General features: G+C 44.9%; 2 protein-coding genes, 1 long non-coding RNA gene and 2 other non-coding genes across 7 annotated transcripts in view; 4 read left to right on the plus strand and 1 right to left on the minus strand.

Moving 5' to 3' along the window:
* The window catches only part of Inpp5d (inositol polyphosphate-5-phosphatase D), a 50,928-nt gene extending 49,856 nt beyond the window's left edge, over window positions 1–1,072 (plus strand). Inside the window, exon 24 of the mRNA XM_028784657.1 lies at window positions 1–1,072. This exon is cut by the window's left edge and continues 70 nt beyond it. The gene's annotated coding sequence lies outside the window, so the exon portion shown is untranslated.
* Window positions 1,073–14,391: 13,319 nt separating this feature from the next.
* Window positions 14,392–16,311, minus strand: LOC114636580. The gene is made up of 3 exons (XR_003713645.1): window positions 15,879–16,311; window positions 15,513–15,582; window positions 14,392–15,347 (listed from the first exon to the last, which is right to left on the minus strand). It is a non-coding gene; the product is annotated as an uncharacterized LOC114636580 (long non-coding RNA).
* Window positions 16,312–22,348: 6,037 nt separating this feature from the next.
* On the plus strand, window positions 22,349–54,900 carry Atg16l1 (autophagy related 16 like 1). Of its 3 annotated transcripts, XM_028784650.1 has the most exons (19): window positions 22,561–22,676; window positions 26,412–26,505; window positions 31,066–31,171; window positions 31,855–31,928; window positions 32,649–32,900; window positions 36,882–36,947; window positions 39,258–39,344; window positions 39,910–39,966; window positions 40,179–40,226; window positions 40,851–40,953; window positions 43,952–44,057; window positions 45,172–45,242; window positions 46,630–46,701; window positions 49,375–49,495; window positions 49,745–49,850; window positions 51,638–51,787; window positions 51,878–51,925; window positions 52,937–53,038; window positions 53,681–54,900. In XM_028784650.1, exons 1-19 carry the CDS (start codon window positions 22,562–22,564, stop codon window positions 53,772–53,774), a joined length of 1,872 nt encoding a protein of 623 aa, XP_028640483.1. In that variant the 5' UTR covers window position 22,561; the 3' UTR covers window positions 53,775–54,900. The 3 variants fall into 3 exon arrangements, with proteins under 3 accessions (XP_028640482.1, XP_028640480.1, XP_028640483.1); XM_028784647.1 differs by lacking the exon at window positions 40,179–40,226 and having other exon boundaries at window positions 22,372–22,676; XM_028784649.1 differs by lacking the exons at window positions 39,910–39,966; window positions 40,179–40,226 and having other exon boundaries at window positions 22,349–22,676.
* On the plus strand, window positions 42,027–42,296 carry LOC114636583. Its single transcript, XR_003713647.1, has one exon.
* Window positions 47,969–48,233, plus strand: LOC114636582. The gene has a single exon (XR_003713646.1).
* Window positions 54,901–61,792: the final 6,892 nt, after the last annotated feature.

The raw sequence follows: 61,792 nt of genomic DNA on the forward strand, positions 1-61,792 counted from the left end.
TGAATGCCTCTTGGAGGACCTCCTGCTAGCTCTTCTTGCCTAGCTTCAAGTCCAAGGCTGTGTATTTTTTTCAGGAAAGGGCCTCACTTCTCTGTGGTCCGAGGAGTGTGCTGGATGGCACACTGTGCCAGATGGACAACAGACAGCCGCATCCAGGTCTCAGAACGTGGATTCCAGGGCCTTCTTCTAGTCACCCTTTTAAAGAAAGAAACTGAGCTGCTCATCCAAGGGTGACGATATAAATAATAATATTATTAATAATAATAACGGTCAGGTGCCATGTGCTGTGTTAAGTGCTCTATGAACATTTTTCAGGCTGGCCTCCAGAGCTGAGGTTCCAGTCATCCTGAACCCTATGCCCAGACCCACTAATTCCAAATGGTGGGTCCTGAGATGTTTAAACAAAGCATTAAGAAAACCAGCAGTCTCCTAGAGCTAGCTGGCTGGGCTCTACTGCAGGGACCTGAACAGTCTGCATGGCTAAACAGCACAAGGAGCCTGGCCCTGTCCAGCTTCAGAGATACAAGCTGCTTTAGCTGGGGTTCTGTCACAGGCCTGATCCTCTTGGTTTTTATTGGGTTTTGAGTCTGCCAGAGTCAGAGATCAGCTCCAACTCATCAGTGAAGAGATCTAGCCTCAATCTAAGCCAGCCACGTCAGACTCCTGCTGAGCCTATGGACCAATAAAGACTCACTGTACCACTAAAGGTGATCAGCTATCACCATACCCTGGGTTGGGCCAAGCCCACCTACCCCCACCCTGCAGCATTTCTGATGTACTAAGGAAGAATCGCCGTCATTGTCACCAGTGGCCGAGCTCTCCAGCCTGCTATCAGGGAAGGGGAGCCTTGGTCCCAGGCTCTCAAAATAGTGCATCCTCTTCTTCCCAAGTGCTGTGGTACACCCTGTGTCCTTAGTTACCAGGAGACTAGGGTGGTGATGTCTTTTCTTGTCTTGCTTTTTGATATACCAGGATTAATGTAGGAAACCAGAGCTAGATTATTCAGGAAAGCAGGTATAACCCCTGTGTTTCCCAGTCTGTGTGACCAATAAATTGTGCCTTTCTAACTGGGCCTCCTGACTGTGTGGCCTCTTCCTGATACCCAGGGCCACAATTCTTCCCTGTGCTATAATTACTACTGAGACACTTTGGGGCAAGGAGAGGCAGCTGAGAGTTCCTGATGGCCAGAAAAATAGTATCTTCACCATGGTAACAGTCTGAAGATGGGCATGGACATAGACAAGGGTGGACATCACTCCTTTCATGCATATGTCTGTGTGGGACTCCAAATGTCCTGTAGTCACCCAACTTCCGCAAGTATCCTCTGATACTGGATGACCAAACACCCCACAAGATCTGATTATTCTAAGGACAATAGACTCATACAAACCATCCCTGGGACGTGGGTTTGCAGGTTAGGGAATAGCCTCCACCCATAGAACCAGCATAGATACAGCTTGGGCACCACTTTCAAAGTGCCTCGACCCAGGTCACCATTCCTTCCACTTTAAGATATTCAGTGTCTCCTGCTCACAGACCCCAGGTCTAGGGTCTAAACAGAGCTCCAGGGAGCAGCATCTTTGAGAGGCACTGAGTAAACCACTCACTACCTGCTGTGACAGTCCTTATGGACTGGTAGACTCAAGGCTGAAAATATTCCAGAACATCTCCTCACCTCTACGTAGGAGAAGGTCTCTCCTACATATTCACTACTTGGTCCCCATAAAGAATTTCACCCTCATCTCCAGGCTCCAACCTTCTGACACAGTAAACCAAGGTAGAGACAACTGGAGATTCCTTGATATTCTAGAGGGAAGGAACAGGAAGTGTAAACATTCTCCACCCTGCTGTTCCTCAGCCCACCTGTAACCTGTCCTGGTAACCCACCCTGGGTCACACTCCCTGCGATCCCAGAGCTGAAGACCAGAACGCTATTGCCTATGTCATATGGGATTTCTGCTACTACAGTCCAATCTGCTGTCTTAGAGCTTTGCATGTGGATGGTCACCTGGGGCCCCCTGATGGCCAAACTAGAAACACCACAATTGAAGTTTCATTCGTGTCCTAGGCATTCAGTCTTATGCACTCATAAGCTCCCTGGCCACTTTTCTGGACTCTGGACACCATCTCCCAAGACCCACTCTAGTTATCTGTCTCTTTTCCTAACCATTCTGTTCTACCCTTCCCCCCACTTCCACCCTCCAATACTCACTCAGTTCTCCCTTCTATGGCAGAGGAACGGGAAGCAGATACTGCCCCCTGGTACTTCAGTTATCTTCACTGAGCTCCATAACCCAGAAGGCAGGGCAGTTAACAAGCTTTGCTCACAAACTGCCCCATCCTTAAGATAACCCATCACTCCTAAAATTATAATTGAGAGTCACTTTGTCTTTCCAGATGTAAATTTGCCCTTCTCTTCATGGCTATACAAAGCTGGTTAAAGCCCAGACTTCCTGTTACCATAATATGGTATCTGGACTGAATGTATCCAAATCTAATCTCTATACCAAGGTCCAGAGGGTAGCTGCTGCCCTGCCAGGCCACCTGTGGTACTGGACAGGCAGGCACTGTACTCTTCCTCTGTCCAGCATTTCTGTTGCTTCACTGTGGCTTTCTAACCACCAATAGGAGGGAGCCATGTGAGTCACTGAGCAAAGCTCTCTCCTACAGAAACCTTCCCTAACCCCAGCCTACCAGGTCTGTCTTTGCTTGTCCTTAAAATAGCTTCTCTCGCTGCAAATGAATTTCCATGGAGACCCAGCTATGGAAAGACCTAGAAGCTTTCTATGAGGCAGTTAGCTCACTCTTAGCCTTCATTCCAACAGAGAGACCTTTTATGATGCAAATATCTGGTCTCACCCCCACATTTACCCCCTCCCAGGTCTCATTCTGGGAAAACTGCTCTGCTTCACACAAGAACTCACACAGGCACACGAAGTCCATGTACTGGCAATACATATCTGCTTATTCTCTGGTTGGTGGCAGCTCTGAGCTGATCATTTCTCTGTCAGCTCACAGATGACCCACCCATTGGTACAGTATTCTGGTGATCTCAGATTTGATATTCATAGTTCATGAGTTCATGTTCTCTGTCATCCATTCAAACACAGTTGTGCTGGGCCTGAGGAGACCACATGGCAGGACATGGCCATGGATGAGGGTCAGACAGAAAGGGGTTTAAATACCTTATTTTGTGTTTCCTAAAAATAGAGTCTTGAGCAAGCCCAGCAACCTGAGTTGGATTCCCAGAACACATGTCAAAAGCTGGGTGCAACTCATGCATCTGTAATCTCAGCACTCCTACTAAGAGGTAGAAAGAAGAGACAGGAGAATTGCCTAGAAACTGATGGGTCAGAAAGCCTGGAGTATGTATGCATCATAGCTGCAGAAACAAGAGAGACCATGCTTCAAATAAACTGAAGATGAGAACCAACTCCCAAAAGTTGTCCTCTAACCGCCACATACACTGTGTGGCATATGTATGCCTGTATTCACATATACATACAACACACACAGAGAGTCAAGTATACACACACACACACACACACACAGACATCTCAAGTATGCACATACACAAGCAATACACAAGAAAAAGGAGATACACAGGAAGAGGAGGAAGAAGAGAAAATAATTGAAGTTGCCAGGGCAGCCAATTTGAAGCCAGGGAAATCTGTACCTGTCTCATTAGTTTGGGTTCAGATGGTAAGGCAGATTCAAGTGCAAGGATGCTTTCAGTAGAAGGCAGAGATCTAAGGCAAGAAAGGAAAAGATGCCCTCATGAATAGATGACCACTGGGAATAGCTGGGTTTGACTGGTCACAGCAGCATGGGCAAATACCTATTGTGGTGGTTTGAATATGTTTGGCCCATGAAAAGTGGCAGTATTAGGAGGTGTGGCCTTGTTGCAGGAACTATGTCACTGTGGAGTTAGGGATATGCTCAAGTCTGGCCAGTGTGATCCAGAGCCTCTTCCTGGCTGCCTTTTGGATCAAGATATAGAACTCTTGGCTACTCCAGCACCATGTCTGCCTGGGTGGAGCCATGTTTCCTACCATGATGATAATGGACTGAACCTCTGAATCTGTAAGCCAGCCACAACTAAATGTTTACCTTTATAAGAGTTACCTTAATCATGGTGTCTCTTCACAGCAATGAAATCTTAAATAAGACACCTCTTATCCCATCCAAAGAGTGTTACATTAAGGGCTGTCTCTGGGAACTCAGTTCTCATGGTTTTAAGTAAGTAGAAAGCTAGCAGCTGGGCGGTGGTGGTGCACGCCTTTAATCCCAGCACTTGGGAGGCAGAGGCAGGTGGATTTCTGAGTTTGAGGCCAGCCTGGTCTACAGAGTGAGTTCCAGGACAGCCAGGACTACACAGAGAAACCCTGTCTCGAAAAAACAAAAACAAAACAAACAAACAAAAGTAGAAAGCTAGCTCTAAAGGCCAAGCAAGAGCCCTCCAGCTTCAATCGGGGTAGCACATGGAAAAGCCATGTGTGATACGAGTGAAGTACTAGTGTGTGTGCTCCACTTACCAAAAGTACCAAAGGTCAGAGTTCAAGTGCTAAGCCCAGCAACTGGTCCCTCCTGCTGCTACTGTGTCTATGGGCTGAGATTTCTGGATTCTCAGACAGATAGCTCTGAAGAGGAGCACTTCTTTTGGGTTATGTTCTGTCTCTTGAGAAAAGCCATCATGGGAGACCCAGGAAAGAACATCTGAACAGAAGGAGGTGCCAAGACCCTAAGGTGAGAAAGAACTCTGGATGCTGAAAAAGCTCAAAAGCACTAAGTGTGTCATGGAGAGCAGGGAAGTGAGGAGCTGGAGCTGGAGCTGGAGCTGGAGGGGATGCCAGGGATGTCAGAAGGTGGTAGGATATTGGGAGAACCAGTACCCATAGGATAGATCTGTGTGGTCCCAAGAAAGGCCATTATTCAGAGAAGATCTAAACCATGATGCGGGCTGGTAGGCAAAAGGATAAGGAAGATACTTGTCAGAAAAGACTATAAGAGGTAGTGACAGAAGAGGGACCACAGGAACCTACATTAGTGTCTTCTCCACCCTGTACCAGCACCCAACCCAGGACAAGCATCCTGGACCTTTGCTAAACCTTCTGGAACCCAAACAGGGACCCAAACAGCTCTACATTATAGGGCTCCATGGTCAAAAGGTCAACAAGCTTAGTAAACGAAGGTATAAGATGCCAGTTCAATTTGGTCTAAACTACAAACAATTTTTAAAGTATATCCCTGAACAGTAGGTTTGTGGTTTTCTGTCTGGATTTGGGTTAGAAATCCTTTTTTTTTTAAAGTAACCTTGCCTTGCTCCCTTTTACCTGCGATCTCGTCTGCTGGAGTTGGGGGTGGGAAATGGTGCCATTGCTTCCAAAGCTGGAATGAGGTATTTCTGCCTTGACACCATCAGACATGAACCTGAAGCAAGCAAGAAGAGATATGGTAAATGGAACCCATCAGAGACTGAGCTCAAATTCTGACTTCACATTAAGAGTCACCATGTGGAGGCTGACACAGCACTCAGGAGGCAGAGACTGTTGGGTCTCTGCAGAGTTCAAGGCAGCCCTAGCTACATAGCTAGTTGCCAGGGCTACATAGAGAGAACCAGTCACACAAAACAACAACAGCAAATTGAGAGGAACTTTGGCTTTAGTGGTAGTAGGTGGAAACTCAGACAAAAGTGAGGGACACTGGAAAAGATAGGAGATGGATTAAATAGAGATAACTTTTTCTCAGAACGTCTCTCAAACGTAACGGGATGAAGCAATCATTGTATAGGGGTTTATATGTAGACTCATTACTGTAGCAACAGTAGGGTGAAGAATGAGGAGGGTCATGGATATAGCTACAAAACTATGAGGGTGATGCTTCACTGTCAACAGGACTCCACTGGGAATTTCCTAGCATGTATCTGTGAGGTGTTTCCAGAGAGGCTTAGCTGAAGAGGGAATTTCTGAATACGGACAGCAGGCAGTAGCATCCCATGGGCTAGGCTCCTGGGCTGAATGAAAAACCAGGGAAGGAAGAGAAGTGTGTGCTAGAACTCCTTCCTCCCTGATTCCTGGCTGCAGATGCAATGTCACCAGGACCCTCATGCTCCAGCCACTACAAGCTCCCCAGCATGGTAGACAGTAACCCTCAAGCAGTCATGGCGACAGGAGAAGAAACTAAGTTTACATGTCTCACCCAGAGTAGGACTGTAAATAGTCTGTGCTGTATGTTTTTGTCTCTATGGCAACCACTTAGAAGTGGGGGTTTGTGAGCTAATGACATAGCTCAATGGAACAGTATTCATTCAATGTGGGTTCAATGGTAAGATGTCAGGGCTCTAGGGATGCTATGCTTCTCGTAATGGTTTCCAGTTCTATGTTCACATTTCTTTCCTGGCTCTGGTCTTCTGATCCTTTCCTGTCCCATACCAGACCCTGTCCATTTCCTTCAGCCCCAAATGCCACCAAGAGAAGACCACATCATGAAGCAGACTTCACTGAGAGTCTTGGGCAATGAGTGGTTGCTACATCCCAAACTACAGAGCCAACAGCATACAAGTATTATTTTCCATTTTTGCTATGAAAGTTCAGTTGTTCCATCAGCTAGCCACCAGAGATTTCTCTCTGCCCTTTCTCCAGTCTCCCACCCTGCCCTGTGTATCCAACACCCATCTTGGGGTTGTCACCTCACAACAATTATGGTCCTGTTGTGTTACAAGAAGACAGCATTCTCTCTGAAAGTTTCCACTTCCAGATCTTAAACCTATCTTGTCTCCACCCCACTCCCACATATAGATATACTATACTATTAAGCTATCTCCTGACTGTGTTTGCTATTAAACAGAGTAAAATAGCTCAGATCCAAACTTGCAACACCCACTTATCTAGGCTTTGAACCCGATGGAGCCTTTGTGGCATCGATCCACCCCATGTCTGTGATTTATTCTTGCTAACATCTACTCCTTGGGTACCATTCGTCATCGCAAGTGGCTTCTTTGTTTCACTCAAAATATATATTTATTAAGTACCTACTATGTACTAGGTACAAAATGCTGGGTCAAAATATTACATTCTTAACTCTCCCCAGGGGGAATCTATGGTCTCCAAATTCTCTCCCTGGTGCCCATATACCTGAGGTCACCTGCAGGCTAGTCTGGCTGTACAGCCTTTGTTGCTGGTAACAAACTGCCCACAGCTTGGCAGGTTTTAATAACAATGCATTTTGCTCACCCCACTCAGCTTCACTCTCCTCTTGAGTGGGGCTGCAGACACCCAGATGATCAGTCATTTACAAGCTTCCAAAGTCTCATGGGGTGATGGTGATGATCGTGGTGGTGGTGGTGGTGGTGATGGTGGTAGTGGTGGTGGTGGTGGTAATGTCTGCCAGCTGAGACCTTAGGTGAGCTGGGCTGTAGCTACAACACCCAGGAGTCATTTTCCCATAGAAATTGCTTCCTTTCTCACTATGTAATTGCAGGGAAAGGATAGAGAGAGGCAAAGAGAGAGAGGGAGGAAGAGTAAGATGGAGAGAGAGGAAGAGGGAGAGGAAAGAGGGGGAGAGGGTGAGGAAGTGGGAGGGGGAAAAGGAAGGGGTAGGGGGAAGGAAGGGGGAGGAAAGAAGGAAAGGGAGACAGAGTGGAAGAAAGAGACAGGCAGAGTTGAAGACCTAGCCATAGATGTTAAGGCACCTGGAGACAACAGAGCCCAAAGCCTTCACTTTTCTCAGACCTGATTGATGGGTGTGTGTTACCCAATTAGCTGGAGCCCAGGATAATCTACAGCAGTGGAGAAAACCAATTCATGAGGGGGGGAAGGTATTGGTTAAAGATATGTTGGTTTCTCCTCTTCCATCCTCTTACCCCTCTCTGACTTTTCCCATTGTTCATCCTCAAGCATAACTCAGAGGCTTGGGGGAGTCTGCATAGCCCTTGAGAGCTAGCCTGAAACCCAGAGCTCATTGAGAAGGCAGAGAATTCACGGAGGGAAGGAAGGCTGTAGGTGGAGACCGAGCACATCCTGTTACAAACATGAATAAGAACATTTTGATGGCAACTCTCAAACTATACATATATCAGGAGTATGGGAAGGGAGTATGGGGGACAAGTGTCCAAACAGTTAAGAAAAATAGACAGTGCCAACGATTGGCATGGCAGTCATTTGTAATTACACGAGCTAACGAAGTAGGATTTCTGGCATGCCTTACCCTGGAGTCATTTAGATTTGGCTTAGAAAGCAGGATGGTTTTTATAACAGATTTTTTTCTAATTATGTTTTGCTTATGTTAATATGAAGATTTTTATTCCTCAAGTAAATACCACCTGATCACAAAACAGCAGGGCCCAGGAGTACACTGAGTGCCAGGTGGAAGGGAGGCTGGGGGTTCGCAGTTTGCTACCGTGCAAAAGTTTGTGTTCATTCTGTGGGGGAAGCTCTCTCCAGCTTATCTGTAAAGCATGAGGGCATGCTACACAATCTTCTGGACTTCCTCTGAATTCCTCAAAATAACAACATTCAGCTGGGTGTGGTCGTACATGGCGAGAATCCCAGCAGCTGGGAGGTTGAGGCAGGAGGATGCAAACTCAAAGTCTGCCCAGGCTACAGAGGAACCGTACAAAGAGAACTGGATAATTCAGCGAGACCCTGCCTCAAAAATAAAAAGTGTTTAATGGGGGTTGGGGGTGTGGCTAAGTGGTATAACTCTCGCCTATGCATGAAGCTCTGAGTTCAACCCCAGTGCCAAGAAAAGACTCGTCTGACTTAGCTTTACATAAAATTACCTGAAGAACCTAGTAAATGCAGGTTCCTAGGCCCTGCCAGGATGATTGACAGGTAGTTGAGTCTCTTGGTCTAGGTGGTGCCTGAGAAGCTGAGTTTCAGCAACTATTCTAGATCTTCTAGGATACCTGGTCATGCCATTTCATTTGTTGTTTTTTTTCTTAAGCCCCTCAAGGGATTAGATGAATGATCCATATTTGAGGTAAAGCAGGTTAGCCAGCCAAGTGAGAAAATGAAAGCCAGCCCTGGGCTCAGACCCCACCACGGCATTTATGACACATGCTTCCTTCTCTGACTGCCATTTCTGAGGAGGGTGATAAATCAATACACCTCAGAATCCTTCGTGAGAAGATGGGAGGGAATAATCCCCAAGTTAAAAAGTCAGAGTACTAGAGAGTAGCTCTCAATCTGTCCAGAAGGTTCTAGAGCTTCTTTGATTCCTGCCTTCTTAGGGTCAGCCCCTTGGAGCACTAGCCTTATTTCCATGTGTCCTGTGATTGTGTTTCAGAGTTCAGAGTGTGTATCAGACTCTGTGTGTGTGTGTGTGTGTGTGTGTGTGTGTGTGTGTGTCTGTGTGTGTGTGTGTGTGTGTGTGTGTGACTGTGTGTGTAAGTACAAAATCACACATGTGTCCACCTCAGGAGGTGTGAGACCAACTTTAAATATCTTCTTTCTCTAACCTCAATCCACCAAATATGTTGAGACAAGGTCTCTGGCTGCATCTGAACCTCGCTGATCCTGTTAGATCCGGCGGTTGTCGAGTGCATGCATGGGATCTATGCCCTCACTCCCAGCACTGGCATGCTCAGCATATGCTGTCACCTCAGCTCTTACACGAGTATCCTAACTCAGGTTCCCATGCTTGTGTTACAAGGACCTTTTGCACTGAGCCATCTCCATTGCCCACAGCTTAGACCTGACAGGCTCCCCAGTCTCCTGTTTCCACTCACGCCATCAGTATTCACCCCACAGTGTATGGACAACAGGTTTTGTGCCTGCTCTCCCTTGCTGTTGGCGCTGCACCATTCAACAATCTGGTGTTAACAAAAAATATTAAAACTAGCTGTCTTACATTCTTGGTTCTTGTTCATAATGTTGCATAATGAAAAGGAAAATCTTTCCCACAGTCCCAGTGGTGCAGAAACATTTAGAAATGACTCTAAATATAGCCTCCCAGATGACAAGAGAGGTTGTTTTATGTCATTCTGTGATTCCTTTTTCACAGCATGTTCTATGTGCCGGAATAAAAAAAAAAATAACAAAATCAGAATGCTAAATTTAAAGGCACCTTTGCCCTTTGCTGGTTGACAAACACATTTTGTTGCCATTTCATTTGCTGTGCATCTTGGCATCAGATGCTAAGCAACAACAAAACAAAAAACAGGAAGCAGTGCCCCCTGAGTATGCCAGACTCTATCCTCCGTCGTAGCTCTGCTAACCTGTTAGCTATTGACTTCCAGCAATAGAAAATGCAGTAAAAAGAGTCACAACCATTCCTTCAATTGGACTTAGGTACTTGGCAAGAGAAGACTGAAGGGATCCAGTATTTTATATAACGTAATTACTAATCCCAGGTGACACGCAATAAGCTCCCAAATAGCGTCAGAATACTGATTTAGTTAAGGAGAGTAAATTGTAACTGCAAGCTGTTCATCCCTACGCTGGAAAACACACACACACACTCTAAAAATATATGGAGTTTTTTTACAACTAAATGACCTAGGATTATTCTGATCTGTAGTTGGACAGTCACCTGCTACACTGTGGGGTCTGTGTGCATTCTCCCAAAAGCACACAAGGAACTCAGTTGTTAACCTACACAGTGGCTATCTCCTCTTTCTTCATATCACAAAGAACCTCAATTTTGTTTGGATCTCACCCCAACACACAAACCCACAATTTATCCATCTCACACTTCCATAGCTGACTCGGCAAAGCTGGATACTCTTATCTGGAGAAGTCTCATGAAGTTATAATTGGATAGCAGCCAGAGCTGGGTCATCCAAAGCTTCCTTAAAGTTCCTCATTCCCAAGTCTGGGCCCTCAGCTATCATGGCAGCTGCAATTGAGAACCACTGACCAAGCATCCCTCTCTCTTCCTCTCCCATCAGTTCTACCATGAGTCCATCTTGGGCTTCCTTACAGTCAGTTGTGTATGGCAGATGCTTCTTACAGGATGCACAGGCAGAACTATAAAGCTATCACCAATTCCCAAGTGCCACAGAACACTACATCTTCTGAGTGATCTAGCAGCAATTGAGACCTTCCAGGAAGAGACCACCAGGTTGCTGTCAATGGGAGGAGGCATTTCCTTTAGACCATCTGATTTTCTCCTGGACTGGAGGGGCACATTGGGCTCTCCTTATAGTGAATATGGAAGAGTGAGTACCATGGTAGGTTCCCCTTCATCTTTAGAGAACCAGCCTACCTACCAGGTGGGTTCTGGGGATGGAACTCGGGTGGTCAAGCCTGGAAAGCACCTTTATCTACAAAGCCTGCTCCACAGTCCAGAAATATATTGTTATAGCTAAGGCCTGGAAATCACTAGCCAAAGAGATGATTGACTTTCTGATAACTCCCTACTGCCCTCTTCTCGTTCAGACCATAAAGGCCATTTCTCATTTCTAAAACACAATCCCTTAACTGAGGAAGTATCTAGAATGGAGAATAGTGGGCAGTCTTAATCTTCATAGACTGGGATCATGTCAGATTAAGACGATGAGACCCTGGGAATGTATGGAATAGGAAGCTGGAGAGAAAAGGAGAGGGAGACAGAGTAAGAGAGGGGCTGAGTAGTTGAGAAGGTGTGGTTATTCCTCCCAGCAGAGTGGGAGCCAATGCATAACCTCCAAGGACTAGGGCAGAGTCAAGCCCTTGATAAATCTCAAAGTAGATTACAAGGACAGAGAAGCCACTCCTTAATTTCTACCTCAAAATGTACTTTGTAAAGGTGGGGCTGGATTGCTAGAGCCTGATGGAACGGATGGGTAAACATTTTTTGTGATCCTATTGTGCTCTACAAGTTCTATAGGCTGGATGTGTTCCCAGAGTTAGACTGTTGGGAACTTTATCCCCAGTGTGACAGTGGGAAGAGGAACCTGCCTTCATAAATGGGTTGATGCTGTTACTGAGGGAGTGGGAACATAATAAAAGATGACTCTGCCTTCCCCTCCCTCCCACTGCTCTTCCTCCACATGGTTTTGACCCTGTCCCTCCATTTTGGATAGCTCAGCCTATCATAAGCCCAATAAATTTCTTCATTATCTGTTTCCCCACCTAAAATCTTGTGTTACGGAGGCAATATGCTGATACAACATGCTAGGCCCTTCTGCCCCGGACAGACCTGCCCACATTTTCAAGAGAATGAGGTCTGTACTTCCTTTTAGTTACTGAAGAAGCTACTTGTTCTTGAATATACTTTGATAAAATTAAGAAAGACATGAAGAAGTTCCCAAGAACTCTTTAGTGATAGGGAAGTTTGATAAGAGGCTAAGGTGTGCATGGAATAGAAAATTTAGAAGTTAGGAACAAGAGGCTGATGAGATATTGCCATGGAGCAGAGCATTACTCAGTCTTCGTCAGAGAAGCTTCTTCTCCTTACAGTGGATGAGACAAAGAGTTCTACAACTGGACAATGTGCAGAGAGCTGCAGACAACCCTAAAAGGGATGTCTCTATCAAACCTGTCCCCTCAAGCTCAGCACTCTACTTGGAAGAAGAAGGGGAAAGATCACAAAAGCCAGATGTGGTAAGTGACTAGCAGGAAGCAGCAGCTTCCAGACACAGCAGGGCTGATACACACATGACCTGACAGAGACTGTGACAGTACGAATGCACATCTGTCCAGGTCAATCTGGACAAATGTCTCAGCATGGAGAAGAGGAAGCAGATACAAAGTCTCACTCCTAACCAAGAAGCTATTTGTGATGGATACCTGCTGGGAAACCAGTTTTCTTCCATGGAGTACCACAGAGAATGTCTACCACACTTCAGGGCAGGCCCATACTCTGGTGTGGCTGGGCAACACAAAATAGACCCTATGCTTCTTTGTGTGCTTTTTATTTTGTTTTATTTTAATATTGTTTGTCCTATTTGATTTTCCTTCTTTGTAGTTTGTTTTGATTTTTTTTTTAAAGAGAAAGAACATGAAGTTGGGTGGGTAAAGATGTGGGGAGGGTCTGGGAAGAGTTCGGGGAGGGGAAGAATATGATCAAAATACATTGTATGAAAAAGATCGCTTTAATTAAATTAATTTTTTCAACACAGTATTTTTGTTGATTCTTTGGGGAATTTTCACATTGTGGTGGTTTGAATGAACATGCTTGGCCCAGGGAGTGGCACTATGAGGAGGTGTGGCCTTGTTGGAGGCAGTGTGTCACTATGGGGGTGGGCTTTGAGAGACCTTCCTCCTAGCCACCTGGAATTCAGTCTTCTCCTTCAGATGAAGATGTAGAACTCTCAGCTTCTCCCACACCATGCCTGCCTGGATGCTGCCATGCTCCTGCCTTGATGATAATGGACTGAATCTCTGAACCTGTAAGCCAGGCTCAACTAAATGTTGTCCTTATAAGAGTTGTCTTGGTTATGGTGTCTCTTCACAGCAATGGAAACCCTAACTAAGCACATGCCATACACCCTATTACACTCATTTCTGAGTCTTTGCATGTCTGTCCCCACCATTGTGATCCCCCCCAAATTAAAGATCAAAACTAGAGATAGAAAAAAATTGTGTTATCTATATACTCATTGGAACATGGTCAAATTCTCAGTGGCCTGACCTTTAAATAGAACTGTTTCCCTTCCTCACCAGAAGAAGCCATCAATTATGGAGAGTTAACTTAAACACCCTTATACTTTTTAAGAGTTCTCTTAGGTGGCTTCCTGTTTAGGCTGCTATTGTTTTGGGGGTGGGGGTAGGACTTGCCACAGAAGACTTCTATATCCTTTAATAATTGATATCATGCATAATAATAATTGATATCATTGGAAAAGTAGCTTCCTTGCTCTTTACAGCTAGTGAGAGTGTGGACTGTAGGTTTCCACGTGGTTTCTGGTAACAGCACAGACTGTGAACATGCCTACTGGCTGCAGTAGGATCATGAACCATAAACATTACCATGCCCTCAGATGGCAGCACAGGCCACCCACATCAGCCTGGTCCTCACTAACACTGTCTCCAGTTCTGCCTCTCTCCACAGTGCATGTACTGCTGTTTTCCTGTCTTTTCCATCTCCTCATCACATATTTTTTTCATTGTAGTGGTGCCCAGGCTCTTCCCTTGGTGCAAGACGGGGCGGCCTTTATTTTTTTTTTTTTAAGGTTTTTGACACTAGGTTTCTCTGTGGAACCCTGGCTGTCCTGGAACTTGTATGAGGGCCAGGCTGGTCTCAAATTCAGAGATGCACCTGTCTCTGCCTCCCAAGTGCTGGGATTCAATAAATGTGTTTGCCACCATGCCCCAGCTAAATTAAAAAATTTTTAAGACAGTTGGGATATAAAGTCTGCCTGGTGGAAGAGTGGTCATCATTGGCCTCATCCCTATGGGAACCCGTGTGCCTGGACTTCTTCTTGTAGTTGAGTAGCATCAGATTTCATCCATGTGACAGACACCTGGAACCATTTAAAGAAGGCAAGCTTTATTGTTGGGTTGAGATTTCAGCCTGTGATGTCACAGTGGTTGTGACAAACCTGTGACACTCACATCATAGAACAGGAATCTGAGTGTGTACTTGTGTTGTCTTGCTACTTCCTCCTGCAAAATCCTACCTACTCCATCTAGGCTCCCAACCCATTGGACAGTACCACCCACATTCAAGGCAGGTCTCAATCCGTTAGTTAATTCTCTCTGAAAGCCCTCGTGAACACATTCAGAATTGTTCTTTGGTAATCTAGGCATCTCTCAATCCAGTCAAGCTGACAGTCAAGTCTGGGGGGTGGAGGGATGCCACTAGTATATGTGCACGTGTGGTACAAGGTACACATACATGTGTATGTGGGCATACAAAGACTAGAGGTCAACCTTGGGTGTCTTTTATCATCCTGTACCTAATTATTTTGAGACAGGCGCTCTTAATGAGCCTGGAGCTCACCTTAAGGCAATACCAGTTGGCCAATGAGCTTCAGGATCCATCTGTGTCCTTCTGTCCACCTCCTGCCCTTAACTCTAGTTTCTTGGGTTTTAGACATGCACAGTATATCCAGCTTTTTTGCATAGTCTAGGGTTCCAAACTCTGATACCTCCTCAGGCTTAAGGGTCAGCACTTTACTGAGTTATCTCCACTGCCCAACAATCAAGAGTAACCGCCACATTTGTGCATTCTGATTTCCAAAGCATCTCAACAAATTGCTCTCTCAACTCTGAGTCTTGTTAAAGACAAATGTCAACTTGACCGCTAAGCAAAAAACCATCTTTCATGGCATATTTCAATATTCGTTTGTTGAATCTTCTCCTGCTGCTGCATTTTCTGGTTCTGCCACACGAGAGTGCAGTGTTGGTGAGACACCCTGTGGAGTTATAAATATCTCATGACTCATTTGAACAGCCCGTTTTGAAATGGTGTCCCTTCATTTTCTGTTTAGGAAGAAAAGAAAAAATAGCTTCAACATATGGCAACAACAGTATTTTCTAATATTCTAGGTTATTCTAATCTTTCTAATTATAACTTTCAGTTTACAATTTAAAAAAAATCAGTATCTTACCAGCAAATACTATCATTTAAAACAGAATTTGACTTACTCAAAATTCATATGATCTCAGCTCCAGAAACTCCTGAGCTTTAGACAGGGATGACTGCTTACACTGAGTCCTAGAGAACAGAGCAGCAGGTCAACCTTGGTCATTACTTGCAAGTAGAAAGAACTGGCTTAGTGACTACCATGTTGTCTACCTAGGCCTGGGCTTTCCTGATGTAATAGTGATAGTGACAGGCAATAAGAAAAACCCAACATAATCCAGACCATGCATGTAGCCAGGAAGGAAGAGGATGCTACCCAAGGAGTAGAAGAAGGAGAGCTGGGCAGCCCAAGCAGAAGAGATGCTCTACAAGTCCCTCTGGGAAGTCCCCCACCCCTCCAAATGAGCCCTCAAGGAAGATTGGCCCACCTTCTTGCTACACAGGTTGTTAGGCAGGGGCACCTGGTGCTCCATCAAAGTCCTTTCCTGTGAATTAAGGCTGGAGCCCAAAGATCAGGCTCTATTAGGGGAGTCATTGATTCACCATGTGGGAGAGAAGAGTGAGTAACAAAAATGGAAGACACAGGAAAAATGGAAGGGAATCAGCAAGCTGTAGAAGGGAAAAGGTGCCAAAGGCTAAACATTCTGACGGATCTGCCTCCAGGTGTGGAGATTCCTGGGAGTCCATCTCATGCCCACTTCACAGCACCCCACTGTCTCTTGTTAAAATTGTACATCTACCACTGGCAATGAAAGGTATTCCAGCACTTTATACTACCTCAACTCAGAACAAACAACAGCAAAGAACTTGTTGCACTGTCAAACTGGTGCGATTTGATATCAGTCTTCCTGGCTATCTCTGAGCTCCACCGATTGCCAAGTACCTCTCATGTCTGTCTCCACATCTATAAAAATGACATATTAATAGTTACTTGGACCACAATGTTGTGGCTAAAGAAACTGAGAGCCCTCTTTCCCTGCCAGGGATCACTGTTCCAATTTGTTACAAGAGCCATGTGGGGGGGGCTGCAAAGATGGTTTACTAGTTAAAAACACTTGCTGTTCTTGCAAAGGACCTGGGTTCGGTTTCCAGCACCTGCATGGTGGCTTGTGACTATCTATAACTCCTGCTCCAGGGGAACCAACGCTGTCCTGACCTCCAAGGGCACCAGGCGCGAACATGGTGCACATATATACATACAGGCAAACCACTCATACACATCAAATAAGTAAATGTAAAAATTAAAGAAGCAGCCAACATACAGAGGAGATAACAAGACCCCTCCAAGAGGGCGGCATGTCACCAATTGCTGATAACACCATCTTGGCTTGTTTTTAGATATAAAATCTGCAAGCCAAAGCACCGGTATACACTTGTCATCCCAGCACTTGAAGGTGGATCCATGAGGAATACAAGTCCTGGGCCAGCCTGAGCTACAGATTGAGACTCTGTCTCAACAGCAACAATAAACAAGTACACAGTCTGTTAATAGAAATTTGGACATGAGTTTCAGGACATGAGTTCCATGTGCAAGGATTCTTCATGATGAAAATGTCTTGCTTTTTTCAGGCATCTGTGAAATCAGTAGTCTTAGAGACAATAAAAGAAAACAGAGGGAGTGGAAAAGCCAAGTGATGAATGCCTGTAAGAGAGCCCCATTATTGATGTGGAGGCATGTCTTGATGTGTCTAAAACTCTGGGTAAGTTGGTTTCTTGGCAAACAGGAGGTTTCTCTAACAGCCCCTAGGGCTGAGCAGTACATAATTACTACAGTAACACAGTTTCCTTCATTTGTTTCCATTTGGGGTGATATATTTTGAAGAAGAGTTGAAAAGAAATGAAAATAAAGATGAAGAATTAAAAATATAGAGAGTGCCAGGCATGGTGGTGCAGACATTTAATCCTGGCACTCCAGAGGCAGAGGCAAGATTTCCAGGTTCGAGGTTAGATTAGGCTAGATCGTGAGTTCCAGCCCAGCCAAGGTTATGTAGTGAGACCTTGCACCAACACAAACAAGCACAAAATCTCCTCCCTCCCTCTCCCTCTCTCTCTCTCCTCTCTCTCTCTCTCTTTCTCTCTCTCTCTCTCTCTCTCTCTCTCTCTCTCTCTCTCTCTCTCTCTCTCTCTCTGTGTGTGTGTGTGTGTGTGTGTGTTTAGGATGAAAGAGGAATAAAAGGGAACAGAAGAGAGTGGACGCTCTAGGAACTTATTGCCATCATATGCTACATTCCATAAAAATTTACAATCAGGTCTCAATCAGGTCTCCTCTAAACAGAACTTCCAGGAACCAGGACCCATACCCGGAAGATCTTTATCTCCCCAGAGTGGCTCATCCCTAAGCTTGACCTACACTGGGAGTGAACTATTTTCATTTGCTGATGAAAAGACAAAGGGAATTAAGACAACAGAAAGATCAAGGAAAACAGCAACTAAGGCTGAAGGCTGACCTGGAACTCTTCCAGGTTGGAGAGTAGGTGACAGACTCCACAGTTAGGATGAGGCATCACACTCCTAGCATGACAGTCATTACCATCTTTATCAGAAGCAACTATGGCTACTTATGAGCATCCTTCAAGATGACATTTGGCATTCCCTTATAGATTGAGGGGGAGGGCAAAGTCTGCAGACCCTCCCCAGAGCTCTCAGGCACTCCCTGGTGCAATTTTCTGCCAGCTATATTCAGTTGTGCCTCAGATGCACATGGACTTGGGAGGTGATACACAGAGTACAGAATGGTAACTGGAGGGGATCTTCATCTATGCAGTTCTGGGGAAGTCAACCTTATGGGGACTTCCCAGAAGTCATTGTTTCCAGTAATATAGCTGTTTTAGGGTCATCTATACTCCTGTATATAACTCCTCACCCATGCTCTGTAAGCAAACCCAATAAACTCACTAGTTCACCAAGCTGGGTTTAGGTAGAATCATTACCAAATGATTCTGTCATGGGTACCCTATCTGGGGGAGTAGCCACTTGTTGGTGTCTGCCTAGGGAAAGTCACACAGCACTTCGGATGAGAAAATGAGCATCTCCTGCAAGTTCTCAGCAGTAGAAATGATCCCACTGAAAACCCATTATGCAAAAGCAGGTAGTGCTTTGTCTCAGTGAAAGCAGACTTTCCACAAAGTGCTTTAGTAAGTGACGTTCCTTCCGCTCCTATGAGCAAATTGGTGCTGATTATCTTGTTGCTACAAGAGCTGGGAGATATTTGCTATTCTGCTTATACCAATTATGGGCAGTCAGAATCCATTTTACACATGCTGTTTTTCAGCAAAGCGTGCTGAATCCTGCAGACACTCAGTATTTACCAGAACAGAGAGAAATCTCTTCCGATCTGTTATGAGCCACCGGAAGATTCTGACAGCCTCATTTCCTGTTGCTTTCTGTTATTCATTTCTGGTCTGTTTGTTTCCCATAGAGCCTGCAAATGCACCAAGGCCTCCCATCACTGCCTGCTGCCTATCTGTCAGGATGCCCTCTCTACTGGCTAATTTGTAGATGAATCACAAATTACTTAAGTTTGTTTTCTAGCCCTGCATAGTGGCACATTCTTTCAATTTCACCACTCAGGAGGCAGAGGCAGGCTGAGCTCTGTAAATTCAGAACCAGCTTGGTTAACATTGAGTTCTAGGACAGCCAAAGCTACATAGTGAGACCCTGTCTCTAAAAACAAAATAACATTTGTTTGCTTTATGGGTGGGTCCCAGCTAAGTTGAGCTGCAATGCCAGTTGGACAAGAGGTCACGTGGGAGAGTGGTTATGGACACAGTACTGGCATCCAGCTGCCTATATTTGAACCCAGATCTAAGCAGTCTTCTCCAAGCAAGCACTTAACACATAAGATCTATGGCATATGCTACTTTTACTATGAGCAACTGACAATGAATCTACAATAATTTAGCCAATCTCTTCAAGTTGAAAAAAATCTCTTTACACTATTATTAGCAATGCTATGACAAACATTTTTGCATATGGTTATGCATCAAAATATTATTTGACATAACTTCAAGTGGACGGTGGTTGGGCAAACATACCAATTACATTTTGATTATATTCTTGTCAGAAGATTATCATGATTAGTTGTCAAGATTTGATGCCATGGTCTTTTACAGTTGATGTCACTGTAACTTCTGGACCTGCTTCTTCATTTACTTCTATGTAGGAGGAAACAACTTACATCTGATTCCCCAGGCTCCTTTTAATGCCTCCAGAGCAACTATTGGTGTTTCCGTATTACAGGTCTAGAATCTTCTCCCCTCCACCTCCCATCTCCAAGAGAATGCCCACACCTCCTGTACACCCCACCAAACCTCCCCACTCCCTGGGGCCTCAAGTCTCTCCAGGGTTAGGTGCATGTGATCTTCTTACTCCAAAATTCTCTGACATTCCATTCCCCTTCTGTGACCTTCTACTTTGTGTGGCTCCATAACTTTTTAATCAAATTTTATTTACTGTATGTGCACATTCATCTGTATTGTGTATATATGTGTAGATGAGTGCCCCGGTGTGTATATATTCGTGGGGGTCAGAGGGAACTGGCAGGAGTCAATTATTTCCTTGTACTGTATGTGTCCCAGGACTTGAACTCCGGGCATCAGGCTTGGCAACAATTGCCCTTACCTGCTGAGCCAATCTTACTAACCTGTCAAAAGCAACTTACTCATTAGGCTATTAAAGGCAATGACAATTCTGAACCAAGTTTTCTGCACCAAGTTTTCTGTTTGAGTGAGGTCATCAACCAAAGCCATCTATCTTAGTCAGGATTTCTATTCCTGCACAAAACTTCATGACCAAAAAGCAAGTTGGGGAGGAAAGGGTTTATTCAGCTTACACTTTTGTATTGCTATTCATCACCAAAGGAAGACAGGTACTCACACAGGGTAGGAACTTGGAGGCAGGAGCTGATGCAGAGGCCATGGAGGGGTGCTGCTTACTGGTTTGCTTCCCATGGCTTGCTCATCTTGCTTTCTTATAGAACCCAAGACTACCAGCCCAGGGATGGCACCACCTACAGTGGACTCCCACCTTGATTACTAATTGAGAAAATGTCTTACAGCTGGATCTCATGGAGGCATTTCCTCACGGGAGGCTCCTTTCTCTGTGATAACTCCAGCTTGTGTCAAGTTGACACACAAAACCAGCCAGTACACCATCTTTCTAAGTGTCCGTGTGTCATCAGTTTCTCCCTTCTAAGTTCTACTAGTATTGGATTGCCTGCTGAGGCTTCCAGGAGCCGAATGAAGAACAGAATCTGATTCCTTGTTCACAGTTTTTACTTGCTCTTATTTTTGTCCATCTCTTTCTCTGGTGGTAGTTCTAGGGACAGAGACACATGATTATATATAGTCTCAGCTATTCCAGAGGGCAGATACAAGAATATTTGGTAGAATGTAACCTGTAGAGAGAATGCTAAAGAAGGGGGGTTTCTAGAAGACAGCTTAAACTCCTGCTCCTAACTTTCTACAGCTCGAGGAGCTACTGTGAAACTGTGGCCCAACGTTCATAGCAAAACTTAAACTTTCTTAAGAGAAATCCTTGAGATCATGTCTGGGAGCTTGGACAGTTGCCAAAAAGGAGCCAGACATGAAACAACTGTCTTAGGTTTTTGTTGTTGGTTGGTTTTTTGGTGACAGGTTCTGGCTATCACAGAACTCGCCATGCAGACCAAGCTTGCCTCAGATCACAAGAGACCCACTTGCCTCTGCCTCCTGAGTGAGCCATCAAGCCCAGCTTTTAGTTTGTTAATCAAGAAAAAGATGCACAGGCTCGCCTACAGGCCAGTCTTGTGGAGATATTTTCTTAGAGGAGGTTCCCTCTTCCTAGGCTGTGTCAGGTTAAAAGAAAACAAACAACAAACAGAACACAAAACTAGTACATGAAAGCTACCAGGCATCTCTCCTAGCAAATAAAAAACCAAGGCTCCAGGGCATTTTGTGTTCGTTCGTGTGTGTGTGTGTGTGTGTGTGTGTGTGTGTGTGTTTTCACAGTCTGCATTCCTCTACCCCCAACCTGTAGGCTTTTTTCTGGAAAACCAAAGTATCCTAAAAGATTGAACCAGTTTTCCTTGATTTGAGAGGGGAAAGGGACGGGTGGCCTTACTCCATGAATTATGCTATCCACTTCCTTTTCATTAAGAAAAAATTCTTTAAAATCTTCAACAGAGATATCTTTTGAAAAAATCCACTCCCCCCTCTCTTTAGCGTGTTTACTTTGCTAAACTTCTCTTTAAACTGTGTCTCTCAACTGACTCATATCCTTTAAGAGCATACTAACCAAAAGACCAGAAGTATGGTTTGAGTCGAGGAGTTTGAGAGCAGCCTTGTAGGCACACACACACACACACACACACACACACACACACACACACGCATGAACAAAAATTCACTTTGGGTAGGCCTTGGAGGGACACAGTTGTCTATGTAAAGACAGACTTGCCAAGCAGCTGAGAGAAATTACATTTCATAGTTTTTCACATTCCGGTTAAGTGTCATTACTATCCCCATTTTACAGGTTAGTCAACTGATGTTTAGGGAGGTTGTCACTCAGCAACAACCATTCACTATACACAGAGGAATGGCCCCCACTTCTGAGCTAAAATAAAGAAAAAGCAGGCTGACAAAAAAAAGAAACACACACTCACAAAATGTAAAAGTTGCAAAAGCTAAAATAAAGAAAAAGCAGGTCAGCAAAAAAAGAAAACGCACACGCACACACAATGTAAAAGTAGCAAGGAAACAGACATCAGCGGACAAAAACAGCCTCTTTCCTGTCTCCTCTGCGAAGCCAGGGTGCCTCCCAGCGGCTGCCTCTCATCACCGACACTTCCGGCTTTAAGATTGCGTCATTTGAGAGCGTCCCGCGACGTCTCCGGCCGCGAGCTTGCGCGCGGCCTACAACCTCCGGCAATGAGGCGGGTCTTCCGGCCTTCTCCAAAATAGTTTCCGGCAGGGACCGGAAAAATCCTCCCGGATAGCCTCAGGGGTGCCCTGTGAGAGGAGGTGAGGTTCCGGCGGCCGGCTTCTGTTCGCTCGCGGCTTGCAGCACGCTGCAGCCTGCAGCCCCCTGTGTCGGCGCGGATCGGCCGCCCTGAGGCGCCGGGGCAGCGTTCGGCATGTCGTCGGGCCTCCGCGCCGCAGACTTTCCCCGCTGGAAGCGTCACATCGCGGAGGAACTGAGGCGCCGGGACCGATTGCAGAGGCAGGCGTTCGAGGAGATCATTCTGCAGTGTGAGACGCACGCGCGGGCCCGGGGCGGGGAGTGGAACGCGGCGTGGCAGCGGGAACCCCAGGCAGAACCCCGGCTCCGCCCGCGCGCATGGCGGCCTCGGCGGGGACCTTATGCCCCGCATGCCCCAAACCCTTTCATTGATTTCCGTCCTTTGACTTAGACCTTGGGCGGGATCATGAAGGTTCCCCTTACAAGTTCTTTCCACAGGCTTCGTTTGTCGTTGTAAATCTCGACAACCCACTTGGCACCGATGCATTTAGGTAGTCAGGACCCAAAACCACCGTGTTTAAGGAATCAAGTTCAAGACTGAGATTGACTTTAAGCATTAACTTGACAGATGAACGTTCTCTTCGGAGTGCTGTGGAACTAGTCGTTTTTTTACTTCTCATATTTTTTTGTATACATTTGAGTTTTATGATTTGTTCCTTGTATTACAGCCTTTGCTATTATTGAAAGCCTTAGGTGAGAAAGAAGTGGTTTCTTCGCCGCTCTTTGCGATTTTAAGGATCGAAGGTATCTTTTGTATTCTTAAGGCAGGGTCTCACGAACATTTTTGTGCCTCGTCTTCCCAGTTTTGCCAGTCCGTTTGACATTTGAACGAAGAAGTTGTCTCTCTTCGATCCTGAGGTTCCATCTGTTTCCTGAGATAACCTGGGCAAAGTCGTCCTAAGTTTTTTCGGATAATGGGATTCGAAATAATAATACTGCTGTTGGCATTCTGATTGGGATAAATCTCTGCACATTAGGATAAATCTCTGTTCTCTGCACATTAGAATAATCATCATCTGGGGATTAAAAAAATACTTGAAAATTAAAAACACTTCAGACTAAGCCAGTGTAAATGGCAGAAGATAAATAACACCCCTTTTAATGCCTCTAAAGTGGTTCTGATTTGCACACAAGTTTGAGCAGTTTAAGTAATTGGCGTGTATTATTTCATCTTAAATTTTATGAAGCACCAAGGCCAACAACGATTAAGTTGCAGTATGGATTAATGGTGGGGCTGAGAATCGACTTTAGTTTTAAGACACTTGTGCATTTGCCCCTGTTGGATCTCCCGAGAAATGGGCCTTTCACTGCACTTAGCCTCTCTAAAAGGTGAGCAGAGAAGGGATGCTGTCTACGGTGTTTGCTCCCTTGGACTTGGGAGAGCAATGGCTGTTTCTGTAGCCCAGGAATCCGCTTACATGTTTCATAGGTCCCATTCTTGTTTCTCTTTAAAATGTAGTTAAAAGTCAGATTGGGCCAGAGACCTCACTAGGTCCTTACAGACCTTTTCACTTTTCTGGTTTGATGCATCTTTAAAATGGGAGTGAGGATATACCCTGCCTGCTTCATAAAAACAATAGAGTGTATAGAAGGGCATTAAACACCATCTGTAATAATCTTGGAGACAAATTGAGTCATTTTTGTTTTGTTTTGATTGTTTTTTAATTTTAAAACTGGATATCCTATTGGTAGGAGAGTGTCAAACCGTCTGAATAATCAGAGATGGGAAGTATTTAAAATAGTGAAGATTCTTTCCAAGTTCTGAGATGAATTTCAGGTGATCAGTTCCTTAAAGAATACTGTCTACTTGGAGCAAGGAAATCTGGGACCTCCAACAACAACCACAGAAGAAGTTTCTTGTGTTTATAGACTTTGGAGGGTGGGATTGCCTCACTTGCTAGGCTAGTGAAGGCACAAGATAGACTATAAAGCTGTAATTTAGGAAGCTAATCCTGTCCACCCTACTTTAGGTTGCTATATACTAGTATATGTCAGTTTAGGGAAGGTGCTGCATAGAATATAATGTCTGGCCGATCTTTAGTCAAGTAAGAGCTGTTTGAGGAGTCCTAAGAAGAGAACGCATGAGAGGCCAGTGGAGCAGGTTGGACAGACAACCTTTGCTTCCTTATATCTTTCTTCATAGGCCAGGGCATTGGTCATATCTTTTCTAGTTTGACTATGACCTAGTTCATTCTAGCCTTCTCAAGCTGGTCATTTCTGACCATCTCCCTTGTGTTCCTTGTGTAGTTCCTGTCTGAGCCTGAGGAGAAACACAAAAAAAGGCCTTGGGTAGGCATAGGCTCCCTTATTGAACCTTCTTTGTAGGAGAAAACCTTTATGAAGGAGCCCTCTTAAATGCCTGGTGTCCTTTCACCCTACCCACCCTTCTCACAGGGTCCCATCTGTGGTGAAACTGAATGACATGCTATTCAAAGAGCCACTTCCTCCTAAAGTTCATCAAATGTAGGAAAACATTTCCTGCACTTCCATTTTAAGGAGAAATGGCACTATCACCATGCCTGGCTTTGGTTGTATTTCAGATTTGTAACCACCTGCCTTCAAAGTTCTACAGGGTTCCCGTGGTCAGTTTCTTGTTCTGCTTAGTGATGTTGGAACTCAGAATGTGGTGCTCTATCTTTTGAAACTGAGTCTCTCTGTAACCCAGACAGGCCTCCAACTCCGGTTCTCTTTAGGCCTACAGCATGCTGAGATTTAGGGCGTTGCCCCTGACTTGGAGCTATCCTTTGACTCCCAGTTCTCCTTCGAGCATAAGAAGGGGTCTTGTACACTCAGTTTTTTTCTTTTGGCAGTCCTGTGCCCTGAGCCTAAAGCATGCTAGACTAGTGCTCTCCCAGGGACCCACACCTGCTCCACGTTCTCCCTGTAGTAATCTCATCAGATAACTAGGTAGAGCTCGCTAGTGGGAAAGAGAATCTTAAACCTCACTGCCTCTCTTCAGTTGTCTGTTTGCATGGCTCTACATGAATAAACTGTCTTGTTTCCTTACCAGTTCACATTTGGTTATAGGACTGTCTAGGCTGTGTTGTGGAGGGGTCGCCCCCATTTCTACTCCTTCAAAGCCCTCTCCATCAGACCTTATTAGACTGTACCGTTTGAATCTGATGACATCTTTCAAGCCCTGGCTGTTCTTTGGAGTTCCTGTACTGTTACCATCTCATATGGGCAGAAAGAACTGTTTTATTGCCAAAGTCTTTCCTATAGAGTTTAGACATAAACCTCCATCCAGTTTCCTGAGCAAGAAGCCTCATAGTGGTCTTTGACATCTTTCTAAATCAACATATTCATGTAACTGCCTGCTTTTATAGTCTCTTATTTCATCATTGCCAATAAAGAAGTCTAAATAGTTCATATTTACACCTTTAATCCAAGCACTCAAGAGGCAGAGGCAGGCGGATCTCTGAGTTTAAGGACAGCCTGGTGGTGTACAAAGCAAGTTACAGGACAGACTGGACTACACAAGGAAACTCTGTCTCAAAATAATAATAATGACTAAATATTTCATCCTTTTTCCTGTGTTGACTCCAATGTTTATTTCCAGTCCATTAGACTTTCTGCTTCTCCCAGTGCCCTGATCTAAAAGGTAGTTAAATTCATCAATAAAGTTTTGTAATACCTAGCATTTCATAATGCTGTGGTACATGGTATTTTGTTCCTACTCCAAAGGTGGAAAATAATGAAGTAGGAAGCGATTTTAGTTTTCTCTATAGGGATCCTTCTAGGTGTGTGTCCATGGGTTTATGTAGCTGGACTTTACAAGCTTAGGCAGAAGCATCTGAGCAATTAAGTTCCTAGATTGCTACAACATGTGAGGAAGCCTACCATAAACATAGTTTGACACCTGATAGTGATGACGTGCTCAGGACACCTTGTGCTTCTTTGGTCCCAAACTTTATAAGATATGTGCCTGATACAATAATAGCTTTTTTTTCTTCTTATATATACAGATACCAAGTTGCTGGAAAAGTCAGATCTTCATTCAGTATTGACCCAGAAACTACAAGCTGAAAAGCATGACATACCAAATAGGCATGAAATAAGGTATTCTGAAACAAATCTATGTTGTAGATTTTATTTGAAACTTGTCATATGTTCTCATTTTCTCTCCCTCTTCTCCCCCCCCCCATGTATATTTATTTATTTAGGCAGGGCTCCACACTATAGCCCAGGCTAGTCTTGGACTATGTAGTGATCCTTCTTCAGCTTCCCCGATGCTGGGATTATAGGTGCTCACTAGCTAAATAGTGCAGTATTATCAGGTTGAGAAAGTTCTTAAGCCCTGTTCACATGGTACCTATGTCAGTATAATCCACTGGGTTCTGCTTTTTGAATAATCAAAAACAAGGAGCTATGTCTGGTGCTGCACACCTGTAATTCCAGCACTTGGGAGACTGCGGTATGCAGCTCTCTAAGTCTGAAGCTAGAATGATCTACATAGCAGGATCCAGGCTAGCTAAGGCAACATAGTGTGACCCTGTCTTTAAAAGAAAAAAAAAAGTTGAATGATTAGGAGCAGTTGGGTTCCTGAGTAGTCTTCTAGAGCCTTGTTAAAACAGGATTAACTGACAAATAAACAGAGATTGCTTTTATTATAGTACTGGTCTGTTTGATCCTTTTAGCCTGGTGTTTTTCAGCTTTAGTTTGTGAAATCAAATTAGCAGGTTGCAACAGGCTTTTTTCTTTCAAGAGCTAGATTGGGAAAGTAGCAGTATGCATTAATGGAAAAGGTAAGTCCTGACAAATACCATGAGTGTTTGATTTCTTTCCTAAGCCTTAATGGAAAGCTGTGCTTCAGTGCAGGTGGGGTTCATGGTCTTTCAGTTCTCTCCTCATACTGTTGTGATGTTTGCATGGTGAGTGGCTTGTGTAGGAGCAGTGCCCATTCTTAATCACAAATCTATACTTTTTTTTTTTTTTTTTTTTTTTTTTTGCATGTTGACACCTAGTAGTTGTTAAGAACAACTTAAGGTTTTAAAAGCAAAACTGGAAGTGATGCATGTGCCCTGCCATTTGCTCCTGCCTAGGAATACGTCGTTCACATAGCTTTGTGTCCATCTGGCAAGGCCTTGTGGGAGGTGACAGGATCAGAACAATCCTAGGGAAGACATGGCTCTGCCCGGCTTATGTTCTGTCTTTTAGTCACAGTTCAGGAGATCCTGCCCGTGCGTCCTGCGGAGTCATGTTTAAGATATTATTTAACAGTGGTCTGCTTAATCTTCATTACAGGAAATGCAGCTTTACCTTCTTCTCTAAATTCAGTCAGTTAAAAGATTATATTTTTGTCTGGGTAAGGTCTTTGTGTTTTTTTTTGTTCGTTTTGTTTTGTTTTGTTTTGTTTTTGAGACAGGGTTTCTCTGTGTAGCTCTGGCTGTCCTGGAACTCACTCTGTAGACGAAGCTGGCCTCAGACTCCAAGATTTGCATGCCTCTGCCTCCCAAGTAGGACAGCACTCCTGGGCTGTCTAGTAAGCTCTTGGTGACTGCCCTAATTAGGTTTCTGTTTCTGTCATAGAGATTATAATCAAAAGCAACTAGTGGAAGAAATGGTTTATTTGGCTTATACATCCTAGTCACAGTCCATCATCCAGGGGAACCAACATAGGTACTCAGGCAGGACTAGACTGCTGGCAGCACCTACAGCAGAGGCCATGGAGGAACACTACTCCCTGTGGCTCACTCAGCTTGTTTTTTCATACACCCCAGGACCACCTGCCTAGGGTCGTCACCACTCATGGTGGGCTAGGCCTTAAAGCATTAATCAAAATGCTCAGGGGCCCTTTTTCAGTTGAGATTTCCTCTTCTCAAATGGCCCCAGCTTGTGTCAAGTGGATGAAAGCAGTCAGCACAGTGACTGTATTCCTGTATCATCAACAAATTGATTTGCTCAGGAGTGGGGTAATTGTCTGGATTTGGAGTGGTTTTAAGGGAGGTCTGTCTTTTTCCATAAACCTCCATAATGAGCCAGTCCTCCTGGCTGCCTTGTTTTCATTACTGCTGTCCTTTCCACAAGCTGTTTGGGGTTCCTCTTTCCCTAGATACTCTTTCCCTCCCATATCCACTCATGCTTTTGAGTCTTTCCCTCAGACTCCTGAGTCTGTCCAGTGGTTTACATTTATTTTGCCATCACCTTTCTTTTCATTCCTAAGCTATGACTAGTCTCTTTCACTTTAGACATTTGACTGTAGTATGGCTAGGCATTGGGGGATACAGAAGTGAGAGTTAATAAATCCACTAGGTGGGAACAGAAGCCATGCCAGAGTCCAGCACAAAGGGATGTTTGCTTGGAAATGTGTTAAGAGTGCTCACAGAAGGTATCAATCCCTTTGTTTCATTGTGAGTAGAAGGAAGTCACTGGTCCCAAAGCAGGGGCATAGCCTGCCCCTTCTCGCCTTATCCCTAGCAACTATGGGTGCTGATTCTGTCTGCAAGTCTCCACTGCCATCCACCATCCTAGGAAGTCCTCCCTGTCATTCTGTTCAACCCCTCCTAACCATGTGTAAGGAATGACTTGATTTTCTTACAGCTTTCATCTCATGAGACTTTGTTGAGTGCCAGCCCATAGGCTAGAATACATTCAATGCTTTGTACATTCCATACAAGGTAGTGTACTTTTTTGTCTGCTGGATTCTACTTCTTGGGCTACGATTAGGGAAGTATCCAGTTGCCTAAAAGAGTGAAATGAATATTTATGCTTAGATGTATGATAAAAATTCAAGTATAAGTAGGTGTTTGAGCTATGTGATAGATACTACCATGCTATTCTAAGACAGGGCTTCTCTCTCTCTGTTTAGCCCTGGCTGTCCTGGCACTCAGTGTGTAGAAAAGGCTGACTTTGAACTCACAGAGCACATCCTGCCTCTAATTGGAATTACAAGCATGTGTGGCCACGCCCACTTTATTATGCTGCCCTTTGCCATCACCTCTCATTTTGCACTGTATCCTAAATTCCAAGGAGCAGCCTCATCGGTGTGGGTGTTCTAATTACTGGCCAGCCTTCTCCCCTTTTTCTATCCCTTTTTCAGGTCAGAGATACTATAAATGAGTATCTAGCTCCTGCTAAGAACCTTCTCTTCAGTTGTAGTCAGCCAAAATTTTGCAGAACCTCTGAAATAAATGGAAAATAAAGAGGCAGATCCTGGGACTACTGGGTCCTTCAACTACTGGGAACAGATAGCACTTGTCAAAGTGTTTAGTGAGCACACTTGACCAGAGTTATTAGTGGTTGGTTTTTTTTTGTTTGTTTTCCCTTGAGCTTTGGGAAAGAGATCTTTGGGGCTGGCAGGCATTCATTCCTTGAGGAGAAATGGTTACTTCTGGATCTGTTTGGGTTTGAGTCCAGGTATTTCTCTGATCGGGGTTAGTGGCCCTGGAGGTCTGTTGTTGTGGGGTTTAAGTCTGGGTTTCCACATAGTTTGTTTTGCCAGCAGCTGTTAACTGATTAACTTTTATCTCTACTCATCCACCCTTCTATCTTTGTATTTTAGAGTTTTTCACTAGTTTTCATTATAGTCTTGTTTCTGAGGTAATATCTGACTAAGTTTCCAAAACAGAATCATTGTGTGATGTGCTGTACTCCTGTTCTATGCTGACCTTACCTGTGAGCTTTCAGTGTGGCTGGCCATGACAGAATCCTTCTGTCCTTGCCTAGACAGACATTTTCCTCCCTCGAGTCTTGCCATACAGTTAATGATTCCTGGTTTGCTGGTTGCTCAGGTCCCAAGCCATGAGTCATCATTGGTTCCTCTTGGTCTTTCATTCTCCGCATCCACACTTCAGAATGGGTCTAGACTGTCTCCAGTGGCAGCACTGTGGTGTGAGCTACCTTCTGTAGTCGGGTTACCCAATGTCCTGCTAATTGGTCTCACTGTTTCTGTTCCTGCCCTACACTCCCTCCCCATTCCAGACTGCTAAAACCCTTCATCAGTGAGTGAGTGCCTTGCTACAGTCCAGGGGAGTGGGAGGCTCAGCACAATGTTACTGTCTAAGTCTTGGTTCTCGTTCCCCTTCACTGACGCTGTGCCCCTCCCAGGTCTGTAGTGTTCAGCCCCCTTTACTCAGGACCTGTCGCTAGGTAGGGGTGAGTGCATGTCTTGCCATTCGTTTCTTTCTGGTCATCTTAGTGAAATCTAGACTTTTCTACCCTGTTCCCTTCCTTTCCTCGCTTCTGCTTTCTTTGTAACATGTAGCTTTGCACACTACTTGATTTTGCCCATCTGCTTTTTATTAATTGTCAGATGCCTGAGAACAGAGCTCTGTGCTCCCTTCTCCCTCTCTCGACAGAACCAACAGTACCTGGCACAGAGCTGGGACGCAGTACTTGTAATGAGTGGGTATGCGGGCTGTTCACCTGCACTTTATTCAGGAGCCCTGCCTTTGTTCCTGAGCTGACTGGCAGCTGTGCTTGTGTTTGCTTTACCATCACCAGTCTCCTGCTTTCTACCCATAATTGCCACTATTTCAGATACCAGAATGGTTTGGTAGATTGTGAAGAATTAAATTCTGAAGTTAGTGGTTTATTGCCTAGTCGGAAAAGTCTGGAATCTGATTCTTTATTCATTCTCCTTTTTTGCATGTTGTCTTTGTGTGGCTGATGGTGATTTAGTCCTGGACATGATGGTGCATGGAATGACAGTCAACTACAAGAAATGGCCCAGCTGAAGATGAAACACCAAGAAGAGCTGACTGAACTACACAAGAAGCGTGGGGAGGTGAAGCCCCTCTTTTCTCTGTAGAGCCTCTGAGAAGAAGCAGGAAAACAATCACTGACCTGAAACTTTGCAGTAATCTGGCCTAATTTGGCATTACAAACTCTCCATGAGGCAGGGGGTGGGGTGGGAGATGGGTCAGCAGGCAGCCCAGGACAGGGCATGACAGAGGAAACCGTCAAGCAACATGAGGCCTGTTAGCAGGTGGTGAGCCTAAACCAGACCACTGCTCTTAACAGCAGCATAAGAAAAATGGCAGGGAAGTCTTGAAAAGAAAAAATTTACCATGTGATCCCCTAAAAGTCTTTCTGCTACATTGACTTGTAAATGTGAACCCTCAGATATCAAGCATGAGGATGAGTATTGTACTCTAGGTTCTGGTCTTAGATTAGACAGCTCTAGATGAGAAAATGCCTTTACCATGTTCAGTTGCGTCAGCCACAGGTGGAAGCGTAGACGGTTTCCTCTGTACAGACCACAAAGCCAACCAAGATTCTCAGTAAGAGGCAGCAGACATAGCTTCAAAGGCCCTTCTGCCTGCTTTGCAACCGTATCCTTTTTCCTTTTTTTTAACTTTACCCAACCCACAGGCACTTCTTCTTTCTTAAAAATTAAGGAAATAGTAACCCACTATGTGGTTGAGATTCAAAAGTCTCTTCTTTACAAGGGTATTACTTCTCTCCCAGTTAGCTCAGTTGGTGATTGACCTGAATAACCAAATGCAGCAGAAGGACAAGGAGATACAGATGAATGAAGCAAAGTAAGTAGAGACCATGTCTCCTGGGGGTCTGGCTATTGGGTCACACATCTGCTGTGCTGTGGTAGTCAGAGTGGGGCTGGTGGCAGGTTGGAGTCACCCTGCTCTCAGCAAGAATTATATTCCAGTGCTTGCAACCTGGCACTCTTTCTAAGAAGACCAAGGACAATGCCCTTGGGCTCCTAGGTGCTGTACACCTACCTGAAGAAGTAATGATGGCTTTTGCAAGTAAATGCTGCAGAGGCATTCTCAGTTCTCCATGACCACTGTGTGCAGTCACCAGTATCTTCCACTAGAGGCAGGGCCACAGTGGTGAAGCACATACCTATTGGGTGGTAGAAGATACATTTGTAAGCAGAAACATTGTTAACTATCAAGAACTTTGGCAGACAAAAGAAACAGACTCATATTTAGTGTCTTAGAGCTGTGGAGAGATCCTTGCAAGGCCTTTTGCCACTTGGGAAATGCCTAGAGCTTCCCCTTCCCTCAGGTTCTGTTTTCCCAAAAGCTACTGTTGCTAGCCATTTGTGGTCAGTAGGCGCTTCATCCTGGGTGTTTGCTATTGAACTGTTCTGCATACCAAGGAGCTAAATGGGCCAGGTATGATGACCAATGTTCACACTGCTGCTTGCTCAAGCTCACCTAGGTGGTGCTTGGCCCGGTGCTCTGGCTGCAGTTACAGGGTTCTAATGAGGGAAAGCTCCTCTCAAACTGTACTTTCAGGATTGCAGAGTGTTTACAGACCATCTCTGACCTGGAGGCAAACTGCCTGGACCTGCGCACCAAACTACAGGACCTTGAGGTAGCCAACCAGACCCTGAAGGATGAGTATGATGCCTTGCAGATTACTTTTACTGCCCTAGAAGAGAAACTGAGGAAAACTACTGAGGAGAACCAGGAACTGGTCACCAGATGGATGGCTGAGAAGGCCCAAGAAGCTAATCGCCTCAATGCAGAGAATGAGAAGGACTCCAGGTGGGACATCTAGCTATAGTTAGTGGGCTCTGTGCTTAGTGGAGCAGGACCTGGTTCTTTGGAAAGAAAAACATGCCCGGCGGCTGTCAGGGTGGTAGTGCTGGTAGAGGAGTCATGAGCCAGAAACCACTAGCCAAAGTAGAAATGTGGGAATCAGAGAAACTGGCATTGGCAAGAGCATCTGCAACTGATCATAGAGATACACTGTTAGGACCACACTATTCTAGTGGCATGTATTTGGAGCATGTCCCCTACTACCTCCCAGTTTCATGAAGCTATTCAGACCTCGACAAAAAATTCGATTCTGCTGGTAAGAAGACTATAGCTTAATCTCAGGAATTTAAACGTGAGATTCCTAAATTCATTGTTAATGTTTTTTAATATGGCAAAGTCTGGGTAGGATTTATGCCAGGAATTAAAAGATGGGCCACCAGGGTGTCAGTTAATGCATTACATTGAAAAAGGAATTTTAAAACCATTCAGTTAATACTATTCCACTAAATCCTGATTAAAAACCTCATAAATCCAGAACAACAACAGCTTTTGAAAAGAACACCTGTCTGACCAGTATCCAACATTTGTTTTAATGGGGAAGCCTTTCACCCTACATGTTAGGAATTTGTATCCGTGTGACAGGACATGTAGGAGTTTAGAGCTCACACGTGTGCACACACAGGTGCTGACTATTTATCATGATCAAGGTTCACTGTTTACTTACACATACTTCTATTCAAACAGCAAGACCACACTTAAATACATCTATCTGAAAAAAGTCTCTGTAGTTCAGTCTGAAAGGATTTTTAATTGCTCTACAGTGGTGTTAGGGATAAGTTCTGAGGGCTAATGGTGAGTGCCTGCCCTGCCATGTTACATACTCACATTTGTGGAAAGATTACATCCTAGAGGTCAAGTTAGAAAGCAAACGAGTGCTGATTATTTTATGAAGGGTTCCTAGAACTTTCCAGGCAGAAAATCAAACGAAAAGTGATAGTAAAATCGTTAGATTCCTAGATCAGAGAACAGCACATTACGAAGTGCTCTTTTATTTCATCACTGTGTGAGTCCTTGGGTACACATATGCACACACACAAAGTAGGGAAGGTAAAGCATGTACCACAGTGCACATGTAGAAGTTGGAGAAGACTGAAATCAGTTCCCCCTTTATGTGGGTGTCAGGAAATCAAACGTGCACAGCAATCAACTTGATCCACTAGGCTCGAAGTGCTCTTTTAAAGTCTTCTCATGCAGTCATTGGCAGGTGGCAGGTGTGACAAACAGCAGTGGCTGTGACCTGCAAAGATGACAGAAAAGTGAGGAGGCAAGTGTGTTTCAAGTGCCAGACAGCTGCTTTAGACTACCCAGTAGATGGACTTCGTCCCAAGGAAATAGGAAGCCTCATTCACAAATGGTTAGTCAGGGTGGCACACGACTCACAGTGAAGAAAATTAGGTCCTCACGTTTACATTGTGACTTAAGCACACTTACCGTGGAATTTTATGAAGACATTACAATTTTACATTTTAGGGGGTTTTTGTTGGTTAGTTGGTTCAGTTTTTAAAAATACTTATAGTTACTTGAGTATTTTATTTGTATGTACTCTGTCTGCATGTATGCCTGCATACCAGAAATACTCTTAACTGCAGAGCCATCTCTCCGGCCCTGATATTTTATTTTTTAAGAGATGGTTTGCGTGGTTCTCAGTGTCCTGAAACTGGCTTTATAGGCCAGGCCACACTCTGACTTCCATGTGCTGAGATTAAAGGTGTAGACTACCTCACCCAGCCTCAATATTATGTATTTGAAGAGTAATTCATAGCTCAAATTGTTTTGAGATTACAAAATTAGAAATATGAAATATAAAGTGTTCTACTTTTATTTGAGGTTGATGAGATGCTGTTTTCTGTTGCTTGCTTGCTTGTTCTTGTTTTTGTCTTTTCTACCTTTCTGAAGTTTTCCTGTATAATTAAGGGCTGAACCTGTAGGCCTTTACACATGATGGGCAACTGCCACACTCTCAGCCCCTGAAACGAAAAATGAGCCATCCTTTGCATCGTTACTGTTGGCATTTGGACTTGCATTAAATGCTTTAGCTTATGCCTTAGCTTTCTTGGACAGAGTTAGGGTCATGAGGACCCCAAAGGATCTGGAAGTGGCATCATGTGACTGCAGGTATAGACCCTGAAAAGTGAGTTGATTAGAAGTGCTCTCTTGCTGTGCCCTTTCTGCGAGCCCAGCCTTGTCTTGGTGCTCTCTTTCTTGCTTCTAGTAGTGTTGGTTGGCTTGGGTTGAGTTGTTGCAGTCATACTAACTGGAGATAGTTGTTCCTGTTCTGTCTCCATGGTAGATCAGCACAGTAGTTGCTGTAAAAGACACATCCAGACTATCAGAGAAGCACTGAGGCACCTTGTGCCTCTCCCCTTCCTGCTTTTATTCTTACCATACAGAATAGAATCTAGGCTAGAGAAAGGAGAAGGCCTCAGATAGTCTGCCAGCAGCTTCCTTGTAGAATAGTGCTGCACCCCAATCCAGGTACCTCTCAGCTATAAGAGTGTTTTAATAAATTGTTATCTTGTAAAACTTAATTTTCATTCTTTACAGTGGTTAAAAATGTAAGATACCCCTTCAGACAACAGCCTTGTTCCTTTCCAAGATTCTAATAAGCCATTTAGAGGACTTTTCTACAATAGAGAATTTTCAGTGGGGCTTTGAAATTTTTCAAACAGTTCTTTGTTGTAGCTCAAAAGCAAAGCTGGGGGGCTAGCAAGACAACTTACCACTCAAAGACACTGCTGCCAAGAGTGACGCCTTGGGCTTGATCCCTGGGACACACATGGTGGGAAGAAAACAAACCCTTGTAAGTTCTCCTCTGTCCTCTACACATGAGCCCCCTTGTGCACACACAAGATGTAAAAACAAAGTCAGTATTAGAATTTTAGTGTGGGGATGAGGTCCTTCACAGAGTTGTAAAATTGCCAAGGAAGGGAATAGACCACCTTGGCTAAAAAGTAGGGAGACATGATTCTGAGACGGGTGGCAGTGGGTAAGATGCTGACCGTTTAGTGCTTTGTCCAAGCCACGACACTGCCTGGTCGTAGGTACAGTTGTGTATACTTCAGCTATCCAAGGATTTCAGAGTACCTTACTTAAGAACAATGATGCAGTTGTCCCCTGGTGTTAGTAGGCCTCACATCTTTGGACTTTTTGTAACTATTTAGATGGTATTTGCATTTCCTTAGGTAGCCTAAGTCACCTAGTGATAATGTCTTATAAGACTCGAATGTCTGCAGACTGTGATAGTCACTGAGTTTTTTCTTGTTTTGTTGGTGGGTTAATAAGATAGTTCACTACAAGAAGCTAAGTCATAGCCATAACTAGCCCTGGCATTGACTTGAAGCACCTTTTTGTCCTTGGTAGCCATGGGTCTCTGTAAGCCAGTTTTCTTTTGTGTGAGAGAGCGAGCACTTGCTTGTTCACAGGTTGCTTCCACAGGGGATCTAACTTTGGTCATTAGGCTTGGAGACACATACCTTTTAATTGGCCCTGGAGCCTTTTTATAGTGGGGAATCTCCTCAGTATTTAGGGTGGGTATTTGGGCATCTTTGGCCATACTAGTTGTTATTTGGAAAGGCTTAAACATTCCGTAGTGTGGAGAGGGCATGAGTACATGCAGGTGTACTGTGCTGTGACTCGCTCACTCATCCTGAAGTTAGGCTGGCACTGAACACAAGCCCCAGTGATCCTCCTCTCTGCACTCCCACAGGGGTTATAGGCATGCGTCATGCTGGGCCTTTTATGTAGATGCTGGGATCTGAACTCAGATCCTCATGCTTGTGGCAGTGAGCACTCTTACCCACTGGGCAATCTCTCCAGTCCTGAACTGACACGCCTTCAGAACTAAAAGTTTGTTGAGAGTGAAACATGTTGCTTTCATAAGCAGGCAAAATGTTACATTTTGCTTGTTCCTTTTACTTTTGCAAACAGGAGGCGTCAAGCACGGCTGCAGAAGGAGCTTGCAGAAGCAGCAAAGGAACCTCTACCTGTTGAACAGTAAGTATAGAGAAATTAATCAAAACTATGCTCTTAATGATTTTTTTTATGGTTTTATTTCTTTAAAAGCTAAAAAAAAAAAAGTTTTTTTTACTATGGGGAGGTATTAGGGATTGAAACTACAGCCGCAGCCCAAAGTGAAAATATTAAAGGCAGAAAATAAAAACATACTACAACCACTGAAAAGGTAGCATGCACATGACCACTTCAGTTAATTTTACTCTGGTGGTTTCTTGTTGCACTTAGAAATAATGTACTGAAAATGGTCTTTGGCCGTATTTCAAATCAGTTACTTGGGATGAAATTTTTAAAGTAATATGTGTTGACTTAGGACTTTCTGGATATATCACCAGATTACTTTCCAAGAAGTTTTTCTCATTGACAGCAGTCAGCTGTTATGACTATCTTGCTGCACACAGAGCTGCCTTACTGTTCCTGTAGACACTTGGATCGCTGGCTTTTCTCTCCTCAGATCTGTGGTCATGTCATCTGTGCTATGGTTTCAGTCTCCTACTCTCTTGGTCTGTCACCTTGATGGAAGTTTGTCCAGTTTTTAAACATAAGTGAGGTCAGTGACCTCTGCAAAAAGAAGTGAAATTGAGTTGGCTCTCCCTAGTCCACCTGCTAATGGAGATGACGAGCCTGGTACTGGAAGGTCTCCGTTAAGTGTTGGGTGTTTCAGTAACAGTCCTCTCTGCTCTGATTCATGGTGGGTTTTCCACTGGACTATGTTAGCTTTAGACTCACTGTCTATGACCCACTGTTACTTAAGTGTGTACTGGCTCCTGGGGTTGTGAGGCACTTAGCAGTTTAAAGCACTTGTTGCTCTTGCTGTGCACCTGGGCTCAGTTTCCAGGACCCACAGCTGCCTCACAGCCATCTCTGTGTCTCCAGCTACAGGATCCAGTGCCCTCTTCTGACCTCCTCAGATACCCAGCATCATTCATACATACATACATACATACATACATACATACATACATACATGCATACAGTCTAAACAGAAGTAAATAAACTAACACTTTTAAAAAATAGAATTTTTATTACTTTCTTTTAAGTTGAAAGGAGTGGTTTAAACGCCACCCACACACACACACCCAAACCTCCCTAGAAGAAACAAAAGTTCTTCTGCTAAACCTTTGATCTAGAAGGAGAGAACATGAATGTGTTTGTCTCCTGACCTCAGTGGAGAAAACTGGTCTTGGTGTATTTTTTTCAAACCCACAAAGTAAATAAATAAGTCACCTAAAAATAAGATTTGGTTACCTTCAAAAGAAAAACAACAAAAAAAGGTAGTGTCATGTCTCTGCCTCTTGTTTGCCAGAGTAACCAGGTGACTAGATGAGAAGGATCCAGCATCCTGCCCAGGATCCCACATGGAAAGCTTGTGCTGAAATGCAAATCTGCTAGAGAGGTTTTTCTAATCTGTGTACTCCTCAGGAATAGAACAGTGTAGGTCACAGACATGTACATTTTGGGCTGGAGGTGATGGGCTGGAGGTGATGACTTCACGGGACCTGGTGTTTTCTGGGATGTGGGCCTTGAGAATCCTGAGACTCGGTCAGAGCATCACTCAGCTCCTCTTGCCATCTTTCTCCTGTGACTCTCAAACTCTAGATCTAGGAAAGCCACCCAAGTAGGAAACCAGGCACAGCCTTGCTCCCCTTATTCGCTTCTATACCCCAGCCAAGAGTATGAGGCTGTTATGTGTAATCCTAGAGTCAATAAGGGAAAATAAATTTACTTAGCCTTGGTGTAACAGGTTCTTAAGTATATATGCTCATAATCCAGATAATCATTGAAAGGAAAAACAAATCTAGCTTTCAAATTCTTAAGACTCCAAACAGTAGATGGTGAACTCTTAATTTTTTTAAGCTATTTTTCCCATGAAGATTGCAACACAACAGATCATTAATATCAAAATAATTTCTTGCCTTCCCCACAATCAGGAAAGAATTGACCTACAAGAATGTGTAGAAAGAGGAATTCCAGAGGTACCTGGCATCTGCTGGGATAAACACCAAAAAGGAGCATGTTGAGACCAGATGATATCACAGGAAGTGTGCAGAGCCTCCAGCCATCAGAAGCACACACGTTTAGGTTTTGCTTTTGGAAAATTATTCTTGGTTGGCACTGTTAGTTTTGAATAGGTACAATGGTTTATGTTTCTCACATAATGGAGTTAACCTTTTCTTCTTCACCATCATTTTGCAATGATGTCTCTAGAGAGAGTCCATCACTAAATGTGGTACTGGCCTTTGCAGACCTCCTGTTTAGGACAATGACAGATTCTCTTTCATTTCTTTCCAGGGATGATGACATTGAAGTCATTGTGGATGAGACCTCTGATCACACAGAAGAGACTTCTCCCGTGCGAGCCATCAGCAGAGCAGCTACGTGAGTGGACTGGCAGGGTGGGGAAAAGGCGAGCGCCAGCATCATTGTGACTATTCATTTGTGGACATGACATGAGAACCCAGTCATATGTACCCAGAGTTCCCCAAGCCCCTTCCACTCTACAGAGAGGAGAGTGGGGGGGAGGCAGAGTACGGGTGGCCTGGCATTTCTAACACTAACAGGTACAACGGCCTTCTAAGAGATGGATGAACCATTAAACTTTATTACACATGGTGACCACATCCTAGGACACAAGGATAGATACTGTAGGGTTTTGTTAAAGTAGAGCTGCAAGAATGCATTGGATTTACCCAGAAGTCTTTAGTTGAGTTAGATTCCTTATCATTTGCAGAGAAATCAGGTTAATCCTGGGGAGCCTTTGTTTCTTTAAGGCTGGGTTTTCCTTCTCCCTCCTTACTATTTCCTGGTGGTTCAAATGCTGTGTTGAGTTTGTCTTGGCTGGGATTTGGGAAAGTTGTATTTCCAGATACTTATTTTTAGGGGCTGTATTGATTTGGGGGCAAAATGTTTCTAAGGTTTAAACCTATCCTCCCCTCCTCTTTAGTAAGCGACTCTCGCAGCCTGCTGGAGGCCTTCTGGATTCTATCACTAATATCTTTGGGTAGGTTAGAAGACCTTCACCTTTCCTTTTAAAAATGTGTAAATATACCTAAGCATATGTATGTGATGTATTATTTTTAATGTACACCAGAAGTTCAATGGTGCCAAGAACATGGATGCCTTAATTCAGCTTGTCATTTAGCTTCTTCCTCTTTTCTGCAACTTCCTTTCCTTTTATCTTGCTGCGAGCTGATCTATGGCCTTTCCCTTTAGTCTGTCCGAATCTCCCCTTTTGGGACATCATTCTTCTGATGCTGCCAGGTGAAAATATTACCCTCTCTCAGCCCAGCATGTGAGTGTGGGTTATTGATAATCGTGCTGATCACGCTATGCTGCCCGCAATCGTCGATGTCCACATGCTAACAAGGACGCTTTGCATGCTCCTAGGAATGAATGCTGGAGCCTTTGAGCTGGGCAGTCAGGTTGAGCTCCATGCAGTCCTCATGCTCTTGATGCTCTTCCTCTTAGCATGTGTTTGACTTTGCCTTGACCACAAGTGTAAAAGCTAAGGGTGGTTGTAAATCGGCATGGAAATCAGTGTAAAACAGTGTTTCAAAGTGCCAGAGTTCGCTTCTAAGCTAGCTAGTGTGTTATGGTGGGAAGGTTTTCCCACAGTTGACTGTCAGGGAAAGCAGCTTCGTTTGAGACTGCTTCAGTGCTGGGTTTTGGAGCCCATGACTTAGCAAACAAGAAGTAAGGTGTGTGCTCTTTCTTGTCATTCGAGTGAGATGGTATGAATCCTGAACTTTGGAGGGTTTAGAAAGACAACAGCTGTTAGCACAGGCACACTGCTTAAACAAGGTCATCGTTAAGGCCTTTCTGGCAGTCTGGTGGATACTGATCTATGCAGTTTTGTATAATGTCTACCTTTGTGTTATTCCTCAGGAGACGCTCTGTCTCTTCCATCCCAGTCCCCCAGGATATTGTGGACACTCATCCTGCTTCTGGTAAAGATGTGAGAGTCCCAACTACTGCCTCTTATGTCTTTGTAAGTATGCTTTGTACCCAGTCCCCTCTGAGCCTGTGATGGTAGCAGGATCTGGAACTAACTGGTCCTTTGAGAGCTACATCTAGGCTTTCCATTGCTGACTTATTTAGACCTGGTGGCTCTGTGACCTGTAAGGACTTAAGGTACATTGTGCTTAGTTTCAGCACAAAGAATTTGTTAGGGACATTCTTTGTAGTAGGCAGCTGGCTAAGAGGAGTGGGAATGTGAGCAGTGGGGCAAGAGGAAACTAGGGATGGAGAAGCAACTGTAATTTGTACAGTTGCTTTTACCAGCTAGCTGTAGTTTAAAGTGAAATTTCTGATGGGGACTTACGTCTTTCAGAGGCTCTAGAGAAATAGTTCAGGTTTAAAGTGGGAAGCTAGAGAGAAGACTCAGTGGTTAAGAGAACTAGCTGCTCTTCCAGAAGACCTGAGTTTGATTTTCAGCACTACATGGCAGCTTTACTACTGTCTGTAAGTTCAATTCCAGGGGATCCAATATACTCTTCTGGCCCCATGAGCACCAGACATACACAGGGTGCACAAACATTACATATACACATAAAATTTAAAAATAATGATGTCCACCAGAGCAGATGTTGGTTTCATAAATCAGACTGTATCTAGATGACTTCCAACCACTAAGAGCCTGTGATTGGAACCAGGACACAGTATTGGACAGGAAACATTATATGTCGTACCTGGGAATCTAAGTTGTGTTCTGACAGTAACAGTTAACCTTCGTTCCAGTTGGGTTTTAGAACAGAAATTGGTCTAGCCTGAGAAAATGGTCTACCTTGATCAAAGCCTTGAAAATAGTGGGGAAGCAGAGAGGCATCGTGATTTGAAGTGCCTGGAGTTGGTTAAGGCAGGTTTAGGGTATTGAGGAGGACATGCGGCTTAAGCCAGCTTTCAGTTAGTGCAATGGGGCCTGGGTGGTGGAACTTTCGATTCAAGGCATTGGAAGAGCTTCTTTGGTAGTTAGTCGTTGCAGTAAGCTGACTGAGGCTCAGGTGTTGGATGAGTCCTGCTTTTGGAGCCAGATAGGGCAGTGGCAGAGCCATTCCTTACAGAGGTCAGTGATGATTGGTAAAAGGTCTGATTGCACTGGACGTCACAGCCTCTTCCTTGCCCTCTGCTCCCAGCAGCCCATCTTTTCCTAGCACATTGAAGTTATGTGCGTGGGATAGTGAGGCAGCTGATAGTGTAGGATTCTGCCAGTGTGTGTTCCGAGAGTGAACGGTTCACAGCTGACTGCTATCCAACAGAACCCATGATACAGGAGTCTTGATGAGTGGCGGATGGGCGTGACCGTGCATGATCTCAAGTTTTCAATCTGAGACCTCAGTAACAGAATGTTCTTATAAAGGAAAGCTGCATGAGGTGAAGAAGTCAGGTCAGCTACCAGATTTCCAGCAGTTGGACATGAGCAGGAAAGTAGACAGTCACATCACCAAAGTGTTAATATGTCTCAGTCAGGGAGATGCTGCCTCCCTGGGCTTTGGTAGACTTGGAGCAAGACCTAGACATCAGCTTTGTAAGTAGTTCTATATCCACTTTTGTGTTGGGGGAGTATAGTGATACCATCTCTTTCTTCCCCTTCTCATGGAATGCTCTTACCTGGTCTCATTCTGAATGTGGGTGTTCATCCATACTAATCTTAGAGATTCCCCTGTGAAAGGGCTAGGCACAGTGACACATGTGTTTAATCCCAGCACTCAGGCAGCAGAGTCAAGAGAATGTGAGTTAAGGGTCAGCCTGACCCAAAAAGGAATTTCTGTATGAAGAACTTACAATTCTCCTAAAATAGCATTTTTATTGATCCTTTTTTTTTTCAAGCACAATGTGGGTCATAGAATTTTTTTCTGGTAAGTAAACAAAATAAAGCTACAGGAAGTTAAACACTTGTTGAACGTCACACTTGAAACATTCTAGCGCCATGTTTCCAGAATGAGTTACACAAGCTCACAGTAGTAGGACTGGCCAAGCAAAACTTTAGCTGAGGCTGCAAGGGTGGCTTAGTGGATAAGACTGCTTACTGCAGTCTATGAGGCCCTGTGTTCATATCCTTAGAATTCATCTAGAAAGCTAATAGACTTATAACCCCAGCACAGGGGCGTGGAGAACAGAAAATTACAGGGTCTTGCTGACTGCCAGCTGACTGATTCAAGTTCAGTGAGAAGTCTTGTCTCAGGGTACTAAGGTAGAGTGAGAAACCTACAAAACGCACACACATGCGCGCACCCGCGCTTTCCTTAGGGTGCTGTATGTTACCAGGTACATAGATACTAATGATCCGTAATATGGTAAGTCTAGTAAGTACTGACACAAAAGAGGCAATTGCAAGGCTAGAGAGGTGTCTCAGTAGTTAAGTGCTTTGCTACTCCTTCAAGAGGACCTGGATTTGGTTCCCAACTCTCACATCAGATAGCTCGTAACCATCTATCACTCCGCCTTCAGGCATTTCATACCTTCTTCTGGCCCACAGACACAAAGGCAAACTTCAGCCATATACATTAACTTTAAGAGCTTTTTTGTGGGGATGTATTATCGTGTTTCTTGTCTTGCCTTAAACTTTCGGCAGTCTGTTTACTTTCTGAGGGCTTGGGTTAGAGGGAAAAGTATGTCACCACACCTGGCCGATTTTGAATACATTTCACTTAAGTAAGTACAAACCAAACATGGTAGCAGACCCCTGTAACCCAAGTGCTTAGGAGACCAAGGTCAGAGGATTACCACTGTAGTTACGTTAGCCTGGGCTACACAGTAAGATAGTACTGTATTCAAATGATGAATTAATGCCACTGCAGTTGTGGAAGAATAAAAGGAAACTAGAATCTTAGGAGACTTTGGGTGCAGAGTCCACTCAGAGATCATCCATTGGATCGAGCTGTATTTAAGATTGAGTGTTGAGCAGAGGGTTAAGCATTTGGAGTGTATGTATGTCTTAGGCTCCTGGGTGATGATAATTCAGCTTGAAACAAGGTACTGTCTTGCAGGATGCACATGACGGAGAGGTCAATGCAGTGCAGTTCAGTCCAGGCTCCCGGTTACTGGCCACTGGAGGCATGGACCGCAGGGTTAAACTTTGGGAAGCATTTGGAGGTAAGAGCCTTGGTGTCCTTAGGAGGACGCTATGGTGACACCTGAGTGACTTTTTGCTTTCTTTTGAATTCATTTTATTTTGAATTACATTTTTATTTGTTTAATGGTTGAGTTGGGACTATTTGAGATCATGTGACTTAAAATTTAAATGCTCTTTGTTCTTTGGGACAGAGTCTCACAGTAAGTGCAGCCTAGCCTGGAACTCATGGTTCTACTGCTGTGTCTTCTCCAGGACTGGGGTCAAAAAATCCTGTGCTCTTAACACTGAAGCCTTCTCTAGGCTCTAGAGCAAAGAGAAAGACGAGGGTTACTGCTTTTGATGTTTGTTGAACCTTTTGATCTGAATATATTGATTGTTGGTGAAGCATTGTACCTGTCTGCTCTTTATTTGATTTGTAGGAAGGTGACTCAGTTAACCCCTTAGTCTGTTGAAGTCTGCGAGAATGTCATGCTGTGCTCAGAGACTTACGTTAGGACAGATGGAGTGACTAAAGTGGTTAGAGATAAAGCTCGGCTGTAAGGAAATAAATCTTGGCAGATGTTCTTTGTAAAGATTAATAGTTGTGGGTGTGGCTCAGCAGTAGGCACTTGCCTAGCTACTAACTAAATCACAACATAGTTTTGGGTTTTGGGTCAGTAAACTCCTCTGAGGTGGTGAGAAGGGAGAATGGGGGCTGGAAGAGAAGTACTATTGGTGAGGGGGACTGTACACAGAGAAGGACGTATTGACAGTTGGCTGTCTTGACTGATAGGATCATAGAGTCTAACAATTTTTCAGGCCATAATGAAGTGAACCTTACCAAAACATGAGTTAGGAAAAGTTGGAGGTTGTTTTCAAACTTTTCAGTTTCTATCATAGTGATAGAAACCCAAACATTGATGGAGCAGAGTACACCGAGAAGGAATGTAAAGTCCTTCAGTGTCCCAAGGACAACTTGGAACCATGCATGCAACATGCCTGAGTCTGCATTGTTTTAGGACTCGAATTGCAGCAGAATGCCCATGTTCTCTCTTGTGTGACTCTGTAGCGCTGTAGGAAAGCTCCTGTCAGTGTTATGCTTGGCTTGCACTGTTTCACTGCCCCTTTTACTGACTTTAAATTTGTTTCATGCAGATAAATGTGAATTCAAGGGTTCCCTGTCTGGCAGTAATGCAGGAATTACAAGCATTGAATTTGATAGTGCTGTAAGTACCTAATGTCATGAGTTTAGGGTATTGGTTTTTGATTATCTTTTGAGACAGGATCTCTATATGACCCTGGCAGTCCTAGAACCAGACTGGCCTGCCTCTGCATCCCAAGTGTGCTCTGTTATGCCTAGCTAATTGTAGAGACTTAAAAATAATAATAATAATTGAAGATAGCTGATTCTTGGAATTAAAAACAAAACAGTAACAACAACAGAAACACAAGTTCTCTGCACTTTGAATCCAGTTCCTAGGAGTCAGGGTGGTGTCTTCTCTTGATGAATTTCCCTTTAAAAGAGACAGACCAGACCAGCAAGGTGGCTCAGCAGGTACAGGCAGTAGCTGCAAGCCTGGCGACCTGTGTTAGATCCCTGGGACCCACATGGTGGAAAGAGAGAACTGACTCCTAAAGTAGTGTGTGTGCACACACACTACATTTTAAAGAGAATGCCAAGAAAACATTGAACTGCGGGTCATGGTGTAAGGTAATATACCACTCAGGTTAGCTTAGGGAACAGAGTAAACCATTTGAGGCAGACCTCAAAGTCATGCAAAGGGTGAGAATTACTGGCAGAGGAGCAGAGGGAAGAGCTGGAGCAGGGTAAGTCCAGAAGCTGCTGAGTAATGGTAGCACCCCTATTGCTCAAGAGTACTACTGATTTGATGGTACCTTGTTTTCTGATAACCCTGTGTCCTGCAGCACTTTGTTGCCCTCCTTGGGAAAGGTCCCATTCACATCTGCTTCTCACCATCTGAAAGGATGGGCACTGGCTCGATGATAGTCATCTTTATGCCTCAAGCAATGGTGTCTAGATATGGGAGAAACATGGGGAAATAAGATTGGAAGTATGTGGTGTCAGAAGGCTTCGACACTCATAAAGCCTACTTGTTACTGCTACACAAGTGCCTTACCATTGAGCTACCTCAGTCCTTGATAAGTTTTAAAAACGGGTTCAGAAAAGCGGTATGAAATGACCCCTGAAAGTCCAGTAGGATTAAGTAGTGGGGCTCCAAAGGAAGGAGCAGAAGATGGACATCCTCAAAGATAGGTAGGAGATGCAGGGTGGGGGCCTCTGGGCTCTCTGGTTTGCCCATCACTATTATCAGGAAGTCCTGCTGCCTGGTGTTACGGGGACAGTGGTGAAGGGAAAGGTGAGTGGGTGAGGCTGAGCTCTTATGAGTTTGAGGTGTCTACTGCACTCTTGTAAGGTCAGGTGAATCCAGGAGGAAGGACTCAGCGTCACACACTGGGTAAAGGTACTTGTCAACACACTGGCAATATGCTATATGTAGTGTCTAGCTTAGAGGGATAGTTGAGGACCTGATAACTGGAAATGTGTACTTTGTGAACTGAATTTTGCTAAGTGTTTTCTTTTGACTCTTGTAGGGAGCTTACCTGTTAGCAGCTTCAAATGATTTTGCAAGCCGAATCTGGACTGTGGATGATTATCGGCTAAGGGTAAGACACGGATGAGAAAGCTAGCATGGTACTCTAATTGCATGTAGTGATCACTATGTGGTTGTTTAATTAGAAGATTTGTTTACTACTTTATGGAAATTATATTTAATTCATGTTTCTCTGAGAAAATCTGTGCTTTTTGTTTGTACTCTTAATTTGCCAAAAATATGTTATTTCAACATATTTTCCATGATCATCTCAGGGCTCTTTGGTTCCTAAGAACCAGTTGCATTTAATAATCTGTTTTAGCTTAACTTGTCAATTATGACAGCAGTGTATGAATTATGGCTCTTAAAAGCCTTAAAAGTTTTCTCATAGCTGGGAATTAGGATTATAGAAATACATGGATGTTCTTAGTGTATGAGCCCAGGTGGTAGAGCTGGAAGCAGGAGAAGGTGCAGAAGGAGAATAGAGGTGTCAGCTGGTGAGGAAACCTGCGTTTGAGCCCAGTTTGGACTAAATAGAGAGATACTCCCTCTAAAAAAAGAGAGAGAGAAAAGTTATTTGCATTTATTCATGTGGAAGAGGGAGGTGTGTGTGCCAGGGCACGTGTGGAGGTGGCACAGCTCGGAGGAGTAGGCGCCCCTCCATGTGGTCCTCTCTAAGCCATCTTCCTACCAGGGCATTCTTTTCTTAATTGGAAACAAAATGTTAATGAACCCTTCAAACTCTGGGAGGTGTATACTTACAAAAATAATTCTAGTCAGGTGTGGTTGTGCATACCTTTAGCCCAGTCTGATCATGGTGAGCTCTAGGACAGCCAAGCTCACATGGTAAGACCCTCCCTGTCCTTAATTTAAAAGAAAAAAGAAAAAAAAATGACTCCTGGGTATCTAAAGGTAGCTTAGCAAATAAGTGCTTGCTGTACGAGGCAGAGTATTTGAGTTTGATCGATCCCTGGGCACTGTGTAAATGAAGGAGAGAACTGTCTACTGGGCATACACGCAATAATTAATAATAACAGTAGTAATTGTACTTAAAGATCAAAGCGCTGAAGAAAGAGTTAAATGCCAGACTGCCCTTGTGAAGGACGGAGTTTTGTTTACAACTACCATAGCATCAGCGCTGGGTGCCCAGCGTCTCTCAGCCCCTGGCAACTGCAGTGGTGTCTTTATAAATATGTAAACTCAAACTTAAAGTCAGTCTTTAAAAATACGTAAAAATGAAAAGCCAGGCATGTTAGCACATGCCTTTAATCTTAGCCCTCAGAAGGTGGCTGTCTCCTTTTCTCAAGAAAAAAAGAAAGAAAAAGCCTACCTTGGAAAGAGGTCAATGATGAATAGTAAAAGGTCTGACTTCCGAGGTCGCCTCCCAGCAGCCTGCATCCCCAGCTGCTTACCTGTCTCCCATCATACTCTAGGAGTACTGTCATGGGCAAACACAGCAGCTGACATGCAGCGATGTCTCCACTCTGTCTTCCCTGACAAGCCCAGAGAAGACACTGGTTGGCATCCAACAGCTCCGTCACAAGGGATTTGATTGTTGGGAGTGCTGGCGTCCTTGGCGATGATCTGACATTTTAAGCTGAGACCTCTTATTTTAAACACCCTGTAGCCTCTAATTGTGTATATGGAATTCTGATGTTTCCTTTTGTAAATTATGCCTGCAGTGGCCCTTCCTATTCTCACTTTAAGTACAGACTGACTTTCAGTGGCACTGAATAAAATAAAGTCCTGTCTTTGTTACTTTCAGTTAGATTTAGTGTGGTGCGCCTATTAATCCCAACACTACAGAGCTGGAGGCAAGAGCAGAAACATCTTCTTCTTGCCTCCTCTTTTCTGTTTTTGTTTTGTTTTGTTTTGTTTTGTTGGCTTTTGGTTGGTTGGTTGGTTGGTTTTTTATTTCAAGGAGTTTGTGGAATTTGGTGCTGTTTTGAAGGTTGGATTTGTATTCCTCTCTAGTAAGAGATTCCCCTGCCCCTTCCAGTGCTGGGGCCTAGAGCCTCCTATGTGCTAGACAATGTTCCTCCACTCAGCTGTAGTCTGAAGTCTTACTGTGTTGCTCAAGCTGGTTTTGAGTTTACAGATTCCAGGATTCCAAGTACTAGGATTGTGTATGCAATACCTGCCTTTACCTTTGCGGCCTTGATTCCTGTGTCATCCAGCTTTCTGTCACTGTTATGAGAGACCTAAGTAAGATAGGACAAACTAGCTGACTGACATCAGCAGCTCAGCTCAGGTTTCAGAAGCTTAGCTTGTGGTTGCTTTGGCCTGTGGTGGCACAGTACATTGTGTGGCTAAGGAACCTGTTTGTCTCATGGTAAGAGTCAAAGAGCAAAACAGGAAGAGTCCAGAGCCCCCGTCTTGGGGTGAGAGGGGTATATATTCAGTGTGTTATCTTCCCACTGGGCCACAAACTATAGAGGCCAAGCCTCAACACATCAGTCCTTGGGCACCATTCACAATCAAGATAAAGCAATACCTCATCTCTTGGCAGCACCCAGAAACAGCTTCTAGAAGATTCTGAAGCTCTTCTTCAGGTCAGAAATGTGGCAGCATAGTTGAAGCACATGGCTTCTTTGATTGAGGCTGAGTTGGTGAAGGTGTGCTCCGGGTGCCATGCTTCTTTTCTCTCGCCTTCTGAGAAGATTTCAGGGCCTTCTGGGACTGGCTCTGGAGCTCCTCCGGGAAGGCGTTGTGTTAAGTCTCACCCTGGCTGTGTCCTCTCTTGTAGCACACACTTACAGGCCACAGCGGGAAAGTCCTCTCTGCCAAGTTCCTGCTGGACAATGCACGGATAGTCTCAGGAAGTCACGACCGGACCCTCAAACTCTGGGATCTCCGCAGCAAAGTCTGTGAGGAAATGCGGTCTCTCTGTGTGTTTGTGTAGATGTTAGTGGTGAAATGAAATGATGTTCCCACATGAGTCTGAACCCCGCTTCATTTCAGTCTGAGGGTCACTGGGGTAGTGAGGGTTGTTTTCTGCTTGAGGTCTCATTTCATTTTGTGATTTTGGAGGCTCAGTGGTCAATAGCATCGTAGCTATGTTATATATGTACCAGCCATGTGGTTGCCTTTGATGATGGTGTTTGGTTTTCTTTCAGGTATAAAAACAGTGTTTGCAGGATCCAGCTGCAACGACATTGTTTGCACTGAGCAATGTGTAATGAGTGGACATTTTGACAAGAAAATTCGTTTCTGGGATATCCGGTATGAAGCCTTAAGAGCTTGGTGGGAGGCTGAGGAGAACATATAAAGAGCTGTGGGCATGCTTTGTGTGGGGCAGCGTTCTCATACTCGGGGACTGGCGGAGCTCCAGGACAGCTGGGTCTGGGCTGTGCTATTCTTTATACAAAGTAGTCTTCTGGGTCCAGCCGTCATTTACTGTGTACCAGATGCTCTGCCGGCTGTAAGATGAGCAGAGCTAAGAAGATGCTCGTTCCTACCTTTAGGCAAATTAAGATGAAACAGGGAAGACAGAGCACAGGCAGTCCACACCCAGCTGTAGTGGAGACAGTCCTTTTTTTCCCTTGCTGATGGGAGTAGGGATTAGTCTGGAGAAGCCAATGGACTTTATGTAACAGAAGGTCATTGAAAGACATACCCACCCAGAACAGCTTGTTGCAGCTGACAGTAAGTGGGGGTGCCTTTGCCAATGAGATGGGGTCAGTGGGATCAGATGTCCACCTGCTTTACAAGCCACTTGGGCCGCTTTGATGTTTGAGTTGTATGTGGTAAGGGAAGAAATCGATGGCTTCATGCAGTCTGCTCGGTGACTTTTGTCTCTAGAGAGCAGGTTAAGGCACACTGAAAGAAAGGACTGATGAGGCCAGAGTGCGTGGCAGACCGGCATACATAGGGGTATGCTAGGAGATCCCTATTGCTGGCAAGACTGGGAGGAGGAGAGCTGTCGGGACCGAAAGAGGTCCAGTGAAACAAAGCCCTGAGCTGCTGGCTGAGGAGGAAGACAGAGGTGGCTGGTGATTGGATTGCATACAGAGGCCATACGTCCGTGTAGCGGCTCATAAAGTGGAGAGGGGATAAGAATGCGTGGCTCTGGATACACTTTGAATGCAGAGTGGCCCCCAAAGGACTCGCGTGAAGCTTGCTCCTATATTTTTAATCTTTTTTTTTTTCTCCTAAACTTGAAGTTTGAACTTAAAACATGGAAGTTTAGAAATTCACTGAATGTTACAAGTCTCCTAGCCAGTCCCTTAACTTGACAGTCAGATTCCCATATACCAAAGATTTGGAGTGGAAGTCTGGGGCTGTATATATAATAACAAGATAAACTCCTGCCCAGTTAAGACAGCAAATAAGTTCATTGAAAAGCTTTCGCTAAACCATTGTTGAGTATCGCCATTAGGTCCCATCTCTTAGGGACCTATTAGCTGACCTCTGTGGGCTAGAGCATGTAAGAGTTAGAGAGGCAGCAGCAGAGGGTGTGTGCACAGTGACACCTGTGCTGTGGTATCATCCAGTCTCATGTTTGAAGCAGCTTTAGTCAAGCTGAGTCTACCTGGTCACGACAGGGCCTGTGGGCTCCCTAGACACCCCACAGCAGCTCCTGTGCCAGCCTTGTTTAAAAGCTAACAGTGACACCATGGACATCGTACTGATCCGGGGATGGAGGACACATGCTTACCCTGCACATGAGGCCTCAGAGTCTGTCCATAGAACCCACAAGAGAAACAAAGAGCCATACCAGCTGTGTGATTAGTTCCCTAGTTTGCTCTTGCTTATCAGGAGTTCTGGTTGGTAATTGTCCTATTCTAAAAACAGGCAAGAAAATCCCCAAGCAATTCTAGTCCTCAACATTCCTGTAGGCTTGTTTGTTGAGAACGTTTTGTAAGCAGTAGTGAGGCTAGGGACATGCTTACTGCCCTTGAAGACTTGGATCTAACTGGGTGACAACATTTTCTGCTCAGTGACATGACATCCTAGTCAGGTTGGAGGTGGCCCACTTTCATTAAGTCTCAGGCTGCTGTCTCCCTTAGATCGGAGAGTGTGGTCCGAGAGATGGAACTCTTAGGGAAGATCACTGCTCTGGACTTAAACCCTGAGAGAACTGAGCTTCTGAGCTGCTCCCGTGATGACCTGCTGAAAGTCATTGACCTCCGGACAAATACTATCAAGCAGACATTCAGGTACTGGTCCCTGGGCCTGGCCTTGCCTACGTCTATCCTGCTGGTGAATATACTGTAGATGGCAGCTAATCTGTCCGCTGTTTGTTTCAGTGCACCTGGATTCAAATGTGGCTCTGATTGGACCCGGGTTGTCTTCAGGTTAGTAGCCGTGTCCTGCCCAGTACTTGGTTTATCTCAGAGATTAAACCTGGACATTTTCCTTTTAAGGGAGATAAAACATAATCTTTCTGCTGCCCCTGGAGCTTGCTTTGCAGGGGTGAGTCTGAGGGTCATCTGGTGGTCCTGCTGGAATCTTTTTGGTTTTTTTAATAGTGGTCCTCCTTTTATTGTGAGCATGGTTGGTTGATGCCTGGTTCTGAGTGAGTTACCATGTTCTCCTTCCTTTTCACCCACTCACTTGCCAAGACTTGGCACTGACACTGAAAAGGCTTGGCGTACCTGGGCTGGAACGGTACAGTCTGTTTGGAGGTGACACTGGAAGGTGAAACAGTGAATCTCCTTGTTCTGCCTTCTGGGTACCATCCTTTTCTCAGGTGTATTCTGGGATTGGTTCTCATAGTAGGGAAAGTGTCTGTTGATGTGTGTGTGCATGTGGCCTCCTGAGCTTATTATGTGTACATGCAGAGGCAAGAGAAGGACATTAAATGATCTGCTCCACCACTCCCCCTGTCCCCTTGAGACAGTCTTTCACTGAACCTAGAGCTAAGCTGACAGCCTGCAAGCCTGTCGGTTCCCACAGCAGGCCTGGATTATAGGTTCTTCTGCACATGCAGCCTTTCAGCGTTGGTTTTGGAGATTAGAGCTTGGATCCTCGTGCTGCAGCAAACACTCTTGACACATTAGGCCATCTCCTCAGCCCGTCTCAATACTTTATGGTTTCCCTGCCTACTCTTGCTGAACCATACAAGCCTGTTCGTGGCTTGAGCTTTGAGCTTTTTAGAGGTTGGCTTTGCTGTCCCCTGTGTGTGCTTGAGTCTGATAAGTAGGGACGTGCAGCTTCAAGCAGCAGCATGGCACTGCTCTTTGGTAGCCAGGTGGCAGGAAGAACAAGGCTGCTCACAACGACCATATGAGCTGCATCTGTGAGCACAGGAGTGGTCGTGTGAGGTCAGAGGTCTATAGCTCCTGCCCTCTTACTGTCTCCTCCAGCCCTGATGGCAGTTACGTGGCAGCAGGCTCGGCCGAGGGTTCTCTTTATGTCTGGAGTGTGCTCACAGGCAAAGTGGAGAAAGTTCTTTCAAAACAACACAGGTAAGACGACCCCACCCGTGCATGTACACAGGCCTACATCTAAAGCAGAGCCTGGGATTTCATCCCAGGGCTTGTGCCATCTTTGCTTGGGTGTGAACCTCACTGAGTTCTTGGAAAGCACTCCCCCTCCCTCTTTCCAGGACTGACTAACCAAGGTTAGTGGGGCTGGGGCTTCACCACTCAACAGTGTATATAGCAGACCACAGTGACTGAGGTGCCGCAAGTAGAGCCGTCAATCGGTGGCCATTGGGGAAAGCATCAGGGTAGCTTCTCATGTTCCTCCCTTTCTTCCATGACTCTTGTGTTTGTCAGTAACTCCGAAGTTTATACCTTCCTTATCGTCCACCAGATAGGATGGGTAGCTCTTGGGCTTCCTGTGGATCAGTGCACTCTGCTCGTGACTAGGCAGTTGTGCTGCTTTACGGAGCTGAGTGTTCTCTCTTCTCGATTCCCTAAGGACTACTCTTGGAGTGAGCCAGATAAGGCCTGGTTGCTAAAGGAGACATCTCCTCTCTAGTCCAGTGCTGTTACTGGAACAGTGCAGCTTTCTTAGGCTATGCCCCTGCTGTGGTGGGTGTGCCTGTATTTTGCACATGTCTGGGCCTGGTGTCTTGACTGAATCTTTTCTGATTGGTCCTTAAGCTCTTCTATCAATGCGGTGGCGTGGGCCCCCTCGGGCTTACACGTTGTCAGTGTGGACAAAGGAAGCAGAGCTGTGCTGTGGGCACAGCCTTGATGCCACATCCTAAGGAGCAGCGTGGGACCCCACAGCCCATCTTGGAGAGTGATGTGTCCTCCCAGAGAAGAGCTGAAGCAATGTGATGCCGTAGCTTTCCTGAGAACTTTGACTTAAATTCTCGAATGGCTGAGAAGAACCAACACTGAACCAAACCGACTCTGCAAGTCCCTAGCAGAGGTTTGGATTCTTGTCTGCATTTGCGTGGGAAACACTACTAACTCTGACCTTCCATACCTCATGGGGAGCACAGGGTCCCTGCTGGGTCTCCCCACTGGGCACAGTGCCAAGGACAACCCCACACACCGGGTATTGGGTCCCCTGTGCTTTTCCCGTCTTTCCAAAGTCTGTTGTAGCCTGATGCACGCCCCCTTTCTGTAGGGTCACTTACCCAGGGGGCTCACTGTAGGCATTGGGTCAGTGGAAACCAAATCAGGGCCTGTCCTCCTGTGACAAAGGACAGGTGGAGCTGTTTTCAGGGCCGGTGGTGTGTCTGGTCTCACTGCTGAAACCTGCATCTTCAGCCAGCCTTCAGAACTCTGAGCTCCCTTCCTGCCAACACTTCCACATAGCTTTGTGTGTGAGAGGAAAGGGCCGTGCCAACCTTTCCCTGTCTGGTAGAATTTGCAGCAAAGATGAGAAACACATCTTTACCCAGCATCCCTGCAAGTGCACAGCAGGTGGCTGAGCGCTCACCTGGGGCAGAGAGTGGTGGTCCGGCCACTGCCTGTGCGTGCAGAGTAGTGTTTGGTGAGAGAAGCCTTCCTAGGAGCTGGTCATGATGAAGGCTGGGGAAGCATTCTCTGTCCTGCTCTCCTGTGCACATGGTCTAAGGGCAGGGTCTGGGCATCTGAAGCACCACGTTTGTTTGTCACATTTACTTTGCACTTTATTGTTTGCTTCCACGCTGTTCTCTGGACAGAGGGACAGACCTGAGTGCCAGAGCTAGGGACGAGGGACAGCAGCCCTTCCCTGCTCACACTCACCTGTTGGTTTGCTGCCAGGGAGCTGCTGTTGTTGGAAGTCGAGAGTCGCTGGCCAGGGCACATCTTTTATTTATTTAATTATGTGTCCCAACAGAACTTGATTGTAAATAAAGAAGAAATTCTGTTATATACTTTTCAAACTCCTTGGATCTTGATTGTTTTTTCTGTCACATCCTTAAGTAAAGGGGAAGAGAACTGGTTTTTCTGATACTTACTCCTTTTTGGAGATAAGGTCTTGCTTTGTGTGAAGCTTACCCTCGGTCCTGTTACTATCCAATGGATGGGATAACAAGGGTGCCCAACCGTACCCAGAAGGTGCTTAGTGTTCCTAGATAATAGAGAGTACCTCCTTGGTGTGTAGCGCCATTTTCAGCATGTCACCATGTCCCTATAAATACTGTTCCTGTTTTATGTCTTACGCAAGTCTGAACACTAGGAAAAGTGTCTGCAGATTCCTTCCACGCCCTCATGCCAACCTGAGTGTTGTTACAGACTGATACCCTGCCTCTGCTGAAAAGATGTAAGTTGCTGAAGGTTTAAGTTGGAGCACAGAAACTGCTTGGCTGTTCACCAATCTTGGGAAACTCTCAGCCAGACATCAGTTATCCTTGTAAGGGAGAAAGGGGGCATCAGGTGAGATCCCTGTCCATTCAGGTCACTGGTTCTGAAGCAGGGCTGCTCTTGACTTAGTTCATCCCAACTGCCGCACTGAGCAGTGGGCGTGTGTGGTGCTCACCCCAGGTCTACACCTCCCTGCCTGCAGGTGGAGCACTCACATCACCGTGGGCTTCTCGTCTGCTCTGCTGTGGGGTTTGTGTTTGTTTTTTTCAGGTATCTCATGGCAGCCATCAGGGAGAGCAGACTGACACCTCCCTGTAATTAACTGCTCAGTCTGCATGTTGCTTGGATGTAACAAAGGCTATTTTTAATTAACAGCTTTATATTCACTAGGTTATTTCCCAATACAGGATTATAATTCAGGTTAGAGGTTTGATTTCTAAGGTACAGTGTGTGGGTACACTGCCTATCCCCCTACACAAATACACACCTCCTAAGATAGGGTCTCATTATGAAGCTTTAACTGGCCTGTAACTCTCAGGTCCTTCTGCCTCTGCTTCTGGAGTGCTGGGATTAAAGGGGCACATCATGCCTGACTGCTTTTTATCAGGTATCCTAGACACGGGCACAGGGAATCCTGTGGTCGTGCAGTAAATGGATGGAGGAGAGGACAGAGGCAGCCCCGTTCCCAAGGATACTCTGGCTGGGAAACAAGATTGCCATGACTCAAGGCACACGGAACATCCCATCGCATGTGTTTCCCTAACTGAGGCTTTGTGGCTCTCGTGTTTGGAAGCATGGAGAGTTTACACTTTGCCTTGTGGAATACACTAAGGTGAGTAGCAGTGGCAGGCTACATTGTACTCCTTAGCCGTGTTTATCTCAACTATCATATGACCCAGCCAGAGGACTCCTAGGGACTCCTGGGGACTGCAAAGATACTTGTACATTCATGTTTATCACCATTTTTCACAATAGCAAAGATGTGGAATCAGCCTAGCTGTCCATCAAGACAGGAAGGGATGATGAAACATGGTACACACACACACAGTGGAATTTTTTTTTTTTTTGAACCATAAGCATGAAATTTTCAGGAGAAATGGATGGAGTTGGAAAGTAAGGTAACCCAGGATAGAAAGCAGATCGGAGCTTCTAATTGTCAAGTATGTGAACGTCAGTGGAAGTGAGTGTGGGTGAGAAGTTGGGAAACTAGAAAGGGAAGCTAGAATGAACAGGTGTTCAAAGGAATGGGAAAGACAACAGAACACATGGGGGCTAAATGTCGGATAGGAGGGGAAGGGAGGGAGCAACCAAAATAAAAACATAGATGAAGGAAGAAACCTGTAAGCTGATTTTAAAAACATGGTAAAATTACATCCCCTGACTGCTGTCTGTAGGATGTCTATGCTATACCACATGTGTGGAGGTCAGAGAAAAACTTGTAGGAATTGGTTCCATGGGTCCTGGGATGAGAGTCAGGCCTGATAGGAAGCAGCTTACACGCTAAGCCATCTTGTTTACCTAAAATTTTAAAACACTGTTACTGAGTCATGGGGATAAATGGTTAGAGGGCAGCCTCCAAGTCCTCAGTCGGTCTGTTATGAGGTCAGCTAGGGGATTTGGGATAGGATAGCAAGAAAGCATCAGTGTGTGAACGTTTGTCGCTATTACATGTTGACTGTAACAGGGGAAGTGAGCAGAGTTGGTACTCTAAATCCAGCCCTGGAGAAATGAGTTCTGGGGGGAGAAGGGAATCATGCTGCCATCTTGAAGTCAGCCCAGTAAGACCTGCTCTGCCGTCACTTCTGGAACAGTATCACATTCTGATGTTTCAATGTCCCATAGAATTTGATTAGTTTTCCTCTGAAAACTCAAGTATCTATCTCAAGGACAGACATCGGTCTTGCACATTACAGCGTGCTGGGCTTCCACAGGTTTGCTCTTATCCCAGAACATGGCCAGACAGGGAAAGCAGGAGAATTTGTATTTGGGCTTCCTGTTTACTTTAAAGATAGCTAGATAAACAGAGGGCAGGAGGGATGCCTGTGATTCTCACATACTGGAGTTTTAGGTGGGGAGCCAGAAGGCCTGATACTTGCAGAACACCAAATGGTTCTGAGAGACTGAGTCAGGACCCACGCTTAGTACCTAATGCTCTACAGAGTGCATGGCACATAGAGACTTCCTAACAGTGTGATTTTTGAGACAGTGTGTTATTTATTCCAGATTAGCCTCAAACTTGCTGAGCGTGAGCTTGAACTCCTGATCCTCCTGCCTCGTCCACCTGTGTGCTGGGCTGATAGGGATGTGCCACCAAACCCTACTTGTGCAGTGCTGAGGGTTGAACTCCCATACCATGCTATGCATGTTTGCTCATTCATTATGGGGGGGGCAGTGTTTGCTATGGTGCTTGTGTAGAGCTCAGAGAACAACTTGTGGGAGTTTTTCCCACTGTGTCAGTCTTGATGGCAAGCACATTTACCTCCCCAGTCATCTCTCTGGCCCTTACATACTATTCTTTTTTTTTGGGGGGGGGGGGGGTTTTGGTTTTTCGAGACAGGGTTTCTCTGTATAGTCCTGGCTGCCCTGGAACTCACTCTGTAGACCAGGCTGGCCTCGAACTCAGAAATCTGCCTGCCTCTGCCTTCCAAGTGCTGGGATTAAAGGCATGCACCCACCACTGCCCAGCCATACTATTCTTAAATGAACGGTTTTGTTATACTTTATAGATTTACAATGTACAGTCACCAGATCTTAGCACTAACCAGCAAAGACATTGGTTGTCTTTCAAGTTAAGATCTATAAGCAGCAGATCGATCCCCAAAAAAGTGGATACTTCTTACGTGAAAACCACTACAGAAAACCACAACCAGTCAAAATGCAGAGCTGTGGATCCCATATGTTAAAGCTTGGGGAACATTGCTGAAGAGGGGCAGCAAGACTAAGAACCAGAGGAGTTTGCTGTGAGACTGTTTCCTAGTAACATCAGAAGCTACGCCTGCAAAGTCTCAGCAATTTGACCACCCAAATGAAGAGCACATCAGTTGGTTGTCTAGTGCCAAATGGTCATTCCTGAAAACATACATACAGGTAACATACGGACTCAACATGTTATATTTAGGAATACATACGTGTGTGTGTGTGTGTGTGTGTGTGTGTGTGTGTGTGTGTGTGTGTATGCATGTAATAACAATTCATGGAAAAAAAGAGTCCATAAATTTTAAGGAGAGCAAAGAGGAATTCATGGAGTGTCTGGAAAGAGGAAAGGAAAGGGAGAAATTTTATAATTATATCAAAAATAAAGTATTTTTAAAAACCAATAAAAGGCAAGCTACTGGAGCTGGTGAGGTGACTCGGAGAGTAAGGCCACTTGCACCCAAGCCTGACAACCTGAGTTCTGTCCCCAGAACTCTCATGGTAAAAGACAGCCAGCTCCTGCAGCTTTTCCTTGCATTGTCACATGCATGTTGTGGCGCGAGTGCCTGCACATGCACGCACACTAAATAAATAGAATTTTCACATAAGTTTGCACAGATGTCAGGTTCACAGATGCTAGAATCCACCCAGGAGCAAGCGAAGGACACTGAGTTCTTTAGAAGCGTATTCACTATTATGGAGACCGCATTGGCCTTGGAGTGCAGTGGGCAATATAGAGCCTAAAGAAGTACCCAGGCATATAGCAGCCATCAGTGGGGGAGGAAAAGAGGAAGTCGGATGAAGTCCTTCTGTCTCTAACCCTACACTGAACATTTTTCAAGGAACTTGTCTACACATTCCATGGATTTATTTCTTCACCCCTGAAATATGGTCAGGCTGTGTTGTGTTGCCTTGTACAAATGAGAAGGAAACGTCGGAGGCTGAACAGCTCTCAGCCAGGGCTCCCATCTGGAGCTACCCAGATCCCACTACACAAAGCCGGAGTCAGTAACATTGGGTGCCAGAGTGGTGAAGGACTCCAGTGCCATTGGGGGATAAGGATCCTTATGCTTATCACAGATAAAATTTGCATGGGGGAGAAAGAGTAACCTGGACCAATCAAGTAGAAGGAAAGCCAATTTCATACCATTAGTCCTCCTGAGACCAAGCTGTAATGGCTCATGCCCGTAAGCCCAGCGTTTGGGAGGCTGACGCAGAGTCCAGAGTTAAAGACCAGTCAAGGCTGTGTGGGGAGACCAAAACTGTGTGCTATGAGTTAGTGATTTCCCAATCTTGGAAGCATTCAGTAACGTGATGAGAATGTTACACAAGAGATCCAAAGAAAGGCTGGAGCGTGGACTTGGTTTTGTTTGTAAGGTCTTACTACTTTGAGAGTTTGTGAACTACCATTATGTTTTCATAGTATTAGCCAGCCCCACCCCAAACAGCCTTCTGTTCTATAGAACAGAAGACTGGACTATAGAGAGGGACTGGAGTGATAGCTTTCATTTTTCTCAGTATTGTATTCTGTGTTTGAGCATTTTGCCTGCATGCATGTCTGTACACTACTTGCATGCCTGATGCCTTTGGAGGCCAGGAGGGTGTCACATCCCTGGAACTGGAGTTACATACAGCTGTGAGCCTCTGTGTATCCAGTGTACTCTGGGGATTTAACCCAGGTTCTTTGGAAGAGCAACCATTGCTCTTACTGCTGAGTCATCTCTCCAGCCCCAGATGATGGCTTTTAAAAGCTCCTGTTCTCTGACACTCTTCAGAAATGGCAGCTACTTTAGACTTCCCAGTGTTTGCTCCATAAAACTCTGCCAAAGGACATGCCATTTTTATTTGCAGTTGATGTTTAGCACAGTATCTGCTTTCCTCCACCGTGTGTCCCTAAGATGTCAAGCTAACCCCAAAATCCATAAGTCTTTTAGACAACAGACCCATAGCACCACCCCTCCCCCATGATCCCTGACCTTAGTGTTTAGTGTTGAAACACATGCTTGGAGCTGCTGCTCCCGGTGGGTGACTTCTATGTGATTAGGACTTCCTGGAATAGGGATTCAGGCCATTCAACTTCAAGAAATCTAAAAGATGGATGTGTGTGTGTGTGTGTGTGTGTGTCTGTCTGTCTGTCTGTCTGTCTGTGTGTCTGTGTCTGTAGTTCCAGGTGATTGTGAGCTACCCAGTGTGGGTACTGGGAACTGAATTCAGGTCCTCTGACAGAGCAGCAAATGTTCAACTTTGAGTCATCTCTCCAGCACCCCCTTTTTTTTTTCTTTTTCTCTTATATAGCCCACGCTGTCCTTGAAGGAGGACTTAAAGTCCTCCTTCTTCAACTTCCAGAATGCTGGGATTAATAACATGAGGCATTGTGCCCAACTTTGAAGTCACCTACTTTGCAAAGTAAGGACTTTTCCCAGAGCACGGCTACTCTCTGTGCTTATTTTGTAGAGTGGATGTTTCTGTCCTTGTGCTTAGAAGCTGTCTTCTGAAATGTTTAAGGGTTAAATGTTGCACACACACACAGCAAGCATTGCTATTCTTGCCAACTGGGTGTGTGTTTATTGTGTGTCTTCCAACATTTCCCTGGGCTCTGCAATTTCACCGTACAGTTCTGTAATGCTCAGCTACAGACAGGCAGAATCTGCCCTTGCCCAGGGCTGGGAGGTCCGTGGAAGGCTGGATAGAAGTGAGTGTTAGATCTCACTAGATCTACTGAGGGTGAACAAGTCACATTGGTTCTAAAGGCTGTGTTGTAAAGGGGATCATGTCTGGTATCTGGAAGACATTTGGCTTTCAGGAACAAGTATGCCTTTTTGTCCCCCATTTCTCCATCAAGAAGAGAAAAATAAATCAGCATGGGGTAGAGGCTAAAAAATGATGCTTCTACATGGAAGTGATTGGATTCTCAGCTCCCACACATGCATGCACACAGTTATGGAGTTCAGTGACTAAGATGTGCTTATCTGAACCCTTTTTGTGGCCTGGCACCCCCGAATCAATGAGAAGATGCAGGATTCCAGGAGCATATAACTTGCAGGCAGGGCCAAGGCCGGTCACCACAGGAGCCCTTTCAATACGAGTACTAGAGAGCTCTGGCTTTCCGCCCCCACCCCTCTCTCTTGAGTTTGTGAATCTTTTTGCTTTTTATATTTTTAGCTTTTAGTTGTTATCTTGTGTGTACTGGCTTTGAACATATGGAAATCCTCTGATTACAGGCATGCACCATCATACCTGCCATCATTATTTTGTATTTGAAAAAAAATATTTTAGAGTTTTTTTTTTTAAATGTTATGTGTATGACTGTTTTGCCTGAAAGTATGTATGTGTGTGCCTGGTGCCTGCAGCAGTCAGAAGAGAGGAAGCAGACCTCTAGGAACGGGAATTATATAGATGGTTGTCAGCAACCTGGTGGGAACTGAGAACCAAACCCGGTCCTCTCAAAGTCCCTCCAGTCCCTATTTTTATATTTCAAAGGGAGAAGTTAGTCTCCTGGATTTATAACCAGTGTTTTGTTTTGTTTTGTTTTGTTTTGTTTTGTTTTGTTTTGTTTTG

The sequence above is a fragment of the Grammomys surdaster genome, unplaced genomic scaffold, assembly GCF_004785775.1.
Source record: "Grammomys surdaster isolate TR1022 unplaced genomic scaffold, NIH_TR_1.0 124552, whole genome shotgun sequence".
In the NCBI taxonomy this organism is placed as follows: domain Eukaryota; kingdom Metazoa; phylum Chordata; class Mammalia; order Rodentia; family Muridae; genus Grammomys; species Grammomys surdaster.

Excerpts from the sequence above, each read along its gene's own strand:
- Atg16l1 (XM_028784650.1), top strand. The coding sequence starts at position 22,562 with ATGTCGTCGGGCCTCCGCGCCGCAGACTTTCCCCGCTGGAAGCGTCAC. Across the intron at positions 39,967-40,178 it reads TCTATCACTAATATCTTTGG|TCTGTCCGAATCTCCCCTTT; the intron begins GTAGGTTAGAAG and ends CTTTCCCTTTAG. Across the intron at positions 49,496-49,744 it reads GGATCTCCGCAGCAAAGTCT|GTATAAAAACAGTGTTTGCA; the intron begins GTGAGGAAATGC and ends GTTTTCTTTCAG.